Here is a 72,089-nt window from a genome sequence, read left to right as displayed (position 1 = left end):
TGGTTTCTAGCAACAGTGTCTATGAGCTCTTGAGCCTCTTCAATTGTCTTCCTCATATGTATAGATCCACCAGCTGAGTGGTCTAAAGACATCTGAGCTTTTTCTGTAAGCCCATAGTAGAAGATGTCTAATTGTACCCACTCTGAAAACATTTCAGAGGGGCATTTTCTTAGCATACCTCTATACCTCTCCCAGGCATTATAAAGGGATTCATTATCCTCTTGTTTAAAGCCTTGGATGTCCAGCCTTAGCTGTGTCATCCTCTTTGGAGGGTAAAAATGATTCAGAAATTTGTCTGATAACTGTTTCCATGTCTTTATGCTTGCTGTAGGTTGGTTATTCAACCACCTTTTTGCTTGATCTTTTACAGCAAATGGAAACAATAATAGTCTGTAGACATCCTGATCCACCTCTTTATCATGTACTGTGTCAGCAATTTGTAAGAACTGTGCCAGAAACTCAGTAGGTTCTTCCTGTGGAAGACCGGAATACTGGCAATTTTGCTGCACTATGATAATGAGTTGAGGGTTTAGCTCAAAGCTGCTTGCTTTGATGGGAGGTGTACAGATGCTACTCCCATATGCAGCTGTAATGGGGTTAGCATATGACCCCAGAGTCCTTTTGGACTGATCAATCCCACTTAGGTCCATAGTGGATAAAGGGAACTGATATGGATTGCAAATAGATAATTTTGTTTTTTTTTTTTGAATTATCCGAAAAATAAAATAAAAACAAAAGGAAAGTAAAATAAAATAAAAAATTCGAAAATTGAAAGAAAATAAGATCAAAGCAAATTGAAAACTGAATCAAGTAGTTAATTAAAAAGATTTTGAGATTAGCAATTAGAAAGATATGATTGAAAAATTTTTATGAAAAAGATTTGATTTTTGAAAGAGGAAAGAGAAAAACAACAAAATGACACCAAACTTAAAATTTTTAGAAAATCAAACACAATTTTTCGAAAATTTTTAAGAGAAAAACACAAAGAGGACACCAAACTTAGAACTTTTACGGATCAAAAAGGGACTAAGGACATGCAAAATCGAAAATTAAAAGAAAAGCAAAAGCATGCAATTGACACCAAACTTAAAATATGAAACTAGACTCAACTAAATGACTCTAAACCAATAAAAACAAAACAGTCCTAATCTAAGCAACAAGATAAGCCGTCAGTTGTCCAAACTCGAACAATCCCCGGCAACGGCGCCAAAAACTTGGTGCACAAAATTGCAATCACACTTTTGCAACCTCGCACAACTAACCAGCAAGTGCACTGGGTCGTCCAAGTAATACCTTACGTGAGTAAGGGTCGATCCCACGGAGATTGTCGGCTTGAAGCAAGCTATGGTTATCTTGTAAATCTTAGTCAGGATATCAGAAATTATCAGGATTGATTGTGAAAAGCAAAAGAACATGAAATAAGTACTTGTTATGCAGTAATGGAGAATAGGTTGAGGTTTTGGAGATGCTCCATCTTCTGAATCTCTGCTTTCCTACTGTCTTCTTCATCAAACACGCAAGGCTCCTTCCATAGCAAGCTGTATGTAGGGTTTCACCGTTGTCAGTGGCTACCTCCCATCCTCTCAGTGGAAATGTTCAACGCATCCTGTCACGGCACGGCTATCCATCTGTCGGTTCTCGGTCAGGTCGGAATAGAATCCAGTGATTCTTTTGCGTCCGTCACTAACGCCCCGCCTGCTAGGAGTTTGAAGCACGTCACAGTCATTCAATCATTGAATCCTACTCAGAATACCACAGACAAGGTTTAGACCTTCCGGATTCTCTTGAGTGCCGCCATCAGTTCTAGCTTATACCACGAAGATTCCGGTTAAAGAATCCAAGAGATATCTACTTAATCTAAGGTAGAACGGAGGTGGTTGTCAGGCACACGTTGATAGTTGAGAATATGATGAGTGTCACGGATCATCACATTCATCCGGGTTAAGAACAAGTGATATCTTAGAATGGAAGCAAGCATGATTGAATAAGAAACAGTAGTAATTGCATTAATCCATCAAGACACAGCAGAGCTCCTCACCCCCAACCACGGGGTTTAGAGACTCATGCCATGGAAGGTACACAAAGAAACGTGTAAAGTGTCATGAGGTACAGATACAATGTCAAAAGATCCTATTAATAGTGAACTAGTAACCTAAGGTTTACAGAAATGAGTAAATGACAGAAAAATCCACTTCCGGGCCCACTTGGTGTGTGCTTGGGCTGAGCATTGAAGCTTTCATGTGTAGAGACCTTTTCTGGAGTTAAACGCCAGCTTTCATGCCAGTTTGGGCGTTTAACTCCAAGTTTTATGCCAGTTCCAGCGTTAAACGCTGGAAATTCTGAGGCTGATTTGCCACGCCGGTTTGGGCCATCAAATCTCGGGCAAAGTATGGACTATTATACATTGCTGGAAAGCCCAGGATGTCTACTTTTCAATGCCCTTGAGAGCGCGCCAATTGGGCTTCTGTAGCTCCAGAAAATCCACTTCGAGTGCAGGGAGGTCAGAATCCAACAGCATCTGCAGTCCTTTTCAGTCTCTGAATCAGATTTTTGCTCAGGACCCTCGATTTCAGCCAGAAAATACCTGAAATCACAGAAAAACACACAAAATCATAGTAAAGTCCAGAAAAGTGAATTTTAACTAAAAGCTAATAAAAATATACTAAAAACTAACTAGATCATACTAAAAACATACTAAAAAGAATGCCAAAAAGCGTATAAATTATCCGCTCATCAGGACCTCTCCATACCAGCTTGTGTATGGAAAGGCATGTCACTTGCCAGTGGAACTGGAACATAAGGCCTACTGGGCAACCAGATTCCTAAACCTTGATGCCAAATTAGCTGGAGAAAAATGATTGCTTCAGTTAAATGAGCTAGAGGAATTTAGACTCAATGCTTTCGAGAATGCAAAAATTTACAAAGAGAAAGCAAAAAGATGGCATGATAAGAAATTGTCATCCAGAGTCTTTGAGCCGGGGCAGAAAGTTCTGCTATTTAATTCCAGGCTCAAATTATTCCCCGGGAAATTAAAATCCCGGTAGAGAGGTCCATATGTGATCACAAGCGTATCACCATATGGATACGTAGAGCTTCAGGATAATGAATCCAACAAAAAGTTCATTGTTAATGGACAGAGAATTAAACATTATCTTGAAAGTAACTTCGAGCAAGAATGCTCGAAACTGAGACTTGATTAGAGCTCAGTGGTAGTCCAGCTAAAGACAATAAAGAAGCGCTTGCTGGGAGGCAACCCAGCCATTTACAAAGTTTATTTACTAATTAAATAAATTTCCTTTTTTTACAGGTATGTGTCCAAGTATCTTCAAGGTATAATAGCAATTGCTTGAATTCACAGAGTTACAGGGGAATTTGGAAGTTCACTGGCGAAAAAAGGCCAGTAAAAAACATTTTGGGCGTTGAACGCCCAAAAGAAGCACCCACTGGGCGTTCAACGCCAGTAAGGGTAGCCATCTGGGTGTTAAACGCCAGAAAGGAGCATCTTCTGGGCGTTAAACGCCAGAAAGAAGCACCTTCTGGGCGTTTAACGCCAGATTGACAGCATCCTGGGCGTTCAGAAAAACGCCCAGTGACAAAGGACTTCCTGGCGTTCAACGCCAGAAAGATGCATCAGCTGGGCGTTGAACGCCCAGGAGAAGCAACGTTTGGGCGTTAAACGCCCAAAACATGCAGCGTTTGGGCGTTAAACGCCCAAAACATGCAGCGTTTAGGCGTTTAACGCCAGAATGGTGGGGAGGAGGTAAAATTCGTTTTTCTTCACAAATTTTCTAATTTTTATGTTTCAATTCATGATTTATTGCATAAACATGTTTCAATTCCAAAAATTTTTAAATCCTAATTTCTAAAAACCCTAATTTCTAAAATCCCTTTTTCAAAAATATCAAATGTATCTTAATTCATAAACACAAATCTTTTTCCAATCCAATTCTTTTTCAAATCTTTTTAATTTCTTCTCATATCTTTTTCAACTCATCTTATCTTTTTTTCGAAACTGCCTCTCCTTCTACTCCTCTCCTTTCCTTTCTTTTGCTTGAGGACAAGCAAACCTCTAAGTTTGGTGTGATTTGCCATGATCACTGAGCTAAAACTCATTAAGATCATGGCACCTAAGGGAACAGGAAGAGCAAGGATGTGAACTTAAGGGAGCTGAAGCGTCAGAAATTAATTCTTGAAGGCACCCCACAGACTAGAGGAACATCCACTTCCCAAAATACAGGTTGTTAAGTTCTAATTCTAGCTTTAACTCTGTGATAGTATTATTATAGGATTTTACCTTAGAAGTTATATAGGAGTAGTAGTAATTAGCATATCTATTTTGGCTTTATTTCCAATTAAGTTATAACTTATTTTTCTCATCATCATCAAACATGAATAAAATAGTAGATTTATAGAATAAAGAGGCAATTTAATTTTTTTCGAGTTCTTAATAAGGAAAATTCTAATTATTTATATGTGGTGGCAATACTTTTTGTCTTCTGAATGAATGCTTGAACAGTGCATAATTTTGATATTGAATTTTATGAATGTTAAAATTGTTGGCTCTTGAAAGAATGATGAACAAGAGAAATGTTATTGATGATCTGAAAAATCATGAAATTGATTCTTGAAGCAAGAAAAAGCAGTGAAAAAAAAATTTCTTGCGAAAAAAAAAAGAGAGAAAGAAAAAAAGCAAGCATAAAAAGCCAATAGCCCTTAAAACCAAAAGGCAAGGGTAAAAAGGATCCAAGGCTTTGAGCATTAATGGATAGGAGGGCCCAAGGAAATAAATCCGGGTCTAAGCGGCTAAATCAAGCTGTCCCTAACCATGTGCTTGTGTTATGCAGGTCCAAGTGAAAAGCTTGAGACTGAGTGGTTAAAGTCGTGATCCAAAGCAAAAAGAGTGTGCTTAAGAGCTCTGGACACCTCTAATTGGGGACTCGAGCAAAGCTGAGTCACAATCTGAAAAGGTTCACCCAATTATGTGTCTGTGGCATTTATGTATCTGGTGGTAATACTGGAAAACAAAGTGCTTAGGGCCACGGCCAAGACTCATGAAGTAACTGTGTTCAAGAATCAACATACTAAACTAGGAGAATCAATAATACTATCTAAATTCTGAGTTCCTATGGATGCCAATCATTCTGAATTTCAAAGGATAAAGTGAGATGCCAAAACTGTTCAGAAGAAAAAAGCTACTAGTCCCGCTCATCTAATTAGAATCTGAGCTTCACTTGAAACTCTGAGATATTATTGTTCCTTAATTTCTTTTCATCCTATTTTATTTATCTAGTTGCTTGAGGACAAGCAACAGTTTAAGTTTGGTGTTGTGATGAGCGGATATTTTATACGCTTTTTGGGGGTAATTTCATGTAGATTTTAGCATGTTTTAATTAGTTTTTAGTTAAATATTATTAGTTTTTAGGCAAAAATCATATTTCTGGACTTTACTATGAGTTTGTGTATTTTTCTGTGATTTCAGGTATTTTCTGGCTGAAATTGAGGGAGCTGAGCAAAAATCTGACTTAGGCTGAAAAAGGACTGCTGATGCTGTTGGAATCTGACCTCCCTGCACTCGAAATGGATTTTCTGGAGCTACAGAACTCCAAATGGCGCGCTCTCAATGGCGTTGGAAAGTAGACATCCAGAGCTTTCCAGCAATATATAATAGTCCATACTTCATTCGGGAATTGACGACGTAAATTGGCGTTGAACGCCAATTACATGTTGCTGTCTGGAGTTAAACGCCAGAAACACGTCACGACCCGGAGTTGAACGCCCAAAACACGTTATAACTTGGCGTTCAACTCCAATAAACGTCACAGCTCGTGGATAGATCAAGCTCAGCCCAAACATATACCAAGTGGGCCCCGGAAGTGGATTTATGCATCAATTACTTACTCATGTAAACCCTAGTAGCTAGTTTATTATAAATAGGACTTTTTACTAGTGTATTAGATATCTTGGGGTCTTGATCCTGGATTGTATTTTGAATCCTGTGATCACGTTTTGGGGGCTGGCCATTCGGCCATGCCTGAACCTTTCACTTATGTATTTTCAACGGTGGAGTTTCTGCACACCATAGATTAAGGGTGTGGAGCTCTGCTGTACCTCAAGTTTCAATACAATTACTATTACTTTCTATTCAATTCTCTTTTATTCTTATTCCAAGATATACGTTGCACTTCAACTTGATGAATGTGATGATCCGTGACACTCATCATCATTCTCACTCATGAACGCGCGTGACTGACAACCACTTCCGTTCTACCTTAGGCCGGGCGCATATCTCTTAGATTCTCCAACAGAATCTTCGTGGTATAAGCTAGATAGATGGCGGCATTCATGAGGATCCGGAAAGTCTAAACCTTGTCTGTGGTATTCTGAGTAGGATTCTGGGATTGAATGACTGTGACTAGCTTCAAACTCCTGAAGGCTGGGCGTGATGACAAGCGCAAAAGAATCAAGGGATTCTATTCCAACCTGATTGAGAACCGACAGATGATTAGCCGTGCTGTGACAGAGCATAGGAACGTTTTCACTGAGAGGATGGGATGTAGCCATTGACAACGGTGATGCCCTACATACAGCTTGCCATGGAAAGGAGTAAGAAGGATAGGATGAATGTAATAAGAAAGTAGAGATTCAAGAGGAGCACAACATCTCCATACGCCTATCTGAAATTTCCACTATTGATTTACATAAGTATCTCTATCCATTTTATTTTCTGTTTATTTTTATTAATCATATTTGATTTTCTAAATTCCATAATTTTATCCTCCTGACTGGGATTTACAAGATGACTATAGCTTGCTTCATACCAACAATCTCTGTGGGATCGACCCTTACTCACGTAAGGTATTACTTGGACGACCCAGTACACTTGCTGGTTAGTTGAACGGAGTTGTGTCCACAAATAAGTGCCATAATAAGGATTCCATACAACAACAAAGAACACTACATTGATGTGATCACAATTTCGTCCACCAGTAATGCCTTACTTTCGGTACGATCATGACGTTCTGGAAGTTGGGTCGTTACATTAGTTCGTAGCTCCCCAATAGACTTGAAGTTAGCTATGTCTACAAAGCAAGGGGCTACTCGAATCATCATCAATTGTTCATCCGAAAAGCTTTCATTTACTGCTACTTGCTGTATTTCTTCTTCTTGTGGGATCCTTGAGAGGTGGTCAGCTACCTTGTTCTCTGCTCCGCTTCTATCTTTAATCTCAATATCAAATTCTTGGAGTAGCAGGATCCACCTTATTAGTCTGGGCTTAGATTCTTGTTTGGTAAGCAAGTATTTGAGTGCTGCATGATCAGTGAACACAATTACTTTTGAGCCAATGAGATATGATCTAAACTTATCAAAAGCAAAAACTATGGCTAAAAGTTCTTTCATCGTGGTGGTATAGTTCCTTTGATTCTCATTAAGGACCTTGCTAGCATAGTAAATAACATGCACTAGCTTGTCTTTCCTCTGTCCTAGAAAACACCAACAGCAAAATCGGATGCATCAGACATTAGTTCAAAGGGAAGATCCCAGCTTGGTGGTACTATAATAAGTGCAGAGGAGAGTTTCTTTTTGAGTTCATCAAAGGCTACCATGCACTCTCTATAAAAAACAAAGGGAGTATTTGAGACAAGTAGGTTGCTAAGGGGTTTTGCAATCTTTCAAAAATCTTTAATAAACCTCCTATAGAACCCAGCGTGTCCCAAAAAGCTTCTGATTGCTTTGACATTGCAAGGTGGAGGTAATTTTTCAATTACTTTCACTTTTGCCTTGTCTACTTCTATGCCATCTTTTGAAATCTTGTGACCAAGAACCACCCCTTCAGTCACCATAAAATGGCACTTCTCCTAGTTTAAAACTAGGTTGGTTTTTTGACACCATTTTAGCACAAGGGCAAGATGGTATAGGCAATCAGAATATGAGTTCCCAAACACAGAGAAGTCGTCCATAAATACTTTTATGAACTTCTCAATCATATCTGAAAAAATGGAGAGCATGCACCTTTGGAATGTTGCAGGTGCATTTCAGAAAACAAAAAGGGGATTGTCCTATAAGAGAAAACGCCATATGGACAAGTAAATGAAGTTTTTTCCTGATCCTTGGGGTTTAAAACAATTTGGTTGTAGCCTGAATATCCATCCAGGAAATAATAATACTCATGTCTTGCCAATCTTTCAAGCATCTGGTCCATGAAGGGTAGGGGAAACTGATCCTTCCTGGTGGCTTCATTAAGTTTTCGGTAGTTAATGCACATACGCCATCCGGTCACCGTCCTTGTAGGTATCAATTCATTCTTGTCATTTGCCACAATAGTGATCCCTTCCTTCTTAGGGACTACTTGCACCGGGCTTACCTAAGGGCTGTCTGAGATGGGGTAGATCACCCTTGCTTGCCACAGTTTCAACACTTCTTTCTGAACCACTTCATTCATAATTGGGTTCAGCCTCCTTTGTTGTTATCTTGAGGGTTTGGCATCCTCTTCAAGTAAGATTTTATGCATGCACATTGAAAGACTGATCCCCTTTAAATATGCAAGTGTCCAGCCTATGGCATCCTTGTGTTGTCTCAGCACTTGGATAAGTTCCTCTTCTCGTTCCTTACTCAGAGTTGAATTTATGATTACTGGGTGAGTGTTGTTAGCACCCAGATATGCATATTTCAAGCTGGGTGGTAAGGCTTTCAACTCTAGTTTTGGTGACTCTGCATCTTTGTTGTCTATGGTAGTTGGCATGATTGAGTTCCTCATGGTTGCTTGTGGTAATTTTACATCTGGTGCTTGTTCCAGCTCAATGCTTTCTCCACATTGTTCTTCTTCCATGACTTCTTGAACTATCTGTTCCATGGTGTCTACTAGCATGCATTCTCCTATGGATTTTTTGGGGTAACTCATTGCTTTAAAGACGTTGAAGACCATTTTCTCTTCATGCAATCTCAAGACTAGTTCCCCTTTTTGCACATCAATGATGGCTCCATCAGTAGCTAGAAATGGTCTTCCTAGGATAATTGACGTGTTGGCCTCTTCTTCCATGTCCAGCACAACGAAATCAGTAGGGAAAATAAATTCTCCTACTTTCAATAGCAGGTCCTCCGCCACCCCATGTGGAAACTTAAATGTTCTGTCAGCCAATTGGAGTGCCATTCTTGTTGGCTTGGCTTCCTCAATCTTCATCCTTCTCATCATGGTTAGGGACATAAGATTTATGCTAGCTCCCAAATCACACAAAGCTTTCTCAATAGTGATGTCCCCTATGATGCAGGGGATTTGAGAACTCCCTGGGTCCTCAGCTTTTGAGGCAGCTTCTTCTGTATGATAGCGCTGCATTCCTCAGTCAAGACTATGGTTTCTTCCCAGTTCCTCTTTTTGGTTATAAGCTCCTTTAAGAACTTGGCATAGAGTGGCATTTGTTCTAATGCCTCAGCAAATAGTATGTTGATTTGGAGCCTCTTGAAAATCTCTAGGAACTTAGAGAACTAGCCATCCTTCCCATCTTTTATCAGTCTTTGTAGGTATCGTGCCTTTGGCACATAGGGCTTCAAGACTGGTTTTGGTGGAGGTGAAGCTGGGATCTCCCCTTCATCCTCGTTCTCATGTTTTGATGCAACCTCTTCATGATTATCTTTACTTGGGCTTCCTTCCTCTACAACTTTCCCATTTCTTAGAGTTATGGCTTTGTATTCCCCTCTTGGGTTAGCCATGGTATCACTGGGAAATGTGTGTGTGGGAAGTGGGATTTTCTTGGACAAAATCCCCACTTGTGCTTCCAACTTTGAGATTGCTGCACCTTGATTTTTCAGATTTGACCTGTATTCCTCTTGATTAGCATCTAGCCTTCTGTCAGTTTGTGCTTGTCTGTCCATGAGGGTAGAGACTGTCCCTGTAATCTGGAATGACAGTTGTGCTATTGCAGCCTCCATCCTCTCAAAGTTGCTCTTAATTTTGCATGGTTGCATAGTTAAAGATTATGTATCTTGATTGAGGTTGTTGTGTATGGGTTGGTTGTTATGGTATGATGTGTTTTATGAGTTATGGTAGGGTCTATGGTTCTCTGTTTGATGGTTGGGGTTGTGGTTGGGATGTTGATTTGATGGATAAGGCTTGTTGTGGTCCTGGTTGTGGTTTTGTTGATTTCCCCACCCAAAGTTTCGGTGGTTCTTCCAACCTGGGTTGTATATCTTAGAGTGTGGGTCATATGGTGTCCTGGATGAATTGTTCACATAATTATCTTGTTCTCAGTCACCTTCAGATTCGGGTGCATTCCCTTCTTGTTGAGGAGTTTGGTCTTGAATGACTAAGGCTTGGTTGGCCTCCATCCTCTTAGTTAAGGCTGCTATTTGTGCTGCAATTGCCTTGTTCTGAGCTAACAAAGCATCTACATAATTGAGTTCTAGCACTCTTTTCTTCTGAGTCCTTTCTGAAGCATAGGAATACTCATTTTCAGCTACAGTCTTAATGAAATCTATGGCCTCTTCAATGGTTTTCTTTTTGTTGAGTGAGCCTCCTGAAGAATGATCCACTGCCTTCTTTGCTTCATAGGATAGTCCCTCGTAAAAGATATGTAGTTGTACCCACTCATTGAATATTTTCGGTGGGCATCTTCTTGACAAATCTTTGAATCTCTCCCAGGCCTCATAGAGTGTTTCTCCATCTTGTTGTCTGAAAGTTTGCACCTCAGCTCTCAGCCTATTGATTCTTTGTGGAGGGTAAAATCTTGCAAGGAATCTGTTCACGACCTCCTCCCATGTAGTTAGGCTATCCTTGGGGAATGATTCCAACCACTTTGCTGCCTTATCTCTGAGTGAGAAAGGAAACAAGAGTAGTTTGTAGATGTTAGGGTGTACCCCGTTGGACTTTACAGGATCACATATCCTCAGGAATGTGCTGAGATGTTGATTAGGGTCTTCTTGGGTACTTCCTCCATATAAGCAATTATTCTGAACAAGTGTGATGAGTTGAGGCTTCAGCTCAAAATTATTGGCATGAATTGTTGGCTTTAGGATGCTGCTGCCACAATTTTCTAGGTTTGGGTTGATGTATGAGCCTAAGACTCTCCTTTCTTGCCCATCATGATTGACTGGGCCTCCTCTGGCATGGTTATGAACTTCTTCCACATGGTGATTCTCCATATTCTCCTCCATGTTCGTCTCAAAATATTCTTCCTCTTCCTCAGCACCAACGACTCTTTTCCCTCTTACTTCCCTCCTTATTCTAAGGAAGGTCCTCTCAGGTTCAGAATCAAAGGAAGTTGAAGCCCTGCTTCTCCTACCTGTCATATAATCAATAAAGGCAAAAAAAATCAAGAAAGAAAATGGATGAAGAAATTACTTTTGTTAGAGTAGTTGTTAATGTGAGTGGTGTAATTGATCAAATAGTTAGAAGATTGGAAATATGGATACTAAACAAAATAATCAAAGAAGAAGGAAATAGAACTCAAAATAAAATAAAAATGTGCTAACTAAAAGAAATTAAAATAACAAGGAATTTAAATTGCTTAATCTAGCTCTCCAATCAATTTAATCACTGTCAAATTTAAGCCAATCCCCGGCAACGGCGCCATAAAACTTGATGAGTTTCTAATTCACACCCCATTCAAAAATTAGTGAATTAGTTCTTTTGGCAAGCACACCAAAATTATCGCCAAGTAATAACCCACAGTGGAGTGGGATCGTATCCACAGAGATTGGCAAATTCAAGCAGTTTTAATTGATTGATGAATTAGTCAAGCGGATCAATAAGATTGTGAAGTGCAGAATTGTAAATGACATAAATGTAAATGACTAGAATACAAGGAAAAGCAATAAAGTGCAGAAACAAAAATTGCAGAATGTAAAGTGCTGAATCATAAATGACTTGAATGTAAATGGGAGTGGGGAATTGCAGAATATGTTCTTGATGTTCATCATGATCTTCAAAGTGTTCTTCGTGTTCATCTTGACATTCATAGTGTTCTTGCATGCATCATGTGTTTTGATCTAAAATTTCCATGCATTGAGTCTTTTTGTTGTTTTTCTCTCTCATCATTAAAATTCAAAAATAAAAAATATATCTTTTCCTTAATTTTCTCATAATTTTCGAAAATTTGAGTTGGCTTAGTCAAAAATTTTTAAAATTAGTTAGTTCTTATAAGTCAAGTCAAATTTTCAATTTTAAAAAATCTTATCTTTTCAAAATCTTTTTCAAAAATCAAATCTCTTTTACTTTTATCTTATGATTTTCGAAAATTTAAACTATTTTTCAAAATCTTTTTCTTATTTTATTTCAAATTTTCGAAACTTAACTAACAAGTAATGTGATTGATTCAAAAATTTGAAGTTTGTTACTCTATTGTTAAGAAATGTTCAATCTTTAAATTCTAGAATCATATCTTTTAGTTTCTTGTTAGTCAAGTATGTAATTTTAATTTTAAATATTAAATCTTTTCTAACTATATCTTTTTAATCATATATTTTTATCATATCTTTTTAAATTTTATCTTTTTCAAAAATTTGATTTCAAAATATCTTCTTATCTTCTTATCTTTTCAAAATTGATTTTCAAATCTTTTTCAACTAACCAATTAACTTTTGTTTATTTTTTTATCTTTTTCAAAACCACCTAACTAATTTTAGCTCTCTAATTTTCAAAAATTACCTCCCTCTTTTTCAAAATTCTTTTAATTAACTAATTGTTTTAAATTTTAATTTTAATTTTAATTCTTTCCTTTAATTTTCGAAAATTACTAACCTTTTTTTTTAAATTAATTTTCAAATTCTCCCCCTCTCATCTTCTTCTATTTATTTATTTATTTACTAACATTTCTCTTCATCTCAAGAATCTGAACCTATCTTCACCCTTGTGTTTGGATTCTTAACTCTTCTCCTTCTTCTATTCCTTTCTTCTTCTACTAACATAAAGGAATCTCTATACTGTGACATAGAGGATTCCTCTTCCTTTTCTGTTCTCTTCTTTCTCATATGAGCAGGAACAAGAAAAAAGGCATTGTTGTTGAAGCTGATCCTGAACCTGGAAGGACTCTGAAGAGAAAACTAAGAGAAGCTAAATTACAACAATCCAAAGACAACCTTACTGAAATTTTCGAACAAGAAAAGGATATGGCAGCCGAACCCAACAACAATAATGCAAGGAGGATGCTTGGTGATTATACTACACCTACTTCCAAATTTGATGGAAGAAGCATCTCAATTCCTGCCATTGGAGCAAACAATTTTGAGCTGAAATCTCAACTAATTGCTCTAATGCAACAAAACTGCAAGTTTTATGGACTTCCATCAGAGGATCCCTACCAATTTTTAACTGAGTTCTTGCAGATCTGTGAGACTGTTAAGACTAATGGAGTAGATCTTGAAGTCTACAGGCTCATGCTTTTCCCTTTTGTTGTAAGAGACAGAGCTAGAACATGGTTGGACTCACAACCTAAGGATAGCCTGGACTCTTGGGATAAGCTGGTCACGGCCTTCTTGGTTAAATTCTTTCCTCCTCAAAAGCTGACCAAGCTTAGAGTGGATGTTCAGACCTTCAAGCAAAAAGATGGTGAATCCCTCTTTGAAGCTTGGGAAAGATACAAGCAGATGACCAAAAAGTGTCCTTCTGACATGTTTTCAGAGTGGACCATGTTAGATATATTCTATTATGGTCTGTCTGAGTTCTCTAAGATGTCACTGGACCATTCTGCAGGTGGATCTATTCACCTAAAGTAAACACCTGCAGAAGCTCAGGAACTTATTGAAATGGTTGCAAATAACCAATTCATGTACACTTTTGAGAGGAATTCTGTGAATAATGGGACACCTCAGAGGAAGGGAGTTCTTGAAATTGATGCTCTGAATGCCATATTGGCTCAGAACAAAATGTTGACTCAGCAAGTCAATATGACTTCTTAAAGTCTGAATGGATGGCAAAATGCATCCAACAGCATTAAAGAGGCATCTTCTGAAGAAGACGCTTATGATCCTGAAAACCCTGCAATGGCAGAGGTAAATTACATGGAGGAAGCCTTTGGCAACATCTATAACCCCTCATGGAGAAATTATCCAAATTTCTCATGGAAGGATCAACAAAAGCCTCAACAAGGCTTTAATAATAGTGGAAGAAACAGGTTTAGCAATAGCAAGCCTTTTCCATCATCTTCTCAGCAACAGACAGAGAATTCTGAGCAGAGCACCTCTAACTTAGCAAATATAGTCTCTGATCTGTCTAAGGCCACTTTAAGCTTCATGAGTGAAACAAGGTCCTTCATCAGAAATTTGGAGGCACAAGTGGGCCAGCTGAGTAAGAAAGTCACTGAAACCCCTCCTAGTAGTCTCCCAAGCAATATTGAAGAGAATCCAAAAAGAGAGTGCAAGGCCATTGACATAATCAACATGGCCGAACCTAGAGAGGAAGGAGAGGTCGTGAATCCCAATGAGGAAGACCTCAGGGGACGTCTCTCAAGCAAGAAGGAGTTTCTTATTGAGGACTTAAAGGAATCTGAAGGTCATATAGAGACCATAGAGATCCCATTAAACCTCCTTCTGCCATTCATGAGCTCTGAAAACTATTCTTCCTCTGAAGAGGATGAAGATGTAACTGGAGAGCAAGTTACTCAACATCTAGGAGCTATCATGAAGCTGAATGCCAAGTTGTTTGGTAATGAGACTTGGGAAGGTGAACCTCCCTTGCTCATTGGTGAACTAGATACATGGGTTCAGCAAACTTTACCTCAAAAGAAACAAGATCCTGGTAAATTCTTAATACCCTGTACCATAGGCACCATGACCTTTGAAAAGGCTTTGTGTGACCTAGGGTCAGGCATAAATCTTATGCCACTTTCTGTAATGGAGAAGCTGGGGATCATTGAGGTACAGCCTGCCATATTCTCATTGTAAATGGCAGACAAGTCAGTAAGACAAGCTTATGGATTGGTAGAGGACGTGTTGGTAAAGGTTGAAGGCCTTTACATCCCTGTTGATTTTATAATCTTAGACACTAGGAAGGAGGAGGATGAATGCATCATCCTTGGAAGACCTTTCCTAGCCACAGCAGGAGCTGTGATAGATGTTAACATAGGAGAATTAGTCCTTCAATTGAATGGGGACTACCTTGTGTTTAAGACCCAAGGGTGTTCTTCTTTAACAATGGAGAGGAAGCATGAAAAGCTTCTCTCTGTACAGAGTCAAACAGAGCCCCCACAATCAAACTCTAAGTTTAGTGTTGGGAGGCCAGAGCTAAACTCTAAGTTTGGTATTGAATTCCCACATTCAAACTCTAAGTTTGGTGTTGCGAGTCTACAACATTGACCTGATCACCTTTGAGGCTCCATGAGAGCCCACTGTCAAGCTATTGACATTAAAGGAGTGCTTATTGGGAGGCAACCCAATTTTTATTTATCTTATTTTATTTTTCTTTTATTGTTCTTTTACGTTTTATTAGGTTCATGATCATGTGAAGTCACAAAATAAATATTAAAATTAAAAAAGGATAAAAAACAGCAAAAGAAAAAGCATACCCTGGAGGAAGGGCTTACTGGCGTTTAAACGCCAGTAAGGAGCATCTGGCTGGCGTTCAACGCCAGAACAGAGCATAGATCCGGTGTTGAACACCAGAAACAAGCAACATCCTGGCGTTTAAACGCCAGGAAAACACCCTGAGGAGAGCTGGCGTTGAACGCCAGAAACAAGCATGGAACTGGCATTCAATGCCAGAAACATGTTGCAAATGGGCGTTGAACGCCAAAAACAAGCATGAAGCTGGCGTTCAACGGCAGAAACAAGCATCAATCTGGCGTTGAACACCAGGATTGCATGAAAAGGACGTTTTACACGCCTCATTGGTGCAGGGATGTATATCCTTGACACCTCAAGATCTGTGAACCCCACAGGATCACCTCAGAATCTGTGGACTCCACAGGATCCCCACCTACCTCAACTCACCTTCTCTCCTCTTCACACAACCCAATAAACACTCTTCCCCAAAACCTTTCACCAATCACCTTAATCTCTCTTCCCCATCACCTCTTCACCACTCACATCCATCCACTCTTCCCCAAAAACCCCATCTACCTTCAAAATTCAAAATCTCTTTCCCACCCAAACCCACCCTAAATAGCCGAACCAACTTGATAAACCACTATTTCATGATTTATATTGTATTTAATTGAGTGGTTTTATCAAGCTTTTCACCCATTTATTCATAAGATTTGCATGATTTTACAATTCCTTCCTAGTTTAGTTCTATGATTGAAAACACGCTTCTTTGGTCTTAATTTAGCAAATCTCAATCATCTCTTATTACCATTCGATGCCTTGATCTGTGTGTTAAGTGTTTCAGGCTTCATAGGGCAGGAATAGTTTAGAGAATAAAGAGGAAGCGTGCGAAATTGGAAGGAACACAAGGAATTGAGGAGATGACCAGCGAGAAGTCACGCGGTCGCATGGCTCACGCGACTGCGTCAAATGGAAGAAATCAGAGTGACGCGATCGCGTGCCTAACGCGACCGCGCGGATTAGAAGCTGCACGAATGACGCAAATGCGTGGACGACGCGCACGCGTGATACGAAAAACACTGAGTGACGCGATCGCATGGACGACGTGGACCCATGACGTGCGCGATCTGCAGAAGTACAAAAGTAACTGGCAGAGATTCTGGGCCGCATTTCAAGCTAGTTTTCGGCCCAGAAACATAGATTAAAGTCAGAGAACATGCAGAGACTCAACAGGCTTTTCATAATTCACAATTTTAGGTTTTAGATGTAGTTTTTAGAGAGAGAGGTTCTCTCCTCTCTCTTAGGATTTAGGATTAGGATTACGATTAGGATTTCAACTTCTTCATCACAGGTTCAATGTTCCTTTAATTTATTTTCTACTTTTATTTATCACTTTAGTTGATTATTTGATGTTGCCAATTTGGCTTATGGATTTCTATGTTCAACCTAACCTTCTATTTAAATATAATTTGAGGTATTTCAGACTTATGATTGTTTTCTCTAATTTATGTTATTGATGCTTGTGTTCTATCCAAATTATTTTCATTCAAGTAGATTTTATTCCCTTTTGGCTTTGGTTGATTAATTGGTAACTCTTGAGTTATCAAACTCATTGTTGACTGAAAATTTGAATTCTTCAAGAATTAATTCGAGATCCAATAATTCTAACTTTTCCCAAGGAAAGACTGGAATTTGAAGATTCGAATTAATTCATCCACTTAACTTACCTTCATAGTTGGCGGTTAACAAAGTGGGAAAAAATCCAATTCTCATCACAATTGATAAGGATAACTAGGATAGGACTTCTAATTTCTCATATCTTGCCAAGAGTTTATTTTACAGTTATTTATTTATTTTTCTTATCATTTACCATACTTGTTCCTCACTTTCAAAACCCCCAATTTACAAACTCATAACCAATAATAAGAACATACCTCCCTGCAATTCCTTGAGAAGATGACCTGAGGTTTAAATACTTCGGTTATTAATTTATTTAGGGGTTTGTTACTTGTGAGAACCAAAACGTTTGTAAGAAAGGTTGATTGCTTGGTTTAGTAACTATACTTACAACGAGAGTTTACTATAACCTCTAAACCATCAATCTTCAATTCTTCAAAATTGCGCCATTGTTGGGGAATTGCAAACGTGTGCCTTATTATTGGTTATTGTAAATATTTTTCAAAAAAAATATTTTTCTTTTACTTGTTTATTTGTTTCTTCTTTTCCCCCTTATTTCTGATAACTACTATGAATTCTCACCCCTCTCGCCTTGAGTTTGGTTCTAATTTTGTTGCAAGGAATGGAAGCTATAACAGGACTATGCATCAAGGTCTAAGCAATCAAAGATGGATGGAGCCACAAGGATCTGATCACCCCTTTAGGCAACAACATCCTCCTAGATATCATGGACAAAGACCATTTTACAATGCATGCCCAACTGATATATTTGGTGGATGGTGCGCGAAATTGTGAACAATACTTTTCACAACTCTCATAATCCCCGGTCATGAACTCCAAAAACTTGGTAGCTCAATCCCATGGCATTACACAACTTCGCACAACTAACCAGCAAGTGCACTGGGTCGTCCAAGTAATACCTTACGTGAGTAAGGGTCGATCCCACGGAGATTGTTGGTATGAAGCAAGCTATGGTCACCTTGTAAATCTTAGTCAGGCAGACTCAAATGGGTATCGTGGTATACGAATAAAGCATAAAGATAAAGATAGAGATACTTATGTAATTCATTGGTAGGAACTTCAGATAAGCGCATGAAGATGCCTTCCCTTCCGTCTCTCTGCTTTCCTACTGTCTTCATCCAATCCTTCTTACTCCTTTCCATGGCAAGCTCGTGTAGGGTTTCACCGTTGTCAATGGCTACCTCCCATCCTCTCAGTGAAAGCGATTGCATATGCCCTGTCACGGCACGCGGAATTCAGCTGTCGGTTCTCGGTCAGGCCGGAATAGAATCCATTGATTCTTTTGCGTCTGTCACTAACGCACCGCCTGCTAGGAGTTTGAAGCACGTCACAGTCATTCAATCATTGAATCCTACTCAGAATACCACAGACAAGGTTAGACCTTCCGGATTCTCTTGAATGCTGCCATCAGTTCTCGCCTATACCACGAAGACTCTGATCTCACGGAATGGTTGGCTCGTTTGTCAGGCGAGCACTCGGTTGTCAGGCGATCAACCATGCATCGTGCAATCAGGAATCCAAGAGATATTCACTAGAGCCTTGGTTGCTTGTAGAACAAAAGTGGTTGTCAGTCACCTTGTTCATAAGTGAGAATGATGATGAGTGTCACGGATCATCACATTCATCAAGTTGAAGAACAAGTGATATCTTAGAACAAGAACAAGCGGAATTGAATGGAAGAACAATAGTAATTGCATTAATACTCGAGGTACAGCAGAGCTCCACACCTTAATCTATGGTGTGTAGAAACTCCACCGTTGAAAATACATAAGCATAAAGTCTAGGCATGGCCGAATGGCCAGCCTCCAAATTGAGTTCAATCATAAAACATGATCAAAAGCTCTCTAATACAATAGTAAAAGGTCCTACTTATAGAAAACTAGTAGCCTAGGGTGTACATAGATGAGTAAATGACATAAAAATCCACTTCCGGGCCCACTTGGTGTGTGCTTGGGCTGAGCAATGAAGCAATTTCGTGTAGAGACTCTTCTTGGAGTTAAACGCCAGCTTTTATGCCAGTTTGGGCGTTTAACTCCCATTTGGGTGCCAGTTCCAGCGTTTAACGCTGGGATTTCTTGAGGTGATTTTGAACGCCGGTTTGGGCCATCAAATCTTGGGCAAAGTATGGACTATTATATATTGCTGGAAAGCCCAGGATGTCTACTTTCCAACGCCGTTGAGAGCGCGCCAATTGGGCTTCTGTAGCTCCAGAAAATCCACTTCGAGTGCAGGGAGTTCAGAATCCAACAGCATCTGCAGTCCTTTTTAGTCTCTGAATCAGATTTTTGCTCAGGTCCCTCAATTTCAGCCAGAAAATACCTGAAATCACAGAAAAACACACAAACTCATAGTAAAGTCCAGAAAAGTGAATTTTAACTAAAAACTAATAAAAATATACTAAAAACTAACTAGATCATACCAAAAACATACTAAAAACAATGCCAAAAAGTGTATAAATTATCCGCTCATCACAACACCAAACTTAAATTGTTGCTTGTCCTCAAGCAACTGAAAATCAAATAAGATAAAAAGAAGAGAATATGCAATGAATTCCAAAAACATCTATGAAGATCAGTCTTAATTAGATGAGCGGGGCTTTTAGCTTTTTGCCTCTGAACAGTTTTGGCATCTCACTCTATCCTTTGCAACTCAGAATGATTGGCTTCTTTAGGAACTCAGAATCCAGATAGTGTTATTGATTCTCCTAGTAGAGTATGATGATTCTTGAACACAGCTACTTTATGAGTCTTGGCCGTGGCCCAAAGCACTCTGTCTTCCAGTATTACCACCGGATACATACATGCCACAGACACATAATTGGGTGAACCTTTTCAGATTGTGACTCAGCTTTGCTAAAGTCCCCAATTAGAGGTGTCCAGGGTTCTTAAGCACACTCTTTTTGCCTTGGATCACAACTTTATTCTTTCTTTTTCTCTTTCTTTTTCGGTTTTTTTTTTTTTTTTTTTTTTTCGGTTGCTTTCTTTTTTTTTTTTTTTTATATTCACTGCTTTTTCTTGCTTCAAGAATCATTTTTATGATTTTTCAGATCCTCAGTAACATGTCTCCTTTTTCATCATTCTTTCAAGAGCCAACATTCATGAACCACAAATTCAAGATACATATGCACTGTTTAAGCATACATTCAGAAGACAAAAGTAATGCCACCACATCAAAATAATTAAACTATTATAAAATTCAAAATTCATGCAATTCTTTCTTTTTTTCTCAATTAAGCACGTTTTTATTCAAGAAAGGTGATGGATTCATAGGACATTCATAACTTTAAGGCATAGACACTAAGACACTAATGATCACAAGACACAAACATGGATAAACATAAGCATAAAATTCAAAAAACAGAGGAATAAAGAACAAGAAAATTAAAGAACGGGTCCACCTTAGTGATGGCGGCTCTTTCTTCCTCTTGAAGATCCTATGGAGTGCTTGAGCTCCTCAATGTCTCTTCCTTGTCTTTGTTGCTCCTCCCTCATGATTCTTTGGTCTTCTCTAATTTCATGAAGGATGATGGAGTGTTCTTGATGCTCCACCCTTAGTTGTCCCATGTTGGAACTCAATTCTCCTAGGGAGGTGTTCAGTTGCTCCCAATAGTTTTGTGGAGGAAAGTGCATCCCTTGGGGCATCTCAGGGATCTCATGATGAGTGGGGTCTCTTGTGTGCTCCATCCTCTTCTTAGTAATGGGCTTGTCCTCATCAATAGGGGTGTCTCCCTCTATGTCAACTCCAACTGAATAACAGAGGTGACAAATGAGATGAGGGAAGGCTAACCTTGCCAAGGTAGAGGACTTGTCCGCCACCTTATAGAGTTCTTGGGCTATAACCTCATGAACTTCCACTTCTTCTCCAATCATGATGCTATGAATCATGATGGCCCGGTCTAGAGTAACTTCGGACCGGTTGCTAGTGGGAATGATTGAGCGTTGAATGAACTCCAACCATCCTCTAGCCACGGGTTTGAGGTCATGCCTTCTCAATTGAACCGGCTTGCCTCTTGAATCTCTCTTCCATTGTGCGCCCTCTTCACATATGACTGTGAGGACTTGGTCCAACCTTTGATCAAAGTTGACCCTTCTAGTGTAAGGATGTTCATCTCCTTGCATCATGGGCAAATTGAATGCCAACCTTACACTTTCCGGACTAAAATCCAAATAATTCCCCCGAACCATAGTAAGATAATTTTTTGGATTCGGGTTAACACTTTGATCATGGTTCTTGGTGATCCATGCATTGGCATAGAACTCTTGAACCATCAAGATTCCGACTTGTTGAATGGGGTTGGTAAGAACTTCCCAACCTCTTCTTCGGATCTCATGTCGGATCTCCGGATATTCACCCTTTTTGAGTGAAAAGGGGACCTCGGGGATCACCTTCTTCAAGGCCACAACTTCATAGAAGTGGTCTTGATGCACCCTTGAGATGAATCTCTCCATCTCCCATGACTCGAAGGTGGAAGCTTTTGCCTTCCCTTTCCTCTTTTTAGAGGTTTCTCCGGCCTTGGATGCCATAAATGGTTATGGAAAAACAAAAAGCAATGCTTTTACCACACCAAACTTAAAATGTTTGCTCGTCCTCGAGCAAAAGAAGAAAGAAGAGAGTAGAAGAAGAAGAAATGAGGAGAAAGGGAATGGCTTTGTATTCGGCCAAAGGGGAGAGAGATGGTGTTTAAGGTGTGTGAAAATGAAGGAGTGAAGGAGGGTTTATATAGGAGAGGGGGAGAGGGTTGTTCGGCCATGTGAGGGTGGGTTTGGGTGGGAAAGTGGTTTGAATTTGAATGGAGGGGTAGGTGGGGTTTTATGAAGGATGGATGTGAGTGGTGAAGAGAAGGAGGGGATTTGATAGGTGAGGGGTTTTTGGGGAAGAGTTGTTGAGGTGATTGGTGAAGAAGAGAGAGAGTGGTAGGGTAGGTGGGGATCCTGTGGGCTCCACAGATCCTGTGGTGTCAAGGAAAAGTCATTCCTGCACCAAATGGCATGCAAAATCACGTTTTGAGCCATTTCTGGCGTTAAACGCCGGGCTGGTGCCCATTCCTGGCGTTTAACGCCAGGTTCCTGCCCTTTTCTGGCGTTTAACGCCAGTCTGGTGCCCCTTTCTGGCGTTAAACGCCCAGAATGGTGCCAGACTGGGCGTTAAACGCCCAACAGCTAACCTTACTGGCGTTTAAACGCCAGTAAGTGCGTCCTCCAGGGTGTGCTGTTTTTCTTCCTGTTTTTCATTCTGTTTTTGCTTTTTTCATTGATTTTGTGACTTCTTATGATCATCAACCTACAAAAAAAAATAAAATAACAAAAGGAAATAGTTAATTATAAAACATTAGGTTGCCTCCCAACAAGCGCTTCTTTAATGTCATTAGCTTGATAGAGGACTCTCATGGAGCCTCACAGATACTCAGAGCCATGTTGGAACCTCCCAACACCAAACTTAGAGTTTGAATGTGGGGGTTCAACACCAAACTTAGAGTTTGGTTGTGGCCTCCCAACACCAAACTTAGAGTTTGACTGTGGGGGCTCTGTTTGGCTCTGTTTTGAGAGAAGCTCTTCATGCTTCTTCTCCATGGTGATAGAGGGGTATCCTTGAGCCTTAAACACAAAGGATTCTTCATTCACTTGAATGATTAACTCTCCTCTATCAACATCAATCACAGCCTTTGCTGTGGCTAGGAAGGGTCTGCCAAGGATGATGGATTCATCCATGCACTTCCCAGTCTCTGGGACTATGAAATCAGTAGGGATGTAATGGTCTTCAATCTTAACCAAAACATTTTCTACAAGTCCATGAGCTTGTTTTCTTGAGTTGTCTGCCATCTCTAGTGAGATTTTTGCAGCTTGTACCTCAAAGATCCCTAGCTTCTCCATTACAGAGAGGGGCATGAGGTTTACACTTGACCCTAAGTCACACAAGGCCTTCTTGAAGGTCATGGTGCCTATGGTACAAGGTATTGAAAACTTCCCAGGATCCTGCCTCTTTTGAGGCAGTTTCTGCCTAGACAAGTCATCCAGTTCTTTGGTGAGCAAAGGGGGTTCATCCTCCCAAGTCTCATTTCCAAATAACTTGTCATTTAGCTTCATGATTGCTCCAAGGTATTTAGCAACTTGCTCTTCAGTGACATACTCATCCTCTTCAGAGGAAGAATACTCATCAGAGCTCATGAATGGCAGAAGTAAATCCATTGGAATCTCTATGGTCTCATTTTGAGCCTCAGATTCCCATGGTTCCTCATTGGGGAACTCATAGGAGGCCAGTGGACATCCAGTGAGGTCTTCCTCAGTGGCGTTCACTGCCTCTTCTTCCTCCCATAATTCGGCCATGTTAATGGCTTTGCACTCTCCTTTTGGATTTTCTTCAGTATTGCTTGGGAGAGCACCAGGAGGGAGTTTAGTGATTTTCTTGCTCAGCTGACCCACTTGTCCTTCCAAGTTTCTAATGGAGGACCTTGTTTCAGTCATGAAACTTTGAGTGGTTTTGATTAGATCAGAGACCATGGTTGCTAAGTCAGAGGTATTCTGCTTAGAACTCTCTGTCTGTTGCTGAGAAGATGATGGAAAAGGCTTGCCATTGCTAAACCTGTTTCTTCCACCATTATTGTTATTGAAACCTTGTTGAGGTCTTTCTTGATTCTTCCATGAGAAATTTGGGTGATTTCTCCATGAAGAATTATAGGTGTTTCCATAGGGTTCTCCTAGGTAATTCACCTCTTCCATTGAAGGGTTCTCAGGATCATATGCTTCTTCTTCAGATGAAGCATCTTTAGTACTGCTTGGTGCATTTTGCATTCCAGACAGACTTTGAGAAATCAAATTGACTTGTTGAGTCAATATCTTGTTCCGAGCCAGTATGGCATTCAGAGTGTCAATCTCAAGAACTCCTTTCTTCTGATTAGCCCCATTGTTCACAGGATTCCTTTCAGAAGTGTACATGAATTGGTTATTTGCAACCATTTCAATCAGCTCTTGAGCTTCTGTAGGCGTCTTCTTCAGATGAAGAGATCCTCCAGCAGAGCTATCCAAAGACATCTTGGATAGTTCAGAGAGACCATCATAGAAAATACCTATGATGCTCCATTCAGAAAGCATATCAGAAGGACACTTTCTGATTAATTGTTTGTATCTTTCCCAAGCTTCATAGAGGGATTCTCCGTCCTTTTGTCTGAAGGTTTGGACTTCCACTCTAAGCTTACTCAATTTTTGAGGTGGAAAGAACTTTGCCAAGAAGGCATTGACTAGCTTTTCCCAAGAGTCCAGGCTTTCTTTAGGTTGAGAATCCAACCATATTCTAGCTCTGTCTCTTACAGCAAAAGGGAATAGCATAAGTCTATAGACCTCAGGGTCTACCCCATTAGTCTTGACAGTGTCACAGATTTGCAAGAACTCAGCTAAAAACTGATGAGGATCTTCCAATGGAAGTCCATGGAACTTACAATTCTGTTGCATTAGAGAAACTAATTGAGGCTTAAGCTCAAAGTTGTTTGCTCCAATGGCAGGGATAAAGATGCTTCTCCCATAGAAGTCAAGAGTAGGTGCAGTAAAGTCACCCAGCACCTTCCTTGCATTGTTTGCATTGTTGTTGTTTTCGGCTGCCATGTGTTCTTCTTCTTTGGAGAATTCGGTTAGGTCCTTTAAAGAGAGTTGTGCTTTGGCTTCTCTTAGCTTTCTCTTCAAGGTCCTTTCAGGTTCAGGATCAGGCTCAACAAGAATGCTTTTGTCTTTGCTCCTGCTCATAAGAAAGAGAAGGGAACAAGAAAACGTGGAATCCTCTATGTCACAGTATAGAGATTCCTTGAAGTGTCAGAGGAAAAGAAGAGTGGAAGACAGAAGTAGAAAATTCGAACTTATCAAAAGAGATGGAGTTCGAATTTTGCATTAAGGGATAGTGTTAGTCCATAAATAGAAGGATGTGAGGAGAAGGGAAGTAATTTTCGAAAATTAAGTGAAAGATTTTGAAAATATTTTTGAAAAGTATTACTTAATTTTCGAAAAGGAGAGTGGGAAAGAAATAAGATGATTTTTGAAAAAAAATTTTGAAATTAGAAATCAAAAAGATTTGATTGAAAACTAATTTGAAAAAGATGAGGTTAAGAAGATATGATTGTTTTCAAAAATATGTGATTGAAAAGATATGATTTGAAAACAATTTTAAAAAGATTTGATTTTAAAAATTAGTAACTTGGCTATCAAGAAAAGATATGATTCAAACATTAAACCTTTCTCAACAGAAAAGGCAACATACTTGAAATGTTGAATCAAATCATTAATTGATAGTAAGTATCTTTGAAAAAGGAAAGAAATTGATTTTGAAAACATTTGATTGAAAAGATATGATTTGAAAAAGATTTGATTTTGAAAAACTTTGAAAACTTGAAAGAAAATTTGATTTGAAAACAAAATTCTCCCCCTTGTGCCATCCTGGCGTTAAACGCCCAGAATGGTGCACATTCTGGCGTTTAACGCCCAAAACTATACCCTTTTGGGCGTTAAACGCCCAACCAGGTACCCTGGCTGGCGTTTAAACGCCAGTCTGTCCTTCTTTACTGGGCGTTTTGAACGCCCAGTTTTTTCTATGCAATTCCTCTGCTGTATGTTCTGAATCTTCAATTCTCTGTGTTATTGACTTGAAAAGACACAAATTGAAAATATTTTTGGATTTTTAATAATAAAGGATAATCAAAATGCAACTAAAATCAAATAACAATGCATGCAAGACACCAAACTTAGCAGTTTGTATACCACTGACACTAATAATATGAGAATGCATATGAGACACACAAAATACTTCAAGTCAATAGAATTCAAAGATTAGAGCAAGTAAATCATCAAGAACATCTTGAAGATCACTAGGACACATGAATGATTGCATGCAATTGACACCAAACTTAAGATGAGACACTAGACTCAAACAAGAAATTTTTGGATTTTGTGATTTTTTTGATTTTTTTGTGTTTTTCGAAAATTAAGTGGAAAAAGGTATCAAAATTCTTAATGAGAATTCCAGGAATCAGTGCAATGCTAGTCTAAGACTCCGGTCCAGGAATTAGACATGGCTTCACAGCCAGCCAAGCTTTCAAAGAAAGCTTCGGTCCAAAACACTAGACATGGCCAAAGGCCAGCCAAGCCTTAGCAGATCACTGCCCCAAAAGCAAGATTGATAAAAATCAACAAGCTCTTGTGATGATAAGTTGAAACCTCGGTCCAATAAGATTAGACATGGCTTCTCAGCCAGCCAGACTTCAACAAATCATCATGAAACTCTAGAATTCATCTTCAAGAACTTCGAAAAAAAAATACCTAATCTAAGCAACAAGATGAACCGTCAGTTGTCCAAACTGAACAATCCCCGGCAACGGCGCCAAAAACTTGGTGCTTGTTGCCGGATCAGAAATTTGGCACTGATGTTACCGGACAAAAAGCTTGCTCAGAACTTGAACAATCCCCGGCAACGGCGCCAAAAACTTGATGCGCGAAATTGTGAACAATACTTTTCACAACTCTCATAATCCCCGGTCATGAACTCCAAAAACATGGTAGCTCAATCCCATGGCATTACACAACTTTGCACAACTAACCAGCAAGTGCACTGGGTCGTCCAAGTAATACCTTACGTGAGTAAGGGTCGATCCCACGGAGATTGTTGGTATGAAGCAAGCTATGGTCACCTTGTAAATCTTAGTCAGGCAGACTCAAATGGGTATCGTGGTATACGAATAAAGCATAAAGATAAAGATAGAGATACTTATGTAATTCATTGGCAGGAACTTCAGATAAGCGTATGAAGATGCCTTCCCTTCCGACTCTCTGCTTTCCTACTGTCTTCATCCAATCCTTCTTACTCCTTTCCATGGCAAGCTCGTGTAGGGTTTCACCGTTGTCAATGGCTACCTCCCATCCTCTCAGTGAAAACGATTGCATATGCCCTGTCACGGCACACGGAATTCAGCTGTCGGTTCTCGGTCAGGCCGGAATAGAATCCATTGATTCTTTTGCGTCTGTCACTAACGCCCCGCCTGCTAGGAGTTTGAAGCACGTCACAGTCATTCAATCATTGAATCCTACTCAGAATACCACAGACAAGGTTAGACCTTCCGGATTCTCTTGAATGCTGCCATCAGTTCTCGCCTATACCACGAAGACTCTGATCTCACGGAATGGTTGGCTCGTTTGTCAGGCGAGCACTCGGTTGTCAGGCGATCAACCATGCATCGTGCAATCAGGAATCCAAGAGATATTCACTAGAGCCTTGGTTGCTTGTAGAACAAAAGTGGTTGTCAGTCACCTTGTTCATAAGTGAGAATGATGATGAGTGTCACGGATCATCACATTCATCAAGTTGAAGAACAAGTGATATCTTAGAACAAGAACAAGCGGAATTGAATGGAAGAACAATAGTAATTGCATTAATACTCGAGGTACAGCAGAGCTCCACACCTTAATCTATGGTGTGTAGAAACTCCACCGTTGAAAATACATAAGCATAAGGTCTAGGCATGGCCGAATGGCCAGCCTCTCAATGATCTAGGATAGCATAAAACACGAAGATAGCTACCCCGATATATCAATACAATAGTAAAAGGTCCTACTTATAGAAAACTAGTAGCCTAGGGTGTACAGAGATGAGTAAATGACATAAAAATCCACTTCCGGGCCCACTTGGTGTGTGCTTGGGCTGAGCAATGAAGCAATTTCGTGTAGAGACTCTTCTTGGAGTTAAACGCCAGCTTTTATGCCAGTTTGGGCGTTTAACTCCCATTTGGGTGCCAGTTCCAGCGTTTAACGCTGGGATTTCTTGAGGTGACTTTGAACGCCGGTTTGGGCCATCAAATCTTGGGCAAAGTATGGATTATCATATATTGCTGGAAAGCCCAGGATGTCTACTTTCCAACGCCGTTGAGAGCGCGCCAATTGGGCTTCTGTAGCTCCAGAAAATCCACTTCGAGTGCAGGGAGGTCAGAATCCAACAGCATCTGCAGTCCTTTTTAGTCTCTGAATCAGATTTTTGCTCAGGTCCCTCAATTTCAGCCAGAAAATACCTGAAATCACAGAAAAACACACAAACTCATAGTAAAGTCCAGAAAAGTGAATTTTAACTAAAAACTAATAAAAATATACTAAAAACTAACTAGATCATACCAAAAACATACTAAAAACAATGCCAAAAAGTGTATAAATTATCCGCTCATCAGTGGACCGCCTTGTAGCTACCAACAAGCCCCACCCTATGCTCAGAGATCATCCTTTCAACACAACCTCAACCCACCACACTCACAAGGTTCTTTTTACCATTCACCACCGTACGATCCTTATCCACCCCAACAGCAATCCAATTACTCCCAAGAACCACCACTCCCCCATACACCATGCCCATATCCATCAAAGCCAGAATCACAGGTTCATCTCGAAGAATCAGTAAAATAATTTACTGCAACCCTTGATCAACTGGAGCAAGCAATAATTCAATTATGTTCCAGACGTTCAGACACTCAACAGACTCCCATGGCTTCATGTAGAGAATCTAACAAAGAATGTATTGTGAAGAAGACACGAGAAGCTCCAGTGGACAGCATAGAACATAACTTCGTCCTGGAACAAGTAGAGGATGCTGTTATTGTAGAATAGAAAGAGTTGGTTGAAGATTTAGGAGATGCTGAACCTCCATGGGAACACAGAGTCATGGAAGACTCCGTCGAGGATGCTACAATTGATGCTGAGGAGGATTTTACACCACCTCCAATACAAATATCTTATGAAGAACTGAACGGAATAACCCAAGACGCAGGTTTCCTTGATGATGATGATCACGAGTCCTGTTCTCTTAGTGACGAACTTGCATCCGCAAGTGAATTCTTTGAGACAGAAGAATCTTTCCCGAGTGACTATGAAGATGATACAGAGATAGATTTTTCTCAACCTCCAATATATGACTTGAGCGATGATGAGGGAGAAATTGAAGACTCTGATCAAGATATGGTTAAAGTGGAAGAAATTTGCAATGAAGTGGAGAAATTCACAGAAGAGCACAAGGGAGTAAAACTTACAGAACCACTGGAACCACCTATCCCGAGGCCACTACCACCCAATACAAGCTTCAAGTGGGTATAATCCTTAACCCTTCGCTTTATTTTTCCACTTGAATATGGTTTGCTTGAAACAGATGGCCAGCTTAGAGCTCTCTGCGGCTTTAAGAGTAAGAGGGAAATGGCTCGTACTCAGAGCTGGTGCACAAGGTTCAATAAGGTTCCACGCTTCAACTCGAAGTGCACGGATTGGTATCATGCTCAATTGAATGGATCACGGAGAACGTTTGGTCACCGTAGTGAGAATCTACTTTTTAAACCGCCCGGATGGAAACATGTAGATCAAGACGGAGGTGGATTTAAAAGCAAAGCTTGGGATCATGGATTCTATGCTGATATTCGTCACCCCGGGAGCTTGAGAATCTGTTTGAAGCTGCTCAGAAGCTTTACATGCCTAGTTTGGGACCCCAGAGGCTATTGGCATTCCAAGCATTGGTGGAGATTTTTGGATGAATTTAAAAGTAAGCCGCCATAACAGGAAGCTCATCCAATGTCCAACTTAAGGACTTTAACCAAAAGTGCTAGGTGGGAGACAACCCACCATGGTATGGTCGTTTCTTTTTCAGTTTTATTTCGTGTTATTTATTTTTATTTCCTTTTTAATTGAACCTGAATATTATTCATTCGCATTGCATACTGCATAATTGCATACCTGCGTGAAAAAAAAGGGGGGAAAACACGCACGCGATGCGACAGCGTCACTGACGCGTCCGCGTCACTAGTGCGTTGGGTAGAAAGGAATTGAACAGAGAGTCACGCGAGAGCGTGGATGGAGGTGCGCCTTTAGCATAATTTGACCCCACGCGACCGCGTCGCTCACGCGACCGCGTCATGTGGGAACTTTGGCCTCCCACGCGACCGCGTCACCCACGCGGCCACGTGCCATGAAAATCGACGTGAAAAGGGTGCATAGCCGAAAGTTATGCTAGAGTGGTGCTGGACTGGTGCTGAAAGCACAACCTTACCACGCGGACGCATGGCTCACGTGTCCGCGTCATATCCCCATATTGGCCACTCACGCGATCGCGTCGACCACGCGATCTCGTCACCCAAAATTTGGCAAAATAAGATTTTGAACAGAGAGTTGTGCGAGCGCGAGGCTGCCCTCGCGCCAGTATCATAAAACGTGTCACGTGACCGCGTGACCGACGCGACCGCGTCGATTAACTTTAAATGCAAGTCACGCGACCGCGTGCCCCACGCGTCCGCGTCACTTGCGCCGCACAACTTATCCTAATTTGCCAAATATCTTATCTTTTTTCCCCAATCGTAATTTTTCCCTCCCTCCTTTTTTACTCACTTCTTTCCCTTCTCATTCTTCTTATCTTTCATTCTATTTTTTGCATATTTCATTCATTGCATTTTAATTTAGTGCATATTTTTCTTTTCTTTTCTAAATTTATTATTTTTCCTTTGGTGTTGATTTTCTTATTTAACTGTTGCATCTTTTGTGGTATAATTTTTAGTGACTTGTTTTACAATGTTGGGTGATGCTATTTTTCTGTCAATGTCAATCTTTTATGATACCGGTATTCCTTTTGCATTGACATGAACTTACATTGTCTTTCATTACCCACTCTCTTCCCCATTGTTGTACATTTTGTACCACTGGCATGCCATGGCTTCTATTGTTTTCTCACGTACATGTTGAAGCTTCCATGTAAAGGAGACCCTTATCAATTGGCATTAACCCACCCATACTTTATTTTTTTTCTTATCTTTATTCCTGGGTTACTCTTCTTCCCTTTTTCTTTCAGGATGGCCACCCGGAAGGAAACTGAAAGACGTTTACATGGGGAGACAGACAAGTCCATTTACACGATCTTTGGAGAAAGGCGCCAGTTGGAACCGCCCGTCCACCTGCACATCTCAGCATGCACCGAGGACGGTGCAATCTTTAAGTGTGGGGAGGTCGATACCGATCTCCACGGGTTAGCTATTCTCTTCTGTCTCAACACCAATGGTTTAGTTTCCTTGTTAGTTGTTGCATTTGCATGTTTGTTTGATTTTTTGCATATTTTGCCACTTGGTTGAAGTAATATTTTCTTTTTCAAGAAATTTTTATAGTATTTCACTAATTTAAATTGAAAAAAATTTGTGCTAAAATTGTTTGAAGTTGTATTTGGAACATGGTTTTTGAGCCAAAGAACACACAACCTGTGAGACTTTGAGCTTAATTGCATGGTTACATTATTTAACCATAATATTTTATTCTTGCGTGTTTTCTTTTCTATAATTGCAATCTTTACTTTATTCCATTCTATATGTCCATTATTTAGTATATTTACATGTTGAAGCTTCCATGTAAAGGAGACCCTTATCAATTGGTATTAACCCACCCATACTTTATTTATTTTCTTATCTTTATTCCTGGGTTACTCTTCTTCCCTTTTTCTTTCAGGATGGCCACCCGGAAGGGAACTGGAAGACGTTTACATGGGGAGACAGACAAGTCCATTCGCAACGGTCAAAAACTGTTGCCGTAGACTGAAAAACCGTTCCCTAAACTTTAGGCAACGCTTTGGCAACGGTTTTTGACCTGTGGTATATGCGGCCGTTGCCAATGCTCAAAGGCAACGGTTTTTGACCTAAGGCAACGGTAACCAAAAAACCGTTGCCAAAGTTACTGGTATAGGCAACGGTTTTGAACACAAATTTTAAACAACGGTTTCAAACCGTTACTCGGAAAGCAACGGTTTTAGACCGTTCTCTTTCTTGATACAACGGTTTAAAATCGTACCTGGATTGGCAACGGTTTTAAACTGTTGTAGTTTTGTTATCCACAACAGCAACAGTTTTAAAGCATTATCATTGGTGTCGTTTTTTGGTAACGGTTTTTGTACTGTTGCCAATTTATAGTTGTCTAAGACAACGGTTTAAAACCGTTACCATTGGTTTTATGGCAACGGTTTTGAAACCATTGCCATTATATAGTCATCTAAGACAACGGTTAAAAGCGTTACCATTAGTTTTTTTGGCAACAGTTTTAAAATATTGCCATTTTATAGTAATCTAAGACAAACGGTTTTTAAGCGTTACCTGATGCCAAGGCATCTTAGGCTAGTTTCACTAGCATTTTTCTGTTAGTTTTAGTTGTTTTATGCATTTTCTTGAGCTTAAAGTAACCAAGAATGGTTAAATGAATAACAAAGCAATGAACCATCCAAACAGTATGATTTTGAAGCAAATTCCATGAGTTTTTAGTTATATTACTTGAATGCTATGAATGGAAGATTTCTCATGAAATTTTGCAAGACTTTGATGCAGTTGTTTGGATGATTTCAGGGAAGAAGAGGTTAGGCAAGGAAGCAACAAAATCAATAAAGGAAGCTTGAATATCACATGTGGAGTTTAAGCTCCAGTTTAAGCTCCAGTTTAAGCTCCAGTTTAAGCTTAAACTGGAGCTTAAACGCCAAAATCATGAAAGTTGAGGAAAAGCTGAAAGTGGCGTTTAACCTCCAGTTTAACCTTAAACTGGAAGTTAAACGCCAGAAATGAGAAATGCACCAGGGAGCCATTTCCACGTTTAAGCTCCAGTTTAACCTTAAACTGGAGCTTAAACGTGTTCGACCAAAATCCACACTCCAGGGTTGCTTTCTTCATTTCCACATTTAAGCTTCAGTTTAACCTTAAACTGAAGCTTAAACGTGTTCGACAATTCCACACTCCAGGGTTGCCTTCTTCCATTTCCACGTTTAAGCTTCAGTTTAACCTTAAACTGAAGCTTAAACGTGCTTGAGTTATACCACCTCCAGGAGTGTCCAACGTTTAAGTTGCAGTTTAAGCTTAAACTGCAACTTAAACGCCACTATTTGAAAAGGTTTCTGGGCCAAAGATATTGCAGTTTAAGTTAACATTTGAGCACAAACATTAACTTAAACGTACTCTGGTATGAAACCTAATTGAATATCATGGTTTATGGGATTGGGCCTGAAGAATTGATGAGTCTGGAATTTCAATTTGTTGAGTCATGTGTCATTACTTGATTATCACTAAGTTGGCTCAATGAATGTTACAGAATTGGATCAGCAGCCTCATCAGGATTATGGATCATAAACCCAAAGCAAAAGGAAATCAGGGAAAGGCTTCAAAGCCCAAGAAACACAATAGAAGCTCAATTTAGAAAGTGTATAAATAGGATAGAATTTAAGTTAGTTGAGGACTTTTTGGATCATTTTTTTAGTTTTGATACTTTTGTAATTGAATTCAGAGCTATGACTCACTAAACCCCCTTTCATTGGGTTAGGGAGCTCTATTGTAATTCAATGAATCAATAATAGTTTTTATCTTCTTCTTCAATCTTTTCTCTTGAATTTTGTTAGAAAGCTTCTCGATCTAATTCCATTGGTTAGTTGTCTTGGGAAAGAAACTATCCATAATTGGAATCCTTCGGAACCTTGGGAAAGGAATGGAGGATTCATGCTAGAGAAGCTTTCTCACAGTGAATTGGATTGGGGTTTGGATGGATATTGTGACATGTAATCCTACCAAATTGTGGTTCATGAAACTGTGTGGTATAATCAGTGATCGAGCATCATCTCTTCTTATGAACATTTAAACCAAGGGATTGGGAATTTGTTTGTTTTTAGAGAGAATTGGTGAGCCAAGGGATTGGGATCCAATCATATAAGATTGCCAAGCAAAATTTAATGAATGCATTGTTGAGGAAGGGATAAAAATGTTTTGATTCGGAGATCTCAATATCTCCTGAAACCCAATGAATTCCCCATTTCTGATCTACCACTTTCTCTTTACATTCTGCAATTAAATTCATGCAATCACCCCGATCCCTTTTTAATTTCAGCAATTTAGCTTCTCGCTCTTTAATTCATGCAATTTAAGATTCCGCAATTTCAATTTCTTGCCATTTAAGTTTCCCGCAAATTTTACATTCTGCAATTCTCATATAAATCTTGATTCCGCTCAACTAGAACACACTTCTAATCCGAATTGCTCACTCAACCAATCCTTGTGGGATTCGACCTCACTCTATTGTGAGTTTTTACTTGACGATAACCGGTGCACTTGCCGGAAGGAATTTTTGCCGATCGTGCAATTTCCTAAAATCGTAGCTATCAAGTTTATGGCGCCGTTGCCGGGGATTGGTTTTCGATTGACAATTCTCAAATTGGAAGTTAACTAGATTGAGCATTTTTCTTGTTTTGTTAATTCAGTTCAAGTTACTTGTTGAATTTTAATTTCTGCACTCTGTTACTTGCTTTCTTTCTTTATTCCTTTAAATTCAAGCAACTAACTCACTGACTCACTAACTATTTGAATTAATTCCTCAACTGCTCTAACCATACTCTTCCATTAACCAAGAGTATTTCACTTGTTTGTTGCCTGTGCTGTGTTCTTGTATGACAGGTAGGAGAGGAGAGATATCAACTCCTCCATATACCGAACCAGAGAGGACCCTTCATAAACTTAGAAGGGAAGCAAGAGGGAAGAGAGTACTGGGAGAAGAAGAATCTGAAGGAGAATCTGAGGACAATTTTGAGGAAGCTCTAGATCTCAACATGGATAGAGAAGTTCACAACCATGAGAGAGCTGATGGAAACAATGCCATTCCCGAGAGGAGGGTTCTTGGTTCATACATAAACCCAACCTCTGGGAATTGTGGTAGCAGCATTCAGAAACCACCCATTCAGGCTAACAATTTTGAACTCAAACCACAGCTAATATCACTGGTGGAGAATCATTGTTCATTTGGTGGGAGTGCTAATGAAGATCCAAACCAACATCTCACAAAATTCCTGAGAATTTGCGACACTGTGAAGTCCAATGGAGTCCAGGAAGATGCCTATAAACTGCTCTTGTTCCCATTTTCACTTAGGGACAAGGCAGCTAAGTGGCTGGAATCATTCCCAAGGGGGAGCCTAACAACCTGGGATGAGGTTGAAAGCAAGTTTCTGGCACGTTTCTATCCCCCACAAAAGGTCAAGAGGCTTCGATCTGAGGTTCAGACTTTTAGACAACAAGATGGTGAAACTCTCTACGAGGCATGGGAGAGGTTCAAGGATTTGACAAGGAAATGCCCACCAGACATATTCCATGACTGGGTGCAATTGCATATTTTCTATGATGGACTTTCTTATGAATCAAGGAAGGCTGTAGACCATTCATCAGGAGGTTCATTGAACAGGAAAAAGACTGTGGAAGAAGCCATTGAAGTAATTGAGACAGTGGCTGAGAATGAGTACTACTATGCTTCAGAGAGACACAACACTAAGGGAGTCATGGAGCTGAACCATGTTGATACAATTCTAGCCCAAAACAAGGTGTTTGCCAAGCAACTAGCAGAGCTCACCAGGAAATTAGAAACAAATCAAGTGGCTGCAATACACACACAAGATCAAGAGGAGGTAAGCACTGAAGGAGGTGATTGGGAAGAGGCCAACTATGTGGGAAATCAACAAAGGCAACCATATGATCCACATTCCAACACTTACAACCCAGGCTGGAAAAACCACCCAAACTTTGGGTGGGGAAACCAGCAAACCCAACCACAAAACCACAAACCTTACAACCCCAACCAACATAACAATTCCACATACCAAAACTCCAACCAAAGATCATACCAAGCCACACAAAACACTTACTCCCAACCACCATATCATGGCCAAAATAATCAACCTGCCCAACCTAATCCTAACCAACAATTTCAAGATCAATTAAACAGGATAGAAGGAATGCTTGCAAACATGGGTCAGGACATAAGTGAGTTGAAAAGCTTTAGGGATGATGTGAGATCTACCTTAAGGAACCATGGTGAAAAACTCAAGAGGATGGAGTCTCGAGTAGGAGAGCTATCTCAACAAGCCCCCAAGTCAACTGCAGTGTTCCCTAGTGACACAGAAAAGAATCCTAAAGGGGAACAAAAGGGAGTGAGATGGGAAGAATGCAAGGCCATCACCATATTGAAGGAAGTCTCAGAAGAAGAAGGAATCAGACCCTCAGAACAGGAGCCAGAAATCTTGAAGGAAGGTGTGGAAGAAGCTAAGCAGGAAAGTGAAACTGAGCAAGCCAAGGAACTGCAAAATAAAGGCATGCTGGAAACATACCAACCAAAAGCACCATTTCCTCAGAGGTTAGGAGGAGGTGAAAAAGGGAAAACATATTCAAGATTTTTAGAGACATTTAAGTCTCTCCATATCAATATTCCCTTTCTTAAGATTCTCCAGCAGATGCCTACACATATCAAGTATTTGAAGGAATTGCTGAGCAAGAAAAGAGTTTTGAAGGGAGGACAAACTGTAATAATGAACAAAGAATGCAGTGCACTCATCAAGAAGGACATGGTCTCTAAGAAAACAGACCCAGGAAGTTTTCATATCCCCTGCATCATAGGGGAAACAAAAATTGACAGAGGATTCTGTGATCTAGGAGCTAGCATAAATGTGATGCCTCTGACTCTTATGAAGAGGCTACAACTGAATGAGGTGAGATCCACTGATGTAATCATACAACTGGCTGACAAAACTCAGAAGCAAGCTGAAGGGGTAGTTGAGAATGTGCTGGTGAAAGTGGGAAATTATTTCTTCCCCACAGACTTTGTCATTTTGGACATGGAGGAAAGCTACCTACACCCTATCATTCTGGGAAGGCCATTTCTAGCCACTGCTAGAGCACTCGTAGATGTAGAACAAGGAGAGCTAATTTTGAGAATACGTGATGAACAGCTCATTTTCCATGTTTTCAAACCTGCATCTGAGCCTGAACCAGAACCTGAAAAGCCTAAGGATGATAGTAGCCATCTGTGTTTGGAGGAAAGCAATCCAGCAGCTGAAACTCTGAAACAGTCCTTGGAAGGCAAACAAGAATTGCAAGAGTTAAAGCCACAAGAATCAATAGAAACAGGTCAGAAGGATCCTCCTGGCATAAGGGTCAATGAAGAAATCCTCAAGAGAGAGGGAAGAATTGTAAAGAAATTGCCAAGAGGGTGGAGAAACAAGAAAATTCCCACTGAAGGTTTCTCTCCGGGAGATAAAGTGATATCAAGTCATTATCTGCCAATCCCGCCTGGCCTCAAAACCATTCCTTTCCAGCTCCCTCAAGTGTTCACAATCAGGAAAGTTCTTTCTATGGAACATTTGGAAATCATGAAGGAATCAAAGGGGGACGTTTTTATAGTGAGAGGAGAGGACATCAAGCACTACAATCCACCCTAACAAGGGACAACCGTCAAGCTAGTGACGTTAAAGAAGCGCTTCATGGGAGGCAACCCATGTTTTAGTATCCTTACTCTTTATTGTTTTGCTTTGCATCTAATAAAGCATGGTTTCTTATGCATGAACTTGAATCCTCAGGACAACTGTTGATAAGGTGCACTAAACATTGCATGTAAAATACAATTGGTCTCTAAGTTTGGTGTTCCTGAAGGCACCCCAAATTTTATTCAAATTGTATTCAATCTTTCATTCAAGGTGCACAACCAAACATTAAGTTTGGTGTTCCTCTTTGAACACAGTTAATAAAAAGCAAGAAGTTCCTCTGGATTTAGAAATTTATGACAAGTATACCATTTGCATGTTTTAATACTTTGATTTCAATTACTTTAGGTAGTAAAATTGTTTAGGATCAAAGAGCCAAAGTGACTATGATTTATTAGAATTATGCACATTCATTAAGGACAACCAACATGGATTTCATGTCATCAGGAGACATTACCAAACACTAAGTTTGGTGTCCAGTAATAAGTGTGCATACATACAAGGGTCACGGCTATAAGCTCATGAAGTCAATCATTGATTTACAATTCAAAAAGAAGGAAAAACATGTGCAAGTACTATTCATTATTCACATGGACCGAAAAGAATGATAGCAAAGTTGTTTGTTTGTGCAGGTACAAAAGGAAGGATAAGAATGGATGAAAAAGACAAAGGAAGTACAAGTGCAATTTCCTAAAATCGTAGCTATCATTACCGTTGTTGTTATTTTTTGGCAACGGTTTTAACACCGTTGTCCTTTGTAACTTTTGACAACGGTTTTTTGTAATATATAATTCTTTATTTACAATAGTAGTTTTTTCGTGAATGAAATTAATTTCATTTTTTTTAATTATTTAGAGTCAATAAATAATCTAAACTATTTGAATAAAGTCACAAAAGAAAAATAATTGAATATTTTTCATCAAATTTGACTTACAAAGATTGTTGTAAGATCCACAATCACATTCAAGATACCACAATACTATCATGACAACCTCAACTATATCATCTAATGTTGCAAAAAATATAACAAAAAAGAGTTAAAATAGCTAAGTAGCAAATAGATTTATCATCATGTCCGATCCACAAGTTCATGACTTTGACTCTGTAACACTTGCTCTTAAAAATTTGACCTTAACCAAGTTCGATTTCCCCTTCAACATAGTTTTCCTGTAAAAAAAGAAAAAAATTAAATATAAAACTACACATCTTTAATACTAATAATGTCTACTAAAAATGTTTGAGAGAGAGAGGAGAAACATATATATCATAACAATATAGAAACTTTAACAATAAATAATACCTCCTCATGCGCATCATTATTCGGATTGCCTAAAGTGCTTCCTAGTTGAGCAGCTAACATCTCAAGGTCCACTCCTGAACTTTTTTGTTGCAACATCATCTTAACAAGCGATTTTAGTTCATCTACTTCTTTTTGCATCACATAAACTTTACCCTCTAATGATGCTTTCTCAACTGCATGTTGCTGCTTAAGGGTGGCAATTTCTTCATTTTTCTTCAACAAAGTTGGTGTGGTAACTCTTCCGTGACATCGCACTCTCCCTGCCTTCTCTTTGCCAAATATGGATTGAAAAGCTCTAATTGCTTATTCTTTAGACTTTTTATTCTCAGCTTGCAGATGTGCCTATATTAATGTGAAGAAAAATAATAATAACAAAAAAGAGTAACTACACACTTGGACTCAAAACATATATCATTTGACAACATCAAATCAAATAATAGCAATTAAGAATAGTATCAGCATTGTTTAACTCAACTGCAAGCATAAAGATAACCACAAATGATGGACAAATTACCAAGACACAAGAAATCCATAACCTATTTTAATCAAATTAACTCCCAATACTTACAATAACATCCAAAGTGTCTTCATCCAATGATTTTCCCTTTGTGCTTTGGCGAGTCTCAACAAACATTTCTGCTTGAGTAGGTGGTTCATTATTTTCCTTAGAAGCAGCCTATAAGTCCAGTTCAACAAGCATTTATATAGAGTTAAAAATGCACGTATTCTTGCACCCCACATACACATACAAATGCACAAAGAATAAAAAGTTGTACCAATCTTGCACGTATTTTTGCAAAATTTATTGGTCCCTTTCGATGGCTAAATTTCTGTTGTGCCCTATTTTTCTTATTCTGCGCAGACATTTTCTACATAGCAAGAGACAAGTATTATCAAAAAATTATCATATTTCACTCATAAATTTATATAACTCATAATTGCATAAACAGACTACAATAAGTTGCACATGTCTTACCTTAACTTTCTCAGTTCTCCAATAAGCAATCAACTTACGAAAATGACTCTCAGGTATGCTTTTAGGACGATTTTTCAGCATTTCATTAACACATTTGTGTGGCAGAAAATGATTTTGCTTGGTTGTGGTCTTATACCGTCTCCAGTTGTCATTGATACGAGCAAGGACTATCCTCTTTCCTTCAGTTGGAATAATGAACTTAGCCTATAAAACACAAAAATTATTTGCCAGTAAGAATAAAATACATGTGTACATTTCCAAAAAGTTTCTAAAAGAAACAATAATAATATTCTCACTTGAACATATTCCCAAATGGCTTCTTTATCTTTAATCCCCTTCCAATTTGCGTAAATTAATGGACAAAAATCTGAATTCCTTGCCACTGTGCCCAAAAATTTGCTCAAGTTATTTACAGCTTCATCAGTAGAACCAATTGCCTCTCCTTCATTATCTAGAGTAATTTCTTCTCTATCTTCCATCTGTCTTGCATGAATCTTCAAGCATTGTGTAGGACCTCGTGTTTTCTTCACTGTTGTCTCTATACAAAGAGCTCAGAATAAGGCCATCAGCATCATTGCTCAATCAAAACAAGGCATGATATCAGCCATTAACAAGGATAAAGCAGCACTAAATAGCAAAATCAACCCATATGAACTCACTAAAACCAAATCAGCACTTATAAAATAGCTCAGAATAAGGCCATCATCATCATCATTGCTCAATCAAAACAAGGCATGAAATCAGCCATTAACAAGGATAAAGCAGCACTAAACAGTAAAATCAACCCATATGAACTCACTAAAACCAAATCAGCACTTATAAAATAGCTCAGAATAAGGCCATCATCATCATCATTGCTCAATAAAAACAAGGCATGAAATCAGCCATTAACAAGGATAAAGCAGTACTAAACAGCTGGGATCAACCCATATGAACTCACTAAAACCAATTCAGCACTTATAAAATAGCTCAGAATAAGGCCATCATCATCATCATTGCTCAATCAAAACAAGGCATGAAATCAGCCATTAACAAGGATAAAGCAGCACTAAATAGTAAAATCAATCCATATGAACTCACTAAAACCAAATTAGCACTTATAAAATAGCTCAGAATAAGGCCATCATCATCATCATTGCTCAATCAAAACAAGGCATGAAATCAGCCATTAACAAGGATAAAGCAGCACTAAACAGTAAAATCAACCCATATGAACTCACTAAAACCAAATCAGCACTAATAAAATAGCTCAGAATAAGGCCATCATCATCATCATTGCTCAATAAAAACAAGGCATGAAATTAGCCATTAACAAGGATAAATCAGCACTAAACAGCTGGGATCAACCCATATGAACTCACTAAAACCAAATCAGCACTAATAAACCGGCTCAGAATAAGGCCATCAGCATCATTGCTCAATCAAAATAAGGCATGAAATCAGCCATTAACAAGGATAAAGCAGCACTAAACAGTAAAATCAACCCATATGAACTCACTAAAACCAAATTAGCACTAATAAAATAGCTCAGAATAAGGCCATCATCATCATCATTGCTCAATAAAAACAAGGCATAAAATCAGCCATTAACAAGGATAAAGCAGCACTAAACAGCTGGGATCAACCCATATGAACTCACTAAAACCAATTCAGCACTTATAAAATAGCTCAGAATAAGGCCATCATCATCATCATTGCTCAATCAAAACAAGGCATGAAATCAGCCATTAACAAGGATAAAGCAGCACTAAACAGTAAAATCAACCCATATGAACTCACTAAAACCAAATCAGCACTAATAAAATAGCTCAGAATAAGGCCATCATCATCATCATTGCTCAATAAAAACAAGGCATGAAATCAGCCATTAACAAGGATAAAGCAGCACTAAACAGCTGGGATCAACCCATATGAACTCACTAAAACCAAATCAGCACTAATAAACCGGCTCAGAATAAAGCCATCAGCATCATTGCTCAATCAAAATAAGGCATGAAATCAGCCATTAACAAGGATAAAGCATCTCATAAAACCATTCATAAAAGGCATTAGCAGCAACCAAAAAGTTCAACCTAAATCCACTACAATTCAGATAAAACTTCCTAACCACCTATAATCCACTAAGCATGCATAACTAAACTGACTAATTTAACAAAAACTGAACAAACTAATTAAACTAAGAAAAAGTAAACAGGAAAAAAAATTGAGAACCTGCAAAAAGTTTACCTTTCAAAGTATTGTCTATGTTCTCAGCCTCAGTTGGATTAATATAATCCTTGTCCTGCTCCTCTATAATATCTCCTTCATTCTCATCCAATTGCTCTTCACCATCAGGTTCATTGTTAAGTTGAAGAAAAGTATCAATCGGCATTGAAGCAAATTGACGTGTTTTTCCCTTCTTAGTTGGCCTTTCTTGCAAGCTGCCACACTCTTCAATATCATCTTCATTTGTGGTCTCTTTTCTCATCAAATCTTGAGTCATTCTAGAATCTACTTCTTTAGTAATCTTGTGAGCCACAGCAGTAGATTTAGAAGGAAGTTCTTTTTCTTGTCTACATGTTGATCCTTGTGAGTGAGTCATACTTGCTTCCATCTGTACTTTACTTTTCTTCAAATTCTGCCCTTTTTCTTTTGCAATTTTTGGCTTTTCTACAAAATTCTGCTTATCATTTGGTTGGACACCAGTTTTTCTTAACTTCTGCTCCCTTTCCCTATTAGTAAGGGTTTTTATCCTCTTTAGTGGTGGTGGTGGTTGATGTTGCTGCTGACTAGAAGACATCTTTTCTCACTTAACTTCTATATTCTTGAAGAACTTTGCACGCAATTCAACACTTGACTTTGAATCAATCTCATTTTCAATGAAGTTTTTGAACATTTTCTAAAAAAGGAAATAAAATAATGAGATTAGTATACATCGTAAAAAATCTATTAACATAATATTAAAAAACCAAATCACATATTAAAAGAACCAAGAATCTATAAGAAATGCACCTGTTCATAAACAATTACACCAAAAATAAAAGTAAAAAAATTATTCTATGTTGAGAAGAGAAATCTCTTTAAAGATCAGAATCATCATCATATTCAGCTTGTTGTAGAACAAGTGAAGGTTTCTCAATGATTGTATTTGGCATGTCTTCTCTAGTCCATTGAACTTCACAATTATCCTTTGGCACAAACAAATTATTCGCTTGATCAAAGGGGTCCTTCTGATTAGACTCTTCGGCTTCAACATCATACCCATCACACACATTGAATAAATCCCTTGGCACTGTGTCCATGACATAATGCTTGTCTTTGTTAAAAGGGTCTTGAATATAAAAATATCGGTGGACTTGTGAAGCTAATACAAAAGGATCATCCCGAGAACATCTTTTATTAAAGTGAACTGAAGTTAGACCAAAATTCTCTTCCTCAACTTCAAACCAATCACAATTGAAAAGAACAAATTTGAAACATGCATAATAGTCTAACTCAATTATGTCTTTTATTGCACCAAAATATGTTACAGCTTTGGTCATTGGGTTGTTGTCCTTGGCACTAGCAAAGCTTGGTGTTTCGCACACCAAAGTCACACCACTGTTGTGAGTTGTGTGGCTTGCATCATGTTCTCTAGTTTGAAATTTGTAGCCATTGATTACATAACTAGAAAATCATTTTGCAACTGTGTTTGGGCCTCTAGACAAATCTTTAAGTTGTTTCGGAACACCTTCATGAGAAGCACGCTCTTTGAACCATTCACTAAAATCATGGCTTAGAGTTTTTGCCTTCTTCCATTTTCTACCTTTAGTTTGATTGTTGACATGTTCCTCATACTCTCTAAAGTAAGCAAAGAGCGAGTAAGTTAAATTTGCTAATAGAGATTGGAAAATATATAAGAAAAATACCTAATGTAGTCTTTAACTTTATCACAATTGAATAAGATGTACCGATGAGCTTGTATTTTTGAGTTGGTATCTAGAGAAAAAGGTTGCCCTTTCCTCTTTCCACCAATTAGTCGCCCCAAGCATGTAAAATAGCTATCATGACATACGTCAGCTTCACTGCAATTATCATAATTTTGTGTCCTCCTACTCAGCCTTGTATCCACATCAGGACTTAAATACATTGAGCAAAATGTCAAGCATTCCTCAGCTAAATATCCTTCAGCAATTGAACCTTCGGGGCGGCTCTTATTGCGAACGTAGGACTTTAACCTACACAGATATCTCTCGATGGGGTACATCCACCTAAATTGAACTGGGCCACCCAACCTCAACTCGTTTACCAGATGAATAGGCAAATGGACCATTATATCAAAGAAACTCGGAGGAAATATTCTTTCCAATTGGCACAAAATCTCTCTAATATCTACTTCCAAATGATCTATTGTATCATTTTCAACAACTTTTTGGCACAAGGAACGAAAGAATGAACCTAGATAAATTAAAGGGCCAGCTACTTGATTCTGCATTGTGCATTTTATAGCTACTTGCAATAAATAATGCAACATAAAGTGAGCATCATGACTTTTGTAGCCTGATATCTTTTTTTCAGCAACATGAACACACCGAGAAATATTTGAGGCACTACCAGACGGAAATTTTATTGACTTCAAAATATCACAAAAAATGGTTTTTTCTTGATTAGTAAGGTTAAAACAAGCCTTAGCAATTTTGGCTTTCTTGCCACCATCTATCTCCTTTGGTTGAAGTTTTTTTCTTATGCCCATATCTTTGAGATCGTAACGAGCATTTGCATGATCTTTGGACTTTCCTGGAATGTCTAATAAAGTTCCAATTATGTTATCACATACGTTTTTCTCGATATGCATAACATCAAGACAATGGCGCAATGTGTTTTGCTTCCAATATGGCAACTCAAAGAAAATGGACCTTTTCTTCCATGGACCATCAATTTTATTTTTTTGCTTCTTTCCAAATACATTTTCAAAATCTTTCAAATCTTCAAAAATTTGTTCCCCATCTAATAAAGCTGGTGTTGACCTCAATTCAACATCGCCATTGAAAGATCTTTTGTCCATCCTATATGGATGATCCATAGCAAAAAATTTACGGTGATCCATGTAGCACATCTTCCGGCTATGTTTTAAATAACAAGAGGAGGTGTCATAATTATAGCAAGGACATGCTAGCTTTCCCTTTGTGCTCCAACCGGATAACATAGCATAAGCTGGAAAGTCACTTATGGTCCATAAAAGTGCTGCATGTAGTTGAAAAATTTGATTCTTTGAAGCATCATATGTTTCCATTCCAACTTCCCATAAAACCTTCAACTCTTCAATTAATGGCTGAAGATACACATCAATGCTTTTTCCAGGCGAACACGGACCAGGGATGAGCAAGGACATCATGACATATTCTGGTTTCATGCAACACCATGGAGGAAGATTGTATGCGACCAAAACTACCGGCCATGTACTCTGGGAGATGCTCATGGTTCTAAATGGATTAAATCCATCGCTAGCTAGCCCTAATCTTATGTTACGAGATTCTTTAGCCAAATCGGGATGAAGCCTGTCAAAGTCTTTCCATGATTGGCCATCAGCTGGGTGTCTTAACTTTCCTTCCTTTGAACGATGTTCATCGTGCCACCTTAATGATTCAGCTGTTTTGGAACACAGGAACAACTTCTTAAGCCTTGGAATCAAGGGAAAATGCCTCAAAACCTTCGCAGGCATAGGTTTTTTCTTCAACTTATCAACTTCTATATCTACCTCAATATTTTCTATGTACCTGGAAGCTCCACAAATTGGACAAAATTCATCATCTTCATATGTATCCCGGAACAGAACACAATCATTGGGACAAGCATGAATTTTATTATAACCAAGTCCTAAACCTTTTACCATGACCTTGATTTTATAGAAAGAATCAGGAATATTCAAATGAGGAATCGCTTCTTTCAGTAATTCAAGTAGAGCAGTAAAGGATGCGTTGCTCCAACCATTAAGATTCTTCAACAAATACAAACGGATAACGAATGATAATGTCGAAAATTTTTTACAGCCAGGATATAACTCTTGTTTTCCTTCTTCAAGCAAGTTATAAAACTTTTTTGCATCTTCGTTTGGCCCATCAGCATCTCTATCTCCTTCAAGCACATGCCGAAACGTCTCGTTTAGCAGCCCATCAATGTCGTCGACAAATCCTTCATGGACTTTACTCTCATCGGATTCACTATCCATGTGACTTATCCTTTCGCCGTGATGAACCCACACAGTGTAACCTTTTTGAAATCCCTTACTTATTAAATGATCAAAAACTTCATCCCTTCGCCCCCAACTAAAGTTATTACATATAGAACAAGGACAAAGAATTTCTTGTCCTTGTGGTCTACCTTTAGAAAAGGCAAAATCCAAAAATGAATTAACACCATGTTGGTAAACTAGTCCACCCTTTGTCCATTACTTTGTCAACTAAAATAAAAGAACACGGGCATATGTTTTAGACTAACTATAAGTGATTTTTTCTAATCAGGAGCTTATTGCCTCTAAAAAATTTCTAGAAGTCAACCACACATGTTCGAAAGAGAACATCTCAACCAATCAAGAGACTAACAATTTTTTATCTAACAAACTATGCAAAGAAGCTTAAGCAAACAATTAATCAGTAAATATTCTTAACAATTAAATGTTCAAACAAATTTAAAAAGATAATATATTAAGTGATTTACCTGTAGTGTAGCTCAATGTCTAAGGTAGTCGCAGCTACAGAGAGATCCGCTATTTGATTCTCTTTTTCTGGTTTTAAAGAGACAAACTAAAACAGCAACAAAGAATAAAAATATAAGTAATTTATAACCAGATTTTTTAACAAAAAATTCACTTTTAAAACCAGTTTTTAGAAATCTTATTTTTAAAAGTGATATATAACTAAAAATCAAACAATAGAATTATCAAGAGTAGAATAATATTATCATTACTCTTTAAATATTAGTTCACAAACTTACACATCATAATTTCAATTGTGGTTGATAAGATGACTTTAGAAAAGAAAGAGAGGAAGGTGGGGTTCCTAATGTGTGATGAGTCACAAGTGACACTTGTTGAAAATGAAAGGCTGATATTGGTGTGGGGGTTCCCTTCACAAGACATGCATCAGGCACCATAATTAATTATTAAGAAAAGTAGATAAAAGGGTTGGAACTTCATTATTTGTTAACAACAATTTAAAGAAAAATGAAATAGCTCAAATGAAATGATGCTGTTTTTGGTTTTTTGTTAAAGCTTAGCTTGCAATAAGATTCAGGCTTATAAAATTGATTTATCCATTGATATGCTTAAGAAAAGAAGAGCAGAAATCGGAGAAGTAGCAAGCCGGATTGCCATTAAAACCAGTATTATATACATATATTCAAAGGGGTCATCGATTGGTATTTGGTCATTGTAACTGCGAATAAAGAATGGGGAGCATCTACAAGCATCATATTTTCCATCAAATATTTAACATAATAAATATTTATCCTGATTAATTGAGGTATGTAGGAAGAAGAGCAGAATTTATGCTAATCTCTAAGTCGAATAGTTGGAATAAGCATGAAATTCCTCTGTTATCCTAGATGAAACCAACCAATATGAAAAGCAGTCCACAACTCACTCAAATAATAACATTATACAACAAGGCTAAAATAAACAAAGCAGATAAATAAAATAAAAATAAACAATTGAGAAACAGCAATATAGAAATTACTCTATAATCCTCAATAAAGAGTTATTGGGAATCCACCATAGAACACCTCACAGAGAGCAGAGAAACAGAACCATAATGCCATTGAACACACTACTCGCAGATAATAAAAGTTTTGCTACCTTAAATAACAGACTAACCTAAGCCCCAGGTTCATTTCACAAGTACGCAGTCCAAATTCAAACCGGAACAAAAGCTCAGTCAACATTCAACCCTCATCTTGCTCATGTTCACAAATTTCACCACTTTTCACAGCCAACAAAAATACCAAACAACCAATCAAGCCCTAACTAAAAAACAGAAAATCAGAGAAGAAGACCCCTTACCACAGATGACAACCCACAAACAGCCAATGCAGCAAACCAGCAGCAGCGAAGCAACAGCAGCAAAGCACAATCCACAATCAGCTAAGACACTGAAGCAGAAACAGCAAGGTAGAAGCAGCGAACCAGAAGCAGAACAGGGGAGATCAAGGACGCCGTGGAGAAGCAGTCAAGCCTCGGAGAGGGGAGAAGCACCGACGCCGCAGAGAGGAGAGACTCAGCGACGCCGGGAAGAAGGAGGCAGCGACGATTCGGGAAGAACACAGCGCAGCGACGATTCGGGAAGAACGCAGCGCAGCGACGATGCTGGTGCGACGATTGTGAGATGCACTTTGGGGCTTCCTTGTGACTTCCGATGATGGTGCGATTTACGCCTTCATGGAGAGCTGTGGTGCGATGCGTTCTCTGATTCTGATGGGTGGGTTAGGGTTCGGTACGGTGGAAGGAGGAAGAGCGTTCTTCACTCTTTATGCTGGTTTCGAAGAGAAAATGAGGGCTTAGCTTGTTTTTTCTTCGCTGTATGTATTTGTTTATTACTTAGGGAAAAATTATTATTTTAATTTTATTTCTTTATATTAAATATTTATTATATATTTATAATAAAAATATATAATATTTATTATAAATTTATTTTAGCTTTATGTGTTCAAAATATAATATTTTTTCTATATTTATAATAATATATAATATTTATAATAAATTTGTTTTAATTTTATTTTTTTAAAATAATATTTGTTATTTTTTATAACAATAGATTTTGAATATTTTATAAATTCAATATTTATAGAAAAATAGTTTCAATTTATATAATTATCTGCAATTATTTTTATTAGTATTGTTTAATTTGTATAATTATTTAAATAATATTAGAAAATGGTTGTTTCATAAATAATTGTTGTAATGGTTGTAAAACCGTTCTTTAAAATAGTCAAAGAGAACGGTTTTATTTTGTTACTATAGCATAATGAAAAAATGAACTTCAACAGCAACACTGTAAAAACCGTTGTCTAAGACAATCTAATGGAACGGTTTTAAAGTGTAGCATTTCGGCAACGGTTTTAATGCGTTTCTTTTGTGCAATTCTTTAAACAACAATCGAAAACCGTTGCTAAAAGCCAAATCATGGTAACGGTTATAAAACCGTTCTTTAAAATAGTCAAACAGAACGGTTTTACTGTGTTGCTAGAAATTGATGAAAAATGAAATTCAACAGTAACACTTTAAAAAATCGTTGTCTAAACCTATCTAAGAGAACGATTTTAAGACGTTACAAAATTTGGCGTTGCTAAAGGCCATATTTGTTGTAGTGTACCTTTACATCACCCTTGTTAGCCCCCTTGAGCCTTTAAATCCCCTCTTGCTTTATAACCACATTACTAGCCTTAAGCAGAAAAATAAAATAAAAATCCCAAGTTGAATCCTTGGTTAGCTTAAGATAGAAATTGTGTAATTTTTTATGTATGGGGAAACTTTATGGGAACACGGATGATAGAAACAAGGTAGAGAGTTAAAAAGAATAAAGATATTTCAAAATAAAAATTTTTTGGGAAGCATGCTCATGTGAAATCAAAGTAATTAAATTACCATGTGCATATAAAAAAAATAAAAAAAAATTTCCAGTATTTAAATAAAGGGGATACAAAAGAATTCCCCAAATGCAAAATAAAGCAATGCACATGGGACAAAATTCAAAAATAAGTTTGATACATGAGCATGTAATACAAAAGTGGGAAAAATTTGGGCAGCTAGGTAAAGAATTTTAAACTTTATAAAGTATGTATATGTTAGGTGAGATCTTAGACTAATCAAGGATTCACTCTGTTAGCTCACTTAGCCTTATATATACATCCCCACCTTTACCTAAGCCCCATTACAACCTTGAAAAGACCTCATGATGTTTGCATTAGTATACTAAATATTTGTTGATTGGTTAGCTGAAGAACAAAGTTAGAAAGTATGATTAGAGAAGATTAGAGTGAAATACCCTATACACTTTAGAGATTAGAGTGATATACACTACCAGTGAGGGTTCAATGCTTGATTCTATGTTCCCTGCTTTTATGAGCTATCTTCTTACAAGTTTACTTATTTTCACTATATGATTTGAATTAGTGAAATCCAGTTCATATTTATTCTTGATGGATTTATTTACTTTTTTTACCAAGTAGGTAGAAACATTTTGCATGTAGTTGCATTCATATTCATAGGCTGTATTGCATGAGTCTTGCCTTTCCCTATTCATTTATTTGGTCTCCTTGAGTTTAGCATGAGGACATGCTAATGATTAAGTGTGGGGAGGTTGATAAACCACTATTTCATGGTTTATATTGTATTTAATTGAGTGGTTTTATTAATCTTTTCACCCACTTATTCATAAGATTTGCATGATTTTACAATTCCTTCCTAGTTTAGTTCTATGATTGAAAACACGCTTCTTTGGTCTTAATTTAGCTAATCTCAATCCTCTCTTATTACCATTCAATGCCTTGATCTGTGTGTTAAGTGTTTCAGGCTTCATAGGGCAGGAATGGCTTAGAGAATAAAGAGGAAGCGTGCAAAAATGGAAAGAACACAAGGAATTGAGGAGATGACCAGCGAGAAGTCACGTGGTCGCATGGCTCACGTGACCGCGTGAAATGGAAGAAATCAGAGTGACGCGATCACGTGCCTGACGCGACCGCGCGGATTGGATGCTGCACGAATGACACGAATGCGTGGACGACGCGCACGCGTGATACGAAAAACACTGAGTGACGCGATCGCGTGGACGACGCGGACGCGTGACGTGCGTGATCTGCAGAATTACAAAAGTCGCTGGAAGAGATTCTGGGCCGCATTTCATCCTAGTTTTTGGCCCATAATCACAGATTAAAGGCAGGAAACATGCAGAGACTCAACAGGCTTTTCATAATTCACAATTTTAGGTTTTAGATGTAGTTTTTGGAGAGAGAGGTTCTCTCCTCTCTCTTAGGATTTAGGATTAGGATTAGGATTAGGATTTCAACTTCTTCATCACAGGTTCAATGTTCCTTTAATTTATTTTCTAATTTTATTTATCACTTTAGTTGATTATTTGATGTTGCCAATTTGGCTTATGGATTTCTATGTTCAACCTAACCTTCTATTTAAATATAATTTGAGGTATTTCAGACTTATGATTGTTTTCTCTAATTTATGTTATTAATGCTTGTGCTCTATCCAAATTATTTTCATTCAAGTAGATTTTATTCCCTTTTGGCTTTGGTTGATTAATTGGTAACTCTTGAGTTATCAAACTCATAGTTGACTGAAAATTGGAATTCTTCAAGAATTAATTCGAGATCCAATAATTCTAACTTTTCACAAGGAAAGACTGGAATTTGAAGATTTGAATTGATTCATCCACTTAACTTACCTTCATAGTTAGAGGTTAACAAAGTGGGAAAAAATCCAATTCTCATCACAATTGATAAGGATAACTAGGATAGGACTTCTAATTTCTCATATCTTGCCAAGAGTTTATTTTACAGTTATTTATTTATTTTTCTTATCATTTACCATACTTGTTCCTCACTTTCAAAACCCCCAATTTACAAACTCATAACCAATAATAAGAACATACCTCCCCGCAATTCCTTGAGAAGATGACCTGAGGTTTAAATACTTCGGTTATCAATTTATTTAGGGGTTTGTTACTTGTGACAACCAAAACGTTTGTAAGAAAGGTTGATTGCTTGGTTTAGTAACTATACTTACAACGAGAGTTTACTATAACCTTTAAACCATCAATCTTCAGTTCTTCACTACTCCCTCTCCCTTCACTATATAAACCCCTCTATCCTTCTTCATTTTCACAAACCACAACCCTCTCTTCTTCACCTTGGCCGAAACCACACACTTCTCCCTTTCCTCCATATTTTCTTCTTCTTCTTCTTCTTCTTCTTTCTTCTCTTGCTCGAGGGCGAGCAATATTCTAAGTTTGGTGTGGTAAAAGCATAGCTTTTTTGTTTTTCCATAACCATTGATGGCACCTAAGGCCGGAGAAACCTCTAGAAAAGGGAAAGGGAAGACAAAAGCTTCCACCTCCGAGTCATGGGAGATGGAGAGATTCATATCCAAAGCCCATCAAGACCATTTCTATAAATTTGTGGCCAAGAAGAAGGTGATCCCCGAGGTCCCTTTCAAGCTCAAGAAAAATGAGTATCCGGAGATCCGACATGAGATCCAAAGAAGAGGTTAGGAAGTTCTGACCAATCCCATTCAACAAGTCAGAATCTTAATGGTTCAAGAGTTCTATGCCAAGGCATGGATCACTAGGAACCATGATCAAAGTGTGAACCCGAATCCAAAGAATTATCTTACAATGGTTCGGGAGAAATACTTAGATTTCAGTCCGGAAAATGTAAGGTTGGCATTTAACTTGCCCATGATGCAAGGAGATGCACGCCCCTACACAAGAAGGGTCAACTTTGATCAAAGGTTGGACCAAGTCCTTATGGACATATGTGTTGAAGGAGCTCAATGGAAAAGAGACTCCAAAGGCAAGCCGGTTCAATTAAGAAGACTGGATCTCAAGCTTGTTGCTAGAGGATGGTTGGAGTTCATCCAACGCTCCATCATCCCCACTAGCAACCGATCCGAAGTTACTGTGGATCTGGCCATCATGATTCATAGCATCATGAATGGAGAGGAAGTAGAAGTTCATGAAGTCATCTCCCTTGAATTCTACAAAATAGCTGAAAAGTCCTCCACCATGGCAAGACTAGCTTTTCCTCATCTTATTTGCCATCTATGTTACTCAGCTGGAGTTATCATAGAAGGAGACATCCCCATTGAGGAGGATAAACCCATCACTAAGAAGAGGATGGAGCAAACAAGAGAGCCCACTCATGGATCCCAAGAGACGCATGAGGAAGCTCATCACCAAGAAATTCCGAAAATGCCTCAAGGGATGCACTTTTCTCCCAACAATTATTGGGAACAACTCAACACTTCTCTAGAAGATTTGAGTTATAATATGGATCAATTAAGGGTGGAACATCAAGAGCACTCCATCATTCTCCATGAAATTAGAGAAGATCAAAGAGCAATGAGGGAGGAGCAACAAAGGCAAGGAAGAGACATAGAAGAGCTAAAGGACATCATTGGTTCTTCAAGAAGAAAGTGCCACCATCATTGAGGTGGACTCATTCCTTGTTCTTATTTCTCTGTTTTTCGGTTCTTATGCTATATGTTTGTTTATGTTTTGTGTCTCTACTTCATGATCATTAGTATGTAGTAACTATGTCTTAAAGCTATGAATAATTCCATGAATCCTTCACCTCTCTTAAATGAAAAATGTTCCTAATTCAAAAGAACAAGAAGTACATGAGTTTCGAATTTATCCTTGAAATTAGTTTAATTATATTGATGTGGTGACAATACTTTTTGTTTTCTGAATGAATGCTTGAACAGTGCATATTTTTGATCTTGTTGTTTATGAATGTTAAAATTGTTGGCTCTTGAAAGAATGATGAACAAAGAGATATGCTATTGATAATCTGAAAATCATGAAATTGATTCTTGAAGCAAGAAAAAGCAGTGAAGAACAAAGCTTGCGTAAAAAAAATAGAAAGAAAAAGAAAAAGCAAGCAGAAAAAGCAAATAGCCCTTAAAACCAAAAGGCAATGGTAAAAAAGATCTAAGGCTTTGAGCATCAATGGATAGGAGGGCCCAAGGAAATAAAATCCAGGCCTAAGCGGCTAAATCAAGCTGTCCCTAACCATGTGCTTGTGGCATGCAGGTCCAAGTGAAAAGCTTGAGACTGAGTGGTTAAAGTTGTGATCCAAAGCAAAAAGAGTGTGCTTAAGAGCTATGGACACCTCTAACTGGGGACTTTAGCAAAGCTGAGTCACAATCTGAAAAGGTTCACCCAGTCATGTGTCTGTGGCATTTATGTATCGGGTGGTAATACTGGAAAACAAAGTGCTTAGGGCCACGACCAAGACTCATAAAAGTAGCTGTGTTCAAGAATCAACAAACTTAACTAGGAGAATCAATAACACTATCTGAAATTCTAAGTTCCTAGAGATGCCAATCATTCTAAACTTCAAAGGATAAAGTGAGATGCCAAAACTGTTCAGAAGCAAAAAGCTACAAGTCCCGCTCATCTAATTAGAATTAATATTCATTGATATTATGAGCTTTATAGTATATTATAGTAGTATATTATAGTATATTCATTGGAAAGTAGACATCCAGAGCTTTTCAGCAATATATAGTAGTTCATACTTTATTCGAGATTTGACGACACAAACGGGCGCTGAACGCCAGTTCCATGCTGCATTCTGGAGTCAAACGCCAGAAACACGTCACGAACCAGAGTTGAATGCCAAAAACATGTTACAACTTGGCGTTCAACTCCAAAAGAAGCCTCTGCACGTGTAAAGCTCAAGCTCAGCCCAAGCACACACCAAGTGGGCCCAAAAGTGGATTTCTGCATCAATTACTTACTTCTGTAAACCCTAGTAGCTAGTCTAGTATAAATAGGACATTTTACTATTGTATTAGACATCTTTGGACGTTTAGTTCCTAGACCATGGGGGCTGGCCATTCGGCCATACCTGGACCACCATCACTTATGTATTTTCAACGGTGGAGTTTCTACACATCATAGATTAAGGGTGTGGAGCTCTGCTGTACCTCGAGTTTTAATGCAATTACTACTATTTTCTATTCAATTCAGTTTATTCATGTTCTAAGATATTCGTTGCACTTCACCATGATGAATGTGATGATCCGTGACACTCATCATCATTCTCACCTATGAACGCATGACTGACAACCACTTCCGTTCTACCTTAGACCGGGCGCATATCTCTTGGATTCCTTGATCAGAATCTTCGTGGTATAAGCTAGAATTGATGGCAGCATTCATGAGAATCCGGAAAGTCTAAACCTTGTCTGTGGTATTCCGAGTAGGATTCAGGGATTGAATGACTGTGACGAGCTTCAAACTAGCGATTCTTGGGCGTGATGACAAACACAAAAGAATCAAGGGATTATATTCCGGCATGATCGAGAACCGACAGATGATTAGCCGTGCTGCGACAGAGCATTTGGACCATTTTCACTGAGAGGATGGGATGTAGCCATTGACAACAGTGATGCCCTACATACAGCTTACCATGGAAAGGAGTAGGAAGGATTGGATGAAGGCAGTAGGAAAGCAGAGATTCAAAAGGAGTACAACATCTTCATACGCCTATCTGAAATTCCCACCAATGCTTTACATAAGTATTTCTATCTTTATTTTCTGTTTATTTATTATTATTATTATTATTCAAAAGCACCATAACCATATATTATCTGCCTAATTGAGAATTTTAAGATGACCATAGCTTGCTTCATACCAACAATCTCCGTAGGATCGACCCTTACTCACGTAAGGTTTATTACTTGGACGACCCAGTGCACTTGCTGGTTAGTTATGCGAGGTTGTAAAGAAAGTGCTGTGTTATAAACGCGCATACCAAGTTGAATTCCATTGTTGATGATCACAATTTCGTGCACTAGCGTGCCACACCTTCGATACCAAGTGGCACGCCCAAGTGAGATTGCGAGGTTGGCGTGCCACGCCTTCGACTTTAAATGGCACGCCCATGTGAGATTTTGAGGTTGGCGTGCCACACCTTCGACTTCAAGTGGCACGCCCAGTCTTTAGTTGCCTTCAGCTCCTTCTCTGGAGTATTGTACCAATGTGCCACGCCAAGCTGCTCAAGTGGCACGCCCATGCATTTGTGCACTCTTCAAGCTTGGCGTGCCACGCTTGGGTTCTCAAGTGGCACGCCCAAGTGACTTCTTGGAGCTGGCGTGCCACGCCTTTGACACCATGTGGCACGCCATAGTGGAGGTTTTTCTTGAGATGGTGAGTTGGTGTGCCACGGCCCTTTGCTCAAGTGGCATGCCCATAATATCCCACTCGCATCCCTTTAGATCACTAGAGTGTACAGGCACAAAATCCTGGACGGTGTTCCGAGCACCATATCTCGGGGGTTCCCGTTATAATTTCGAAGGGCGACATATCCATGGAGATGTGACAGGTTGGCAATTGAACCGACAATGTGATATTACAGCCAATAGGACAGGCATTCATCATGTGCATCTTCTATCTGTTTGTTTGCTTTGCCGACTTGAATTGTTTGCCTAATTGTATAACATGTTTACTTGCTTTTTGAATTACTTGATATTCATGCTTTTACTTGTGCTTTACTTGCATTGCTATTACCTGTGTTTTCTACTGGGATTGAGGAGGATCAAATGGCGTTGGCGATGGGATTGCATGGCGGTTAGGCTGGAGAAGGCAGTGGGACAGCGGTGAACTGATAGTTAGAAATCCCTTAAGTTAGTTTATCCCTTTTTATAAAGGTTTTAAAGTTATGGTTTTAATTTTAGTATGCTTTAAGTTGAATCTTATGATGGATATAACGCTCTAGTATTGCCTCTGGCGTCCCGGTGTCTTATATCTTACATTACTGGGCACTGTTACCATACTGAGAACCTCTGATTCTCATTCTGTATTTTGTTGTTGCTTTTCGGATGTAGGAACCCACCTTGGTAAGTTGCTTGATGGTGACAGAGCGGAGGACCTTTATCATGTATTTGGAGTCTTTTGAATTATTTTTATTAGTACTCTCACTATTGTAATTTATTTTGCTTTAGTGGCATACTTTATGGGAGATATTCTGTATAAGCTGTTTTATTTTCAAAACTCTATATGTCAGTAGTTAACTAGTCGACGTACACTCCGCGGGCTTTGGCTAGTATCTTATGATTATTATACTCTTATATAATTACATATATCTTGTTATCTCACATAGTGGATGTTGTCTCTTATGCTTGTAGCATCGTGTGAACGTTCACAATTTTGTAATTCTGTAATTTGAGCTTATTTTCTTCATCGGGCTTCTAGAATTATTATTCTTTCTATATAAATTTATGTATAAGCTTTATAATTGTCGTAACCTTTGATTAACCTTCGTTTTACGGCATGAGGTAAGGCTTAGGGTAATTAGGGTGTTACACATCATGAAGGAATCATCCCAACTTTTCATGTAGGGATCAACAAAAGCCTCAGCAAGGCTTCAACAACAATCAAGGTGGAAGAAACCAGAACAGGTTCAATAATAGACCATTCCCACCTTCTCAGCAACAGATGAAAACTTCTAAGCAAAGCCACTCTGACTTAGCTACTATAGTCTTCGATCTCTCTAAGACCACTCACAAATTCATGATCGAAACTAGGTCTTCCATTAGGAATCTGGAGGTAAAGATTAGTCAGCTGAGTAAGAAGATCCCTGAGATCCCCTATAGTACTCTTCCAAGCAATACTGAAGTAAACCCAAGAGAAGAGTACAAGGCCCTCACAGTAGAGGCTGTGGCCGAAATTGAAGGGGATGCTCTAGCTTTGAATGCCACAATGGCAGAGGATGGGCGTTCAACACCCACTAAGGACCCTTCTGTGGAAGAACTGAAGGAAATCAGAGCTCCTGAGGAGACTGTTGAGGTTCCCCTGAATGCCCTGTTGCAGATTATGGAGTCTTAAGAATACTCCTCCTCTGATGAGGAAGAGGAAATAAGAGAAGAGCAAGTTGCTCAGTACTTGGGAATATTCATGAAGCTGAACGCAAAATTCTGTGGAACAGAGGCATTGAAAGAAGAACCCCCAGTACTTACCCAAGAGTGCAGTGCCCTGGTTTAGAGGAAGCTGCCTCAGAAGAGGCCAGACCCTGGAAACTTCCTAATTCCATGTACCATAGATATAATCACCTTTGAGAAGGCCTTGTATGACCTTGGGTCAAGCATCAACCTCATTCCTCTCTCTATAATGAAGAAGTTTGGAATTCTAGAGGTGCAAGTTGCCAACATTTCATTACAGATGGCAGACAGGTCACTGAAAAAGGCATATGGCATGGTGAAGGATGTGACATGAGCAGAAATTGGCAGATTAAGAATTAATTAGAGAAATGGCGTTGCGAGTACAGTTCTTAATCGGCGAAAATCTACTTGTCAATTTAGAAAAGGGTTGTCACAAATTTTAGAAATAAAATACTGGGAGTATGAGTCCCAGGTCATCTCCCAACGAGTTGCAGGAAGATGTGCTATTTTATCAATCAGAGGTTTTCAAAATGGGTTTTGAGTTTGATGAACAGAAAATTAAATTAGAGAATTTATATGATTTAAATAAAATCTTGACCGAGAGAAGATTAATTGGAAGTTCTATCCTTGTTGGAATTTTATCAAGATCAATTAATAATTAGTCATTGTTTTCATTTAGTTAACCCTCAACGAATGAGGGAAAGTCAAATTAAAAGTCAACTTCTATTCACAAGTCCTAATCCGCTCCCTTGGGAAGGATTAGAGTTAGTGACTAACAAGTCAACCAATAATGAACCAATTACAATTGAACTCTTGAATATTCCAATTCAAGGTTCTCATTTTAATCAACTCCCAATCAAGTTGGGGAACTACTCCATCATTATAAATATAAACTTCACAAAATCAATAGGGGAAATAAGAAGAGATATAATAAATAATAATGAAAGAGATTAATTAAATGTAAAAATAGTTTTGTATTAATAAACTATGAAAATAATCCAATGTCAACTATGAGAAATTGAGAATATGGAAGAGTAAATGAAGAGTAAATAACAAACTATGATAACCAGTTCCGGAGGTAGACTCTTTTCAAAAGCTAAAGCCAAAAATCTTCAAATCCTAATTTATGAATGTCAAAAAGAGAAACCTAGAGGAGGAGTAAAATCAGATCTGAGAACTTGAAATTATGCGGAATGAATTGTTGCCTTTGTCTCTGCATGTTCCCTTGCTCTAATCTGTGTTTCTGGGCTAAAAAATGGGTTGAAATGCGGCCCAGAAACTATGCCAGTGACTTCTGTAATTCTACAGATCGCGCACGTCACGCGACCGCGTCGTCCACGCGTTCACATCACTCAGCGTTTCTTGTACCACGCGTGCACGTCGTCCATGCAGTCGCGTCGTTCGTGCAGCTTTCAATCTGTGCGGTCGCGTCAGGCACGCGAGCGCGTCACTGTGATTTCTTCCATTTTGCGCGGTCGCGTGAGCCATGCGCCCGCGTGACTTCTTGTTGGTCATCTCCTCAATTCCATGTGTTCCTTCCACTTTTGCACACTTCCTCTTCATTCCTTACGCCATCCTTGCCCTATGAAGCCTAAAACACTTAACACACAGATCACGGCATCGAATGGTATGAAGAAAAATAAACATATACAACTAAAAGGTCTTTAGGAAGCAAGTTTTCAATCATAGAATATTTTTAGGAAGGAATTGTGAATACATGCAAATCATATGAATAAGTGGGCTGAGACTTGATAAAACCACACAATTAAACACAATATGAATAATAAATAGCAGTTTATCAACCTCCCCACACTTAAACATTAGCATGTCCTCATGCTAAGTTGAAGGAGATAAATATGAACGAATAGGGACATGTAAGACTCATGCAATGCAATGCAACCTATATACATATGAATGCAACTATATGAGTTTGTCTATATGATTAAAAATAGATAAGTTCTCTAAGACAAAACATGGGGCAGATTTCACTCATTCAAATCATATTGTAAAAGCAGATAAATTTGTAAGAAGATAGCTCGTGAAAGCAGGGAATACAAGACCGAGCTTTGAACCCTTACTGTTGGTGCGTGTGAACTCTAATCATCTCTAGTATATAGGGTAATCACTCTATCCTTTTCTAATCATGCTTTCAAAAATTTTGTTTTTTACCTAACCAATCAACAATTTTAAAATGCCAATGCAAACATCACGAGGTCTTTTCATGGTTGTAATGGGGCTAAGGTAAGGTGAGGGTACACATATGGCTAAGTGAGCTTATACATTGAATCTTTAATTAACCTAAGCTCTCACCTAACATACATATACTCTATATAATTTTAACATTCATCTTAGCTACCCAAAATCTCCTTTTCACATTTCATACTCATGCATCAACCTTTATTTTAATTTTATCACATGTGCATTGATTATTAAACTCTGACTTATCTTTGGGGTGAATTTGTCCCCTTATTCACTAAAGTAAAGGAAATTTTTTTAGCTTATCAATGCACATAGATTTGTAATTTTTCTTTTATGGTTTCACATGAATAGGTACCCAAATTCCCTTTATTTTATCATGACATATTTTCCTATTACCTTTATTCCCACAATTTTCCCATACTCAGTTAGCACACAAATTCTATCTTAAGCTAACCAAAGATTCAATTGGGATTTTCCATTGTTTTTCTGCTTAAGGCTAGTAATGTGGTAAAATATAGAACAAATGGGATTAAAACGGCTCAAAGTGGACAACAAAGGTAATTAAAAGGGTTGGCTTATTTGGGATACGTGAGCTAAACAAACAATGGCCTCAATCATATGCATGCACATAACACATTAACATTGGACATATAGGATAAAACAAAATTCAGCTTACAGTCATAGAGAAGAAAACACACGAGAAATAAATATGTTTATGGTTAAATAGTGTAACCATGTATTTAGGCTCAAAGTCTCACGGGTTGTGTGTTCTTTTAGCTCAAAAATCCTGTTCCAATTTCAACTTCAAACAAATTTAACATAAATGTTTTGATTTAAATTAGTGAAATTTTCAAAAAAATATATATGGTCTTAAAGAAACTTATTATCTTTTCAATCAGGTAGAATATGCATGCAATTAACCTACTAATATGAAATCTATCCTATTCTAAAGAAAAAGAAATTGGTGTTAAGGGGAAAGAATTACCTCTGGAAGTCAGGTACTGACCGACCTCCCCACACTTAAGGCTTTGCACCGTCCTTGGTGCCATCTGTCAGGAAGAAGGGTGGGCTGGTGGCAGTATCTCCACAGTCGGGACCGTCGTGGCTCCCTGTGCTGGTAAAGGAAGTAGAGTCCGGAGTGCCTGGGTCCTCGTCAGGTATGTGGTTGCCTGTAAGTAGCTCCTTCAGGTATTTGAATCGCGGTGGTTACGGTGCTCTCGTAGCTTCATTTTTTGGTCTTGCCAGTCCAACCTTGATGAGCGGATAATTTATACGCTTTTTGGCATTGTTTTTATATAGTTTTTAGTAAGTTTGAGCTACTTTTAGGGATGTTTTCATTAGTTTTTATGATAAATTCACATTTCTGGACTTTACTATGAGTTTGTGTGTTTTTCTGTGATTTCAGGTAAATTCTGACTGAAATTGAGGGACTTGAGCAAAACTCTGAAAAAGGCTGACAAAAGGACTGCTGATGTTGTTGGATTCTGACCTCCCTGCACTCGAAATGGATTTTCTGGAGCTACAGAACTCCAATTGGCGCGCTCTCAACGGCGTTGGAAAGTAGACATCCAGGGCTTTCCAGCAATATATAATAGTCCATACTTTATTCGAAGAATGACGACGCAACTTGGCGTTGAACGCCAAGTACACGCTCCTTTCTGAAGTTAAACGCCAGAAAAACGTCATGATCCGGAGTTGAACGCCCAAAACACATCATAACTCGAAATTCAACTCCAAGAGAAGCCTCAGCTCGTGGATTGATCAAGCTCAGCCCAAGCACACACCAAGTGGGCCCCGGAAGTGGATTTATGCATCAATTACTTACTCATGTAAACCCTAGTAGCTAGTCTAGTATATATAGGACATTTATCTATTGTATTAGACATCTTTGGTCTCAGTTTTGTTTTATTCTTCATCTTAGGAGATCATTGATCACGGTTTAGGGGGCTGGCCATTCGGCCATGCCTGAACCTTATGCTTATGTATTTTCAACGGTGGAGTTTCTGCACACCATAGATTAAGGGTGTGGAGCTCTGCTGTACCTCAAGTATTAATGAAATTCTATCTTCTTTTATTCAAATCTCTCTTATTCTTATTCCAAGATATTCATTCGTACTCAAGAATATGATGAATGTGATGAGTTAGATAACCCTCATTATCATTCTCACTTATGAACGCGCGTGATTGACAACCACTTCCGTTCTACATGCAACAAAGCTTGAATGTATATCTCTTAGATTCCCCAACAGAATCTTCGTGGTATAAGCTAGATGGATGGCGGCATTTATGAGGATCCGGAAAGTCCAACCTTGTCTGTGGTGTTTCGAGTAGGATCCTGGGAATCCGGAAAGTCTACCTTGTCTGTGGTGTCCGAGTAGGATTCCGGTAATGAATGACTGTGACGTGCTTCAAACCTGTAACCTGCTGGGCGTAGTGACAACGCAAAAGAATCAATGGATTCTATTCCAGTAGGGGAGGGAACCAACCGGTGATTGGCCGTACTGTGACAGAGTGCGTGAGCATTAGCTTTCACTGCGAGGATGGGATGTAGTTATCAACCATGGGTGATGCCTCCAGACTGGTTAGCTGTGCGAGTGACAGCCGCATAGGATATTTCCCCGTGAGGATGAAAGTAGCCACAGCTGATGGTGAACCCCTATACAAAGCTTGCCATGGAAAGGAGTAAGAAGGACTGAGTAGAAGCAGTGGGAGAGCAGGCGTCCGAGAGCACTACAGCATCTCCATTCCGCTTATCTGAAATTCCTACCAATGAATCTGCATAAGTATTCTATCCCTTTTATTATTCCCTTTTTATTTAATGATAATCACAATTACTCTTTAATCTCCCTAACTGAGATTTACAAGGTGACCATAGCTTGCTTCATACCAACAATCTCTGTGGATTCGACCCTTACTCACGTAAGGTTATTACTTGGACGACCCAGTACACTTGCTGGTTAGTTGAACGGAGTTGTGAAGAAAATAAACAGTGCCATAAGAGTATACATCCTTTATAAACAAATAACAAGTGATCACAATTTCGTCCACCAAGTTTTTGGCGCCGTTGCCGGGGATTGTTCGAGTATGGACAACTGACGGTTCATCTTGTTGCTCAGATTAGGTAATTTTCTTTTCAAAAATCTTTTTCAAAATTTCTCTTTTCTTTTTCATTTTTACAAACCTTATTTTTGAAAAAAATTAATAAAATTACAAAAAAAAATTAGAAAATCATAAAAATAAAAAATATTTTGTGTTTCTTGTTTGAGTATTGAGTCAATTTTTAAGTTTGGTGTCAATTGCATGATTTAAAAATTTTTCTTGCATTTTTTTTCGAAAATCCCATGCATTCATAGTGTTCTTCATGATCTTCAAGTTGTTCTTGATAAGTCCTCTTGTTTGATCTTGATGTTTTCTTGTTTTGTATTGTTTATTGTTTTTCATGTGCATTTTTGCATTCATATTTTTCATGCATTAAAGATTTCTAAGTTTGGTGTCTTGCATGTTTTCTTTGCATCAAAAATTTTTCAAAAATATGTTCTTGATGTTCATCATGATCTTCAAAGTGTTCTTGGTGTTCATCTTGACATTCATAGCATTCTTGCATGCATTAAAGTGTTTGATCCAAAATTCTCATGTTTTGGGTCATGTTTGTGTTTTTCTCTCTCATAATTAAAAATTCAAAAATCAAAAAAAATATCTTTTCCTTATTTCCCTTCAAATTTTCGAAATTTTGGGTTGACTTGGTCAAAAAAATTTTTCAAAATTAGTTGTTTCTTACAAGTCAAGTCAAAATTTCAATTTTAAAAATCTTATCTTTTCAAAATCTTTTTCAAAAATCATATCTTTTTCATTTTTTTTCAATTTTCGAAAATTTCAAAAATCTTTTTCAAAATATTTTCAAAATCTTTTTCTTATCTTTTATATGTAATTTTCGAAAATTCACTAATAATTAATGTGATTGGTTAAAAAATTTGAAGTTTGTTACTTTCTTGTTAAAAAAGGTTCAATCTTTAAGTTCTAGAATCTTATCTTGTAGTTTCTTGTTAGTGAAGTAAATAATTTCAAAATTTTTGAGTTAAATCTTTTTATCTTTTATTTGATCTTTTTCAAAAATTTTATCTTTTTCAAAATTTGATTTCAAAATATCTTATCTAACTTACTATCTTCTTATTTTTTTTTTTCAATTTTGATTTCAAATCTTTTTCAATCAACTAACTAACTTCTTGTTTGTTTCTTATCTTTTTCAAAACCACTTAACTACTTTTCCCTCTTCTATTTTCGAAAATATCTCTCTCTTTTTCAAAAATTCTTTTTAATTAATTAATTGTTTCATGTTTTAATTTTAAACACATTTTATCTCTAATTTTCGAAAATCACTAACTCTTTTTCAAAATTATTTTCGAAATCCCTCTTCTCTTTTCTTCTTTTATTTAATCATTTAATTACTAACACTTCTCTTCACCTATCTTCATCCATAAATCCGAACCCATTCTTCATTCTTCTACCACCTTTCTTTTTCTACTAACATAAAGGAATCTCTATACTGTGACATAGAGGATTCCTCTTCTTTTCTTGTTTTCTTCTCTTTCATATGAGCAGGAACAGGGATAAAGGCACTCTTGTTGAAATTGATCCAGAACCTGAAAGGACTCTGAAGAGAAAATTAAAAGAAGCTAAATTACAACAATCCAGAAGAAACCTTCTTGAAATTTTCGAACAAGAGAAAGAGATGGCAGAGGAAAATAATAATAATAATAATGCAAGGAGAATGCTTGGTGACTTCACAAAACCAACGTCCAAGTTTGATGGAAGAAGCATCTCCATTCCTGCCATTGGAGCCAATAACTTTGAGCTTAAGCCTCAACTAGTTGCTTTAATGCAACAAAACTGCAAGTTTTATGGACTTCCATCTGAAGATCCTTACCAGTTTTTAACTGAGTTCTTGCAGATCTGTGATACTGTAAAGACAAATGGAGTTGATCCTGAAGTCTACAGACTCTTGCTTTTCCCTTTTGCTGTAAGAGACAGAGCTAGAGTATGGTTGGATTCACAACCCAAGGATAGCCTGGACTCATGGGATAAGCTGGTCACTGCCTTCTTGGATAAATTCTTTCCTCCTCAAAAGCTGAGCAAGCTGAGAGTGGATGTTCAAACCTTCAAACAAAAAGATGGTGAATCCCTCTATGAAGCTTGGGAAAGATACAAGCAGCTGACCAAAAGATGTCCATCTGACATGTTTTCAGAATGGACCATATTGGATATATTCTATTATGGTCTCTCTGAATTTTTGAAAATGTCATTGGACCATTCTGCAGGTGGATCTATTCACCTGAAGAAAATGCCTGAAGAGGCTCAAGAACTCATTGACATGGTTGCAAACAACCAGTTCATGTATACTTCTGAAAGGAATTCCGTGAACAATGGGGTACCTCAAAAGAAAGGAGTTCTTGAAATTGATGCTCTGAATGCCATACTGGCTCAGAACAAAGTGTTGACTCAACAGGTCAACATGATCTCTCAAAATCTGAATGGATTGCAACATGCATCCAACAGTAATAGAGAGGCAGCTTCTGAAGAAGCTTATGATCCTGAGAACCCTGCCATGGCAGAGGTTAATTACTTAGGTGAACCTTATAGAAACACCTTTAACTCATCTTGGAGAAATCATCCAAATTTCTCCTGGAAGGATCAACAAAAACCTCAACAAGGTTTTAATAATGGTGGACGCAATAGGCTGAACAATAGTAAGCCATATCCATCATCTTCTCAGCAACAGACAGAGAATTCTGAACAAAACACTTCTAATTTAGCCAATATAGTCTCTGATCTGTCAAAGGCCACTTTCAGTTTCATGAATGAAACAAGATCCTCCATTAGAAATTTGGAGGCACAAGTGGGCCAGCTGAGTAAGAAAGTTATTGAAACTCCTCCCAGTACTCTCCCAAGCAATACAGAAGAAAATCCAAAAGGAGAGTGCAAGGCCATTGATTTAATCAAAGTGGCCGAATGTACAAAGGAGGAGGAGGACGAAAATCCTAGTGAGAAAGACCTCCTGGGACGTTCCTCAAGCAAGAAGGAGTTTCCTATTAAGGATCCTGAGGAATCTGAGGCTCACCTAGAGACCATAGAGATTCCTTTAAATCTCCTTCTGCCATTCATGAGCTCTGAAGAATATTCATCCTTTGAAGAGAATGAAGATGTGACTGGAGAGCAAGTTGCTCAATACTTAGGAGCTATCATGAAGCTGAATGCCAAGCTGTTTGGTAATGAGACTTGGGAAAGTGAACCTCCCTTGCTCATTAGTGAACTAGATACTTGGATTCAGAGAACTCTACCTCAAAAGAAGCAAGATCCTGGCAAGTTCTCAATACCTTGTACCATAGGCACCATGAGCTTTGAAAAAGCTCTATGTGATCTGGGATCAGGGATAAATCTTATGCCACTCTCTGTAATGGAGAAGCTGGGGATCATTGAGGTACAACCTGCCTTGTTCTCATTACAATTGGCAGATAAATCCATAAGACAAGCTTATGGAATAGTGGAGGACGTGCTAGTAAAGGTTGAAGGCCTTTACATCCCTACTGATTTCATAATCCTAGACACTAGGAAGGAAGATGATGAATGCATCATCCTAGGAAGACCTTTCCTAGCCACAGCAAGAGCTGTGATAGATGTCAACAGAGGTGAGCTAGTCCTTCAATTGAATGGGGACTACCTTGTGTTTAAGGCACATGGCCATCCCTCTGTGACAAAAGAGAGTAAGCATAAAGAGCTTTTCTCAGTTCAGAGTCAAGAAGAAGAACCCACACAGTCAAACTCTAAGTTTGGTGTTGTGAGGCCACAACCAAACTCTAAGTTTGGTGTTCAAACCCCATATCCAAACTCTAAGTTTGGTGTTGGGAATACCACACTTAAGTTGACCTGATCACCTTGTGGTTCCATGAGAGCCACTGTCAAGCTATTGACATTAAAGAAGCGCTTGTTGGGAGGCAACCCAATTTTATTTATCTAATTTTATTTTATTTTGTTTCTTTGTTATTTTTGTGTTTTATTAGGTACATGATCATGAGAAGTCACGAAAAAAAATCAAAAAAATTAAAAACAGAGTCAAAAACAGAAGAAAAAATTTTTCACCCTGGAGGACGCACGGGCTGGCGTTCAACGCCCAGAAGGTGCATCTGGCCGGCGTTCAACGCCAGAACAGAGCACCATTCTGGCGCTGAACGCCAGAAACAAGCAACAACCTGGCGTTAAACGCCAGGATGGTGCACAGCAAGGACAAACTGGCGCTGAACGCCAGGAACAAGCATGAAACTGGCGTTCAACGCCAGAAACATGCATTACATGGGCGTTGAACGCCCAGAACATGCACAAATGGGCGTTTAAACGCCAGAATGATGCATGAAGGCATGTTACATGCCTATTTGGTACAGGGATGGAATTCCTTGACACCTCAGGATCTGTGAACCTCACAGGATCCTCACCTACCTCGCCCTCTCTCTCTCCATTCATGGTCAACTTCTCCTACCCACCCAATCCCACCCATATAGCCGAATCCATCTCCCCTCACTCTCCTCCATATTCTTCTTCTTTTTCTTCTTCTCTTCTTTCTTTTCTTGCTCGAGGGCGAGCAATATTTTAAGTTTGGTGTGGTAAAAGCATAGCTTTTTTGCTTTTCCATTACCATTAATGGCACCTAAGGCCAGAGAAACCTCAAAGGGAAGACAAAAGCTTCCACCTCTGAGTCATGGGAGATGGAAAGACTAAAAATATAAGCCGTCATAGCTCAGTGGTAGAACATGTGGCTGCAAATCAAGAGATCCCTGAGATACCTCAGGGGATAAGTTGTCCCCCACACAAATATTGGAAGCAACTAAGGGTGGAACATCATGAGCACTCCATCATTCTCCAAGAAATAAGAGAAGATCAAAGAGCAATGAGGGAGGAGCAACAAAGGCAAGGAAGAGGCATAGAGGAGCTCAAAGAGCACCATTGGACCTTCAAGAAGGCGCCACCTTCACTCAGGTGGATTCATTCCTTGTTCTTTATTTCTTTCTGTTTTCAGTTTTTAATTATTGTGTTTATCTATGTTTTGTGTCTTTGTTTCATGATCATTAGTATGTAACCATGCCTCAAAGCTATGAATAAATTCCATTAGTCCTTCACTTATCTTAAATGAAAAATGTTTTAATTCAAAAGAACAAGAAGTACATAATTTTCGAAATTATTATTGAATTTAGTTTAATTATATTGATGTGGTGACAATGCTTTTTGTTTTCTGAATGAATGAATGAACAGTGCATATGTCTTTGGATATTGTTGTTTATGAGTGTTAAAATTGTTGGTTCTTGAAAGAATGAGGAACAAAGAGAAATGTTATTGATGATCTGAAAAACATCATGAAATTGATTCTTGAAGCAAGAAAAAGCAGTGAAAAAAAAAAAAACAAAACAAAACAAAAAAAGGCAAAAATTTTAAAGCAAGGATCCAAGGCTTTGAGCATCAATGGATAGGAGGGCCCAAGGAAATTAAATCCAGGCCTAAGCGGCTAAATCAAGCTGTCCCTAACCATGTGCTTGTGTCATGAAGGTCCAAGTGAAAAGCTTGAGACTGAATGGTTAAAGTCGTGATCTAAAGCTAAAGAGTGTGCTTAAGAGCTCTGGACACCACTAACTGGGGACTCTAGCAAAGCTGAGTCACAATCTGAAAAGGTTCACCCAGTTATGTGTCTGTGGCATTTATGTATCCGGTGGTAATACTGGAAAACAAAGTGCTTAGGGCCACGGCCAAGACTCATAAGTAGCTGTGTTCAAGAATCAACATGCTTAACTAGGAAAGTCAATAACACTATCCGAAATTCTAAGTTCCTAGAGAAGCCAATCATTCATAAACTTCAAAGGAAAAAGTGAGATGCCAAAACTGTTCAGAAGCAAAAAGCTACAAGTCCCGCTCATTTAATTATAATTAATATTCATTGATATTTTGGAATTTATAGTATATTCTCTTCTTTTTATCCTATTTGATTTTCAGTTGCTTGGGGACAAGCAACAATTTAAGTTTGGTGTTGTGATGAGCGGATAATTTATACGCTTTTTGGCATTGTTTTTATATAGTTTTTAGTAAGTTTGAGCTACTTTTAGGGATGTTTTCATTAGTTTTTATGCTAAATTCACATTTCTGGACTTTACTATGAGTTTGTGTGTTTTTCTGTGATTTCAGGTAAATTCTGACTGAAATTGAGGGACTTGAGCAAAACTCTGAAAAAGGCTGACAAAAGGACTGCTGATGTTGTTGGATTCTGACCTCCCTGCACTCGAAATGGATTTTCTGGAGCTACAGAACTCCAATTGGCGCGCTCTCAACGGCGTTGGAAAGTAGACATCCAGGGCTTTCCAGCAATATATAATAGTCCATACTTTATTCGAAGAATGACGACGCAACTTGGCGTTGAACGCCAAGTACACGCTCCTTTCTGAAGTTAAACGCCAGAAAAACGTCATGATCCGGAGTTGAACGCCCAAAACACATCATAACTCGAAATTCAACTCCAAGAGAAGCCTCAGCTCGTGGATTGATCAAGCTCAGCCCAAGCACACACCAAGTGGGCCCCGGAAGTGGATTTATGCATCAATTACTTACTCATGTAAACCCTAGTAGCTAGTCTAGTATATATAGGACATTTATCTATTGTATTAGACATCTTTGGTCTCAGTTTTGTTTTATTCTTCATCTTAGGAGATCATTGATCACGGTTTAGGGGGCTGGCCATTCGGCCATGCCTGAACCTTATGCTTATGTATTTTCAACGGTGGAGTTTCTGCACACCATAGATTAAGGGTGTGGAGCTCTGCTGTACCTCAAGTATTAATGAAATTCTATCTTCTTTTATTCAAATCTCTCTTATTCTTATTCCAAGATATTCATTCGTACTCAAGAATATGATGAATGTGATGAGTTAGATAACCCTCATTATCATTCTCACTTATGAACGCGCGTGATTGACAACCACTTCCGTTCTACATGCAACAAAGCTTGAATGTATATCTCTTAGATTCCCCAACAGAATCTTCGTGGTATAAGCTAGATGGATGGCGGCATTTATGAGGATCCGGAAAGTCCAACCTTGTCTGTGGTGTTCCGAGTAGGATCCTGGGAATCCGGAAAGTCTACCTTGTCTGTGGTGTCCGAGTAGGATTCCGGTAATGAATGACTGTGACGTGCTTCAAACCTGTAACCTGCTGGGCGTAGTGACAACGCAAAAGAATCAATGGATTCTATTCCAGTAGGGGAGGGAACCAACCGGTGATTGGCCGTACTGTGACAGAGTGCGTGAGCATTAGCTTTCACTGCGAGGATGGGATGTAGTTATCAACCATGGGTAATGCCTCCAGACTGGTTAGCTGTGCGAGTGACAGCCGCATAGGATATTTCCCCGTGAGGATGAAAGTAGCCACAGCTGATGGTGAACCCCTATACAAAGCTTGCCATGGAAAGGAGTAAGAAGGACTGAGTAGAAGCAGTGGGAGAGCAGGCGTCCGAGAGCACTACAGCATCTCCATTCCGCTTATCTGAAATTCCTACCAATGAATCTGCATAAGTATTCTATCCCTTTTATTATTCCCTTTTTATTTAATGATAATCACAATTACTCTTTAATCTCCCTAACTGAGATTTACAAGGTGACCATAGCTTGCTTCATACCAACAATCTCTGTGGATTCGACCCTTACTCACGTAAGGTTATTACTTGGACGACCCAATACACTTGCTGGTTAGTTGAATGGAGTTGTGAAGAAAATAAACAGTGCCATAAGAGTATACATCCTTTATAAACAAATAACAAGTGATCACAATTTCGTCCACCAAACCTCTCCAGTATTTGATGCAGCAGCTGACTAGTTAAAGGTGGAGTGTCTGCAGCATGTTCTGCTGACTGGCTGGTAGTGGCTAGTGGTGGCCTGAGATATCTCCCATTAGGGATGTATTGATCATCCCGTCGAAGTATGGCTTTGGTGTCCCCAGCTCTGTAGGAGACTCCGGCTGCTGAGACAAGATCAGAGACCAACGCGGGGAAAGGTAGGTTGCCCGCGATTTGCACGTGTCCCATAGCATTCCGGATGTGTCTTGGTAGATTTAGAGGCTGGTCTGTGAGGATGCACCATAGTAGAACGGCCATGACTGTAGTGAAGGAAGACTCATGAGTGCTCGGAAAGACGTAATGGGACATAATCTATGCCCAAACGTGAGCCTCTGAGGTGAGTGCGGAAGCCAATATTCCCTTAGGATGGGAACGATGGTATCCAAAAATCCAGTTGCTGCCATGTTGTGCGATAACTCTGAGAACAACGTCCCAGTTAAATTTGTACGTCTGGCGCTTGAGTGCGGCTTCTTGAAATGCGTCCAGTCCTTCTGGAGTAGGGGAAAGATCTAAGGCTCGCTGAATGGCCTCTTCTGTAACGGGGACTTGCTTCTGACGAACATAAACAGATTACAGGGTCGGCAGGTGGAAATTGGAGTAGAACTCAACTACCCAAGAAAGATTAACCTATCGTGGCTGTCTCTGTAGGAATCCCCAATGTCTTTGTGCAATTTGCGGTTCAACAAATTTGGCAATACGAGGTGGAAGGATAAGAAGGTGTTCGTTGTTGTAATTTTGAGAAGCCAGAATGGGAAACATCTGATCATAGTAATGATTGGGAAATCGTGCAGTGTCCTTTGCTGTGAAGGCTTTCTCCTTTTCATTGACCATTATAATCCTTTTAATTCTTTTTGTTGAGGGCTTAACTGCAGTTGAAGATGGCTCTACCACTAATGCTTTTTTAGTTCCTTTTCTTGCTGTGGATTTGGGGGTAGCTTTCTCCTTGCTTTTCTTGGTGGCCATCCTGAAAGGAAACGAGTAAAGACATGAATATTTCAAGGGTTATAGCAAGAAAAAGAGTGGGAAAGGTGGTAATCAATGCACAGGAAGGGATAATGACGTGAACACATGGTCATGACTACATGTGCTAAATCAACAATGGAAATATAACAAGTGCATGTGATGACAGTTAAATGTAAGGTGTTTATTGGCATGCCAGCAAGGGCATGAGTAGCATGGATCAAGCATTCAATGTCCAAGTTAGATTACCAAGTCTTCCAAACTAACAATATGTTTGTAATAACAATTATATTTAATTAATAAAATATAAAAAAAAGGTTTTGTGAAAAGCAAGCATTTAGAGTAGTAGATTGAAAGAAATCTAAAAATAGTGCAAAATGCCATCTGGGCATTTTCACAAACACATAGCATGCATGTTAAATAAGGTATGGAAAATATTAATTTTGAACATGCAAGTAACCCTATAAAAATAATATATAACTGTTAAACAAGTCCTAAACAATTCATAAGCAACATATAAAAATAATGACCCAAATAAATCTCCAACACCAATAGGAGGAAGAGGAAAGAAAAAGAAAACATGGATACGGAAAGTAGAAGAGAAAGAAAAAGAAAACATGAAAATAAGAAGAAGAATGAAAAAGTAGGGAGAG

General features: G+C 38.6%; 1 protein-coding gene and 2 non-coding genes across 3 annotated transcripts; 1 reads left to right on the top strand and 2 right to left on the bottom strand.

Annotated features, from left to right (window-relative positions):
- The first annotated feature begins 24,248 nt into the window (after window positions 1–24,248).
- LOC130977958 (small nucleolar RNA R71) lies at window positions 24,249–24,356 on the top strand. Its single transcript, XR_009085626.1, has one exon. It is a non-coding gene; the product is annotated as a small nucleolar RNA R71 (small nucleolar RNA).
- Window positions 24,357–35,190: 10,834 nt separating this feature from the next.
- Window positions 35,191–35,294, bottom strand: LOC130978833 (small nucleolar RNA R71). The gene has a single exon (XR_009086445.1). It is a non-coding gene; the product is annotated as a small nucleolar RNA R71 (small nucleolar RNA).
- Window positions 35,295–39,468: 4,174 nt separating this feature from the next.
- On the bottom strand, window positions 39,469–42,513 carry LOC130975119 (uncharacterized). Its single transcript, XM_057899949.1, has 4 exons — window positions 41,961–42,513; window positions 40,031–40,272; window positions 39,735–39,938; window positions 39,469–39,627 (listed from the first exon to the last, which is right to left on the bottom strand). The coding sequence occupies exons 1-4, from the start codon at window positions 42,511–42,513 to the stop codon at window positions 39,469–39,471; spliced, it is 1,158 nt and encodes a 385-aa protein (XP_057755932.1).
- Window positions 42,514–72,089: the final 29,576 nt, after the last annotated feature.

This window comes from Arachis stenosperma, chromosome 4, assembly GCF_014773155.1.
Source record: "Arachis stenosperma cultivar V10309 chromosome 4, arast.V10309.gnm1.PFL2, whole genome shotgun sequence".
Lineage (NCBI taxonomy): Eukaryota > Viridiplantae > Streptophyta > Magnoliopsida > Fabales > Fabaceae > Arachis > Arachis stenosperma.
The sequence above is the reverse complement of the archived record's forward strand: the minus strand, read 5'-3'. Positions and strand labels throughout refer to the sequence as shown.

Bases quoted from the DNA above. Each gene is read 5' to 3' on its own strand.
- LOC130975119 (XM_057899949.1), bottom strand. From the start codon at position 42,513: ATGTCTTCTAGTCAGCAGCAACATCAACCACCACCACCACTAAAGAGG. The intron at 40,273-41,960 runs GTAAACTTTTTG...CTCTTTGTATAG, and splicing joins CATAGACAATACTTTGAAAG to AGACAACAGTGAAGAAAACA. The intron at 39,939-40,030 runs GTGAGAATATTA...TGTGTTTTATAG, and splicing joins CCATTTGGGAATATGTTCAA to GCTAAGTTCATTATTCCAAC.